This window comes from Triticum urartu, chromosome 1A (assembly GCF_056163025.1).
Source record: "Triticum urartu cultivar PI428250 chromosome 1A, HENAU_Tu73, whole genome shotgun sequence".
Lineage (NCBI taxonomy): Eukaryota > Viridiplantae > Streptophyta > Magnoliopsida > Poales > Poaceae > Triticum > Triticum urartu.
The window spans coordinates 411,526,217-411,583,116 of NC_141873.1; the positions used below are offsets into that span (position 1 = coordinate 411,526,217).

The 56,900-nt window shown below is 46.3% G+C and overlaps 5 protein-coding genes across 7 annotated transcripts; 3 read left to right on the plus strand and 2 right to left on the minus strand.

Annotated features, from left to right (window-relative positions):
- The first annotated feature begins 4,775 nt into the window (after positions 1-4,775).
- Positions 4,776-12,819, plus strand: LOC125515606 (N-acetyltransferase). Its single transcript, XM_048681120.2, has 14 exons — positions 4,776-5,001; positions 5,091-5,192; positions 5,297-5,329; positions 5,452-5,519; positions 5,914-6,011; positions 6,190-6,241; positions 8,362-8,454; positions 9,023-9,133; positions 9,919-10,120; positions 10,654-11,078; positions 11,294-11,403; positions 11,576-11,634; positions 11,769-11,956; positions 12,435-12,819. The coding sequence occupies exons 1-14, from the start codon at positions 4,932-4,934 to the stop codon at positions 12,621-12,623; spliced, it is 1,800 nt and encodes a 599-aa protein (XP_048537077.1). The 5' UTR covers positions 4,776-4,931; the 3' UTR covers positions 12,624-12,819.
- A 22,075-nt stretch (positions 12,820-34,894) lies between these two features.
- Positions 34,895-41,891, plus strand: LOC125515635 (heterogeneous nuclear ribonucleoprotein 1). Of its 3 annotated transcripts, none has more exons than XM_087523232.1 (14): positions 34,895-35,048; positions 35,557-35,775; positions 35,867-35,956; positions 36,346-36,411; positions 37,285-37,350; positions 37,466-37,554; positions 37,642-37,687; positions 38,691-38,745; positions 39,288-39,364; positions 40,611-40,764; positions 40,849-40,982; positions 41,054-41,158; positions 41,251-41,382; positions 41,549-41,891. In XM_087523232.1, exons 2-14 carry the CDS (start codon positions 35,758-35,760, stop codon positions 41,612-41,614), a joined length of 1,098 nt encoding a protein of 365 aa, XP_087379358.1. In that variant the 5' UTR covers positions 34,895-35,048; positions 35,557-35,757; the 3' UTR covers positions 41,615-41,891. The 3 variants fall into 3 exon arrangements, with proteins under 3 accessions (XP_087379358.1, XP_087379361.1, XP_087379365.1); XM_087523235.1 differs by having other exon boundaries at positions 40,614-40,764; XM_087523239.1 differs by lacking the exon at positions 35,557-35,775 and having other exon boundaries at positions 34,898-35,048; positions 35,819-35,956.
- A 638-nt stretch (positions 41,892-42,529) lies between these two features.
- On the plus strand, positions 42,530-44,124 carry LOC147991470 (protein synthesis inhibitor II-like). Its single transcript, XM_087523247.1, has 2 exons — positions 42,530-43,787; positions 43,987-44,124. The coding sequence occupies exon 1, from the start codon at positions 42,811-42,813 to the stop codon at positions 43,771-43,773; it is 963 nt and encodes a 320-aa protein (XP_087379373.1). The 5' UTR covers positions 42,530-42,810; the 3' UTR covers positions 43,774-43,787; positions 43,987-44,124.
- On the minus strand, positions 43,812-47,044 carry PRFB3 (peptide chain release factor). Its single transcript, XM_048681128.2, has 6 exons — positions 46,627-47,044; positions 46,171-46,388; positions 45,669-45,869; positions 45,133-45,345; positions 44,294-44,474; positions 43,812-44,207 (listed from the first exon to the last, which is right to left on the minus strand). The coding sequence occupies exons 1-6, from the start codon at positions 46,763-46,765 to the stop codon at positions 43,930-43,932; spliced, it is 1,230 nt and encodes a 409-aa protein (XP_048537085.2). The 5' UTR covers positions 46,766-47,044; the 3' UTR covers positions 43,812-43,929.
- Positions 47,045-55,089: 8,045 nt separating this feature from the next.
- On the minus strand, positions 55,090-56,383 carry LOC125515626 (uncharacterized). The gene is made up of 2 exons (XM_087538645.1): positions 55,933-56,383; positions 55,090-55,738 (listed from the first exon to the last, which is right to left on the minus strand). The coding sequence occupies exons 1-2, from the start codon at positions 56,381-56,383 to the stop codon at positions 55,653-55,655; spliced, it is 537 nt and encodes a 178-aa protein (XP_087394771.1). The 3' UTR covers positions 55,090-55,652.
- Between the last annotated feature and the right edge of the window lie 517 nt (positions 56,384-56,900).

The following is a 56,900-nucleotide window of genomic DNA, read 5'->3' on the forward strand; positions in this document are numbered from 1 at the left end:
TCGGCGGAGTCCGGGAAGTGGACACGGTGTTGGAGTAATGTTTGTGCAGGTTGCTCTCTAGTTTCTTGCTCGCGCATTGCCTTCCTCTTCTCGCTCTCTTTTGCGAACAGGATAGCCACCATTTTTGCTAGTCGCTTGCTGCAGCTCCACATATTTACCCTGCCTTGCCTATAAGCCTAAATAGTCTTGATCGCGAGGGTGCGAGATTGCTGAGTCCCTGTTGCTCACAGATTACTTACACCAGATGCAGGGCCTGATGATTCCGCTCCAGGAGACGCGCTTGAGCTCAAGTGGGAGTTCGACGAGGACTCTCAACGTTACTATGTTTCCTTTCCTGATGATCAGTAGTGGTGCCCAGTTGGGGGTGATCGGGACCGTGTCGCATGTTGGGTTATCTTTTATTTTGGCGCCGTAGTCGGGCCATGAGTGATTGGATGATGTAATGTTATTTATGTACTTGATTGACGTGGCGAGTGTAAGCCAACTATGTTATCTCCCCTTTTATTATATATACATTACATGGGATGTTGTGAAGATTGCCTAACTTGCGACATATGCCTTCAATGTGATTATGCCTCTAAGTCGTGCCTCGACACGTGGGAGATATAGTCGCATCGAGGGTATTACAAAGGGGGTGATCGTAAGAGGGTTGTTTGTTCAAGTAAGAACAACACCCTAGCATTGATCCACCCACATATCAAATTATCAAAGTAGCAAATGTGAATCAACTAAACATGATGAACATGACTAGACGAGAATTCCATGTGCCCTCGAGAATGCTTTGCTCACTATAAGAGAGCTTTCCTGCTTGTCCTGCTATAAAAAGGATTGGGCCACCTTGCATCACCTTTGTTACTATTGTTACTTGCTACTTGTTACGAATTATCTTGCTACCAAACAACTTGTTACCATTACTTTCGGTACTTGCAGAGAATACCTTGCTAAAAACCGCTTGTCATTTCCTTCCGCTCCTCGTTGGGTTCGATACTCTTACTTATCAAAAGGAATACGATTGATCCCCTATACTTGTGGGTCATCACTGGACATGATGAAGGCCTATGATAGAGTTGAATGGCAATATTTGGAGGCGAGCTTAACAAGACTAGGTTTCAGCATGGTCTTTGTCCGGTTGATCATGAAATGTGTATCTTTAATTCGCTTCTCTGTTCGAGTGAATGGAGAATTGCTTCCCTATTTCACACCCTCTCGTGAATTGAGGCAAGGTGATCCGATTTTGCCATGTTTACTCTTGATATGTGCAGAAGGTTTCTCTTATCTACTCAAGTTTTATAATGACAGGCATATTGATAAAGGTATATATACAGGTTAGTTACAGGCCACCCGGGGTCGTAGATTTACTTTTTGCAGATGATAGTTTGATATTCATCATTGCAACGAACTAGAGTGCTGCAACACTGAATGCCATTTTGAGAATTTATGGAGAAGCTTCAGGGCAATGGGTCAACCGTGATAAGAGCTCAGTTTTCTTCAGTTTGAATACACCTACTCAGTTGAAGCATCAATTGAAATATGTCCTTAATATTGCTGATGAGGCGCCCAACGAGCATTATCTTGGGATGCCCATGGCTGTTGGTCGCATTACAAGCGGTACTTTTGACCACATTCGGTGAGAAGGCCCGCGATAAGATCCAGGGATGGTCTAAAAAACTTTTGGCATGTGTAAGACACAAAACTTTTTTGAAATCAGTGGTTCAGGCAATTCCCAGGTACTCGATGATTACTTTTCTTCTCACTAAGAATGTCTGTAAGAGTCTAACTTCGCCAACGGCTAAATACTTTTGGAGCAGCTCTCTTGAAAAGAATGCGTTGCACTAGGTATTGTGGAAGAATCTAGCGACACCCAAGTGTAAGGGTGCCTGGCATGGGTCTTCGAGAACCCCATCAATTCCATCTTGCGTTACTTGTGAAGCACAGATGGAGGTTTTAAACTAATTTGAATTCACTATGTGCAAGGGTTTTAAAGGGTCGCTACTTTGTCCCTACATGGATTTTATGCATGCAACTGCCCTAAGTCCGCTTCTGCAACTTGGAGGGTGATTATTGCTGGCAGAGAAGCATAGAAGACGGGTTTGATAAAAAGGGAGAGGGATAGGACTTCCATCGATGCTTGGGCACACAAATGGATTTTCGGGACGATTGCCATGTCCCCTATGTTGAAGCCACTGAACACCACTATTCAAACAATCTTGGATCTTATTGATCCAGACAATTGGTCATGGCGGTAAGAGCTAGTCCGATCAATGTTCATTACCCGGATGTAGAGGCAATCCTTAATATACCTATCAGACAAGGGGTGGGGATGATTTCTATGCTTGGGCCTTTGAGAGATCAGGAAACTACATTATTAAATCGGCGTACCATGCTCTAGTGACTCGGAACGGGCGTCATGCTCTAGAAGAAGGGTCGTTTATCGGCACCTCAAGAGATGAACAACATATGTGGAATGCATTATGGAAACACAAAGTTATCCCAAAAGTCCGTGCATTTTGGTGGAGAGTACTACAATGGATCCTTCTTGATGAGTGCACTCTAAAACACCGTCATATCGCAAACATTGACAGATTCAAAGATTTCTTGGCAAGGGAGGAAGATCTAATGCACGCCCTCATCCATTGCTCTCATGCACGACGCTTCTAGGAAGAAGCTTGTGCATGGTTCGGCATTAGGCTCCCTCGTCTACACCCGAAGTCTTGGGCTTGGGATACCTTATGTGACTCACGCTTTGTGGAAGATGATTGAGCAAAGATAATTACCATTGTGTGGATGATCTGGCATTCTCGCAACCGCACTAAGCATGGAGAAGAAAGGAGAGACCCGACAACGTCTATCAGAGCTACTAAGGAGGCGCTCACCCTCCTTGAACTTCCTCGGAGTCTTCCCATTGTTTTGCCTGGGCATGATGACGACCACCGGAATCGGGGCGGATCAAGATCACGAGGGACGGGGCACTCAACTTCGCCGATGGAAGGGGGTGCGGGTGGCGTAGCACGTTCCTCGTCGACACTTTTGGGAGCCTACAGCAAACCATACGTGGGTAATTCACACCCAATGACTGTTGAAGCTTTGTCGATGCGAGAGGTAGTTCGTTTGGTGCAACTACGAGGTTAGTTGCATGTAATAATGGAGGTGGACTGCCTGAAGTTGGTGACACAAATCAATGATGACCCCTCTTAATAGCGTGAGTTTTTCTACTACTCAAATTGAACCAAAACAAAAACCTTCGAGTTGCCTGTAAACCACGCATTTGATCTTTTTGAATTGGGAGGTCACACGACTTCATAATAAACTTCATGGAACCAATATCCTGAGATAAACTTTAGCAAGCGATATTAGTTCATCTAGCCATACTATCATGATATCATCACACCAAAATATAATTAAATGCCACATGCACATCTGTGCAAAGCGTGCTTGCACTTTCAATGTGACCTAAAGCTGGCTTGACGGAACTCCCTGTTTCTTAGGCCCTATTTGTTTGAGCTTTTGCTTTGCTTTTACAGTTTTTTCACTTTGGCCAAAAATCCATAAAAGATCATAAATAGGCGCTTTTGAAGCTTCTATGGCTTTTGGAGCTTAAATAGGTTATCAAAAGCCAAAAAATCTCCGAAAGCACCTACTTAGAAACTTTTACGGCTTTTTGATCTGGAAAAACTGTAAAAACAGAAGCAAAAACCCAAACAAACAGGGCCTTAGTGACCAGCCTTCTATCTCACTGTCCGTGGAACACTTTTTTGAATAAAGCTCTCCTATGGCGGTTAGCAAGGCAATCCCTTCCCACCGAGGATGTCCGCGCTCACCGCAACATGTCGACCTCTAGCTCCTGTGCCTTTTGCGGCGCGAGGGATTCCTGGAGACACTCTCTCCTTGAGTGCTCAGTTGCAAGATGCGTATGGGCTCTGGAAGATGGTGAAACGGTGGACTGCATGATCGCAACGTCTGAACCAACTGCAAGACAGTGGCTTTTCACCCTCATGGCGTCCTTGGATCATAGCATTTTCGTCCGTGTGCCAGTCACTCTATGGGCCATCTGGACAGCACAGCGAAAATATATACATGAGGGGATTACTCAGAGTCCGCAGGGCACTTCTCTATTTGTCAGCAGATTTTTGAAAGAGCTAGAGCTGATTAATACTACTCCCTAGCGCACTTTGCAGGTTGCCCCTCGGGCAAATGTGACAGCACGTGCAAGACCCAAAGCGCCACCGGTAGGATACGTCAAGATCCATGTAGATGGTGCTGTTCTACGCAACCGGCGAGGTGCCGGGGCGGCTGTCTGCCGTGATCAGGCGGGTAACTATATGGGAAGTTCGGCACTTGTCGTTCCAGGGATAACGGATCCGCCCACGTTGAAAGCAATAGCGTGTCGTGAAGGCCTTGCTCTGGCGGAGGATCTTCTCGTCATGAATTTAATCATCGCTTCGGATTGCAAGCGGGTTGTTGACGACATCAATCTTGGCAACCAGGGCACTTATGGTTTTGTGATCACAGAAATTAAACTTCATTTTTCGGATTTCACTTGTAATTTTGTTTTTGAAAGTCGCTCTTCGAACGGCGAAGCTCATAGTTTAGCTAAGCATGCACTTTCTCTCGGTGCGGGGCGCCACACTTGGTTGGTTAACCCCTACAATCCGATTCGTATCCCACTCCATGTGGATTATCATCAATAAAGCTTAGTTTTGCCTAAAAAAAAGCTCTCTGAATTAAAAAAAAAAACCTCAGCCGCATATTTCGGCCTTTGACTATCTTTCCTCTTTTCGTTCCCGCGCGGAAATCCCCGCCCAAGCTCCAAATCACACCCCCACCCCGCCCAAACTCCTCTTTTCGCATCCCAATCAGCCATAGCTGCATCAGAGTCGAGGCTCGAGTCTCTGCTGAATATCCGCGAACCATCCGAGCAAGTGGATCACCAGATGGGAAGACCACGGAAGACGAAGGCGAAGGCCGGCGGCGCCGAGGCCCCCTCCCCCGTCCTCTGCATCGGTACGCGGAACCCTACCCCCGACGCGGCGATTCCCCAACCAGGCGGTAGATTGTGCCTCACCCACAAGGCGAAACCACCCGTTTTGCAGGCAACTGCAAGGTGGAGATCCATGGGAGCGGCCTAAGGTGCGTGTCCACGGAGCAGAATCTCACCATTTCGGGGACCAGGGGCGCAAAGATCGTAATCGCTGGTATGGCGCGAGGAATACCGTGCTCCCCGTATTTTCTTTCTTCTGCTTTTGTCCTAGATGCTGTTCTTGATGCCACAGTTTCTTTCTCAATGATCCTTGTGCAGTCGATGGAGCCAGGAGTTCTTCGGATGGGACTGGTTAGTCTAACACTGTTGGAGGGGTGTGCGGGCCATTTTTCTTACGAGAGAAGAACAGCAGGGAAGTCCAATCAGTGGTGGCTCTGTTAATTGTTCTGATGTAGTATTTGTATTGTCTGTAGGTGAGGGTGCTGATTTCATCCTTCTGAACCCGAATGAGGCTGATAGCCTAAAAAAATCTTTGCTCCAGGTAACCTAACATTTATAACTTTTTGTACTTAGCTTTCTGTTGCATCAGGGACAAACAAGTACTATCTTGTCTGAGTTTTACTTTCTGATACTGTAGAGTACTTGATTGTAGATTACACATTTTACAGCGATTTTCTCAGAATGCATAAATTGAAGGATTGCATGGATGCATATTGGCTATACACACTGGTACAGTTAGACATGAAGTTAACTTAAATATAGCTGTAGTAAAAATACTAGTTGAATTGTGATTACTGTGGCATTAGGTTTCTCAAAGCTAGAGTTCAGTTTTTAATTGGCTGATATAATACTGCAGGGATAATATTTAATGCCAAAGCATTAATGATTGTACCAAAAATATTGTGGTAACGTGTATTTTGCTCTCAATTGTTTAGGAAGTTCTGAGGCTTTATAAGAAGGAACTTCCAACTATGGACTATGCTGCTGACACTGGGAGAAAATCAGGATTTCTCGAAAAATGCATAATGAATGGGTAAAATTCTTCTTCTATTTAATTGATAGCACCGGCGAAATTCTTGCCGGAGTTTTTGCTTTGACATTTCTATTTTGTTTGTTTGTAAGAACACAGAGAGTAAATATTATTACTATGCTATTGTTCGGAAGGGTAGAAAAGAGTTAACATTATGGTTTCATGTTCGTTTCTTCCCCAGGAAGTACAAGACTCTAATTCTGAGGTCTAGTTCACTTGATGGGCCTGAAGAGGTAAGCATTAAGCATCATTAGTACCTTACCCACGCATCGCCCTATTTGACCACATAATGCATAAATACTACTCTAGATTCATTTATCTGCCCACTCGCTTTCGTTTCCAAGTAAATTACACAAATATTTTGCTGATACAAAGTATGCCGAAATAAAAAGGATAGAGATGATTTGAAGACTTCTCTACATCACATAAGCATCCCCAAAAGGGAGCAGATGAGATTGCAGATATGTGTTCGATTTCACTGATGTACTATAGTGCTTAAATGATTTGAAGACTTGTACATCTACATAAGCACCCCCAGAAGGAAACTTATGGAATTTATATGTATAATGGAGTTGTCTTATTATTGCCCACCTGATAGTATTTGTAGTATTTTTATAGTTTGTTAATAGATTAATAAATCTGATTCATTTGCACCTATAAACCCACCATGACCAATGGTAAAGATAATTTTGTCAATGTGAATGAAAGTTGTGTATGTCATTTATCATCTCACTTATTTGCTTTTTCACCCAAACATAAAATCTCACTCCATCCTTTCTTTGCTTTGGTTCTCTCACCGCTTCTCAACCATCTGCCTCTGATTAGACTGCTTGAACGGTATATCTTGTCGATGGTTGCCACTTCGATGTTATTGTTAAGCTTCATGCACTAGCCAAGCGACTAAAAGTCCGAGCTAACAGAAAGGGCTAGGCAATCCACATATACACTTCAACAGTTTATGATACATGCAGCTTATGCGATCTTTACTGCGATGCTATGATACATGTAGCTTATGCAATCTTTGCGATGCTATGATACATGTAGCTTATGCGATTGCCACTGCGATGTTATAATTTAGCTATGCTTCTGGGGTAAGTTTTGTGAACTGGTGGCAGCAGGCCATTCACTCCCCCCCTAGCGGTCGCAAAGAAGGGCACTTTGGTGATTATGCTTGCGGCTTGGTGGATTTGGAAGCAGCACAATCCTGCCGCCTTCTATGGCATGCAGCCCAACATTGGTACCTGCTTGACACAATAAAGGCCTAGCCTGGTTTGGGCAAAAGCAGAGGTGGTGGGCTTTGTGGCGCTACTTCTGGTGGTGCCTAGCTCTTAGGGGTGCAGTGTTGTAAATAATTCTGGGTGTGGCCCTTTCTGGGCTTGTAAATAAGTCTTTATATCAACGCAATGAGGCACAACACTTCTATTTTCTCAAAAAAAATCTATAACTTATTTTCATATGGACACATTTTGTACACTTATGTATAGTTATAGATAAGATTATCACTTAGATTATACATTTCTTTTACGGACTTCTAAATCTCAACAATTATAGCTAGGATCCACCATAACCAACCGCTAGATAGTGGCTCGTGATATTCACATATTATCAACTCACAGTTTTCTACATTCTCAACAGTTATACTACGTGGCCACCACACATGTTAGGCATATTTTACTAAACACATCAATTTGTGGGAGATTTGTAAAAAACTCTGTGATAATTGTAATTTTTGTGAGAGCACAGTTTATCAAATGTCAAATTTGAAATCACTATTACATCTAGCTTGCTGGATTAACTGAAACAGAAAACATATTTTTCTTAGTTGAAACAGAGATGCAACTTACCACGTTCAGGACCCAGATAGAACTGTAGAGCGAGAAAGCAAGAATAGGCTCATTGGCTTGCTAATTTCATCCATGATATCATCCCCCTGGTGCTAACGTAGATAGTCGATTTATTATTAAATCTCAAATTTATAACTAGGCCTCGTTAATATTGAATGGAGCATATATTTTTGTCTATGTGGATGAAGTTGATTGTTTTTCTATTATTTTAGTAATACATAGATTAGATTATCTCAGAAAATGTGTGTGACTAGTGAGCTCTGCTAGTGGCTAGTGAAAACAGATAAATAACCTCGAACAACTGTAAGTACAGTGAAGTTGACCTACTGTGAACTTCTCTATTTATTTATGTTAAAGTAGAACAACAATGTAAGAGCAGGTAATCTAGTATTCATGGATAATCGAAGGGTAATGTAGTATTTATGGATAACCGAAGTGTTACTCCTTGCTTTTTTACAACTGAACTACCATGCCAGGTTTGGTTTAAGTTAAAATCTTCTGTCACACAGATCATAGCTGCTGTATCATATCAGATAGTGCCAGCTGACACACAATATGCTGAAATACCCCTGGCAGCCGTGGCATCGCCTTTTCAACGTGTGGTATGCCATTCATAAACCCTCTTAAACTTCAGAACTACCATCCCTTTTGCAAGATTCATTCCGATTTCATGTTATTAAAATTGAATACTTCTGCATGCCTTGTTGGTAATTTCTCCCTTACTGGTTATTTATACTACATACCATATATGGACTCTCATCATAAGTTCTTTATATCCTACAAAAAATCATATGGTATTTACAATTCATCTAATGTAACACACCTTACCCCTTTTTTGGCGGGAACACACCTTACCCTAGCTATCCTTGGATTATGAGGGAAGTAGTATATTACTAAAAGGTAGACAAGTCGCCTAAAAAAACTACTTCGTGGACTACAATTAGACCTCTTATGGCATGCAAAGCATTCAGTTATATCTGCTTGACATTCTCAGTCTAAATTAAAAAGTCAGTGCAAACTAATAATGAACACATTTCACTCATTTTATGTTTTCTTAGTAAATACCATTTCTGCACTCTAAAGTACACATGGTGAATGAAATGTACACAATAGTCTACTTTTTCTCTAAAAGGTTCATAATTAAGGTAGTTTTTTTTAATATTATCCCAGGGTTTTGGTCATCTGTTGTATAAGGAACTTAGCCAGCGTCTTCACAATGTTGGTGTTACCAATATATTCTGTTGGGCAGATAAGGTCTCTGAAGGATTTTGGCTTAAACAGGCAAGTGGAAATGGGAATTTGATATCTCTGTCTGTTTCAGTTTTCTTTTTGTATAATAAATATATCCTAATACAGAGCTTGGCAAATGCTAAATAGTTTGGTAATCTCGTGCTTGCATTGCTGGCAAGAGAAACATTCAGCAAATAGAAATGAAGAAAACATGCTTGACTTGTTATACGTTTGTATTTTGACAGTCTGTAGTATCTGCACTCTTATGCTTCTAATAGGAGTTCTTATATAATTGTTCAATGCCATTAGCAACACTTATTAGCTACTCCCTCTGTAAACTAATATAAGAGCGTTTAGATCACTAAAGTAGTAATCTAAACACTCTTATATTAGTTTACGGAGGGAGTACTTATAAGTATACCTGATCATGGGTATCCGTGTCCCAGCTTGGTTTTTGGCCCGAAAGCCCAAGAGGAGTAGTTGATGGGAAAAGAATCACTATTTTATTCCGAAAGTGATTTAAATGATGTATTTTAGATCCACAAAGGTTAGCATTTACGCGTGCTGGCAATTTTGGGTTGGGCTTTTTGAATCCCAGACCAAAAGCCTGCCAGGCTCAGGTTTTGAACAGGCCTACTTGTAAAGCAACCAGATGAATTTCAGTTCAGAGTAAATGAACTTCCTTTGGTCATTTAAGTCATTTTTCTGTTAGTGAGTTTTTTTTTTACAAAATATCCTCCTATTTTGTATCCTACTTTAATAACATGGTTATCCAGTCAAGAATTGCAAGGTTATGCTAATGATATGACTGGTCTGTTCTACTGAGTGCATCACAGGGTTTTGTGTCTGTTGGAGAGGTGGATACTAAAGGTAAGATTCGCAGAATTCCAGTAAGGGCTGATATCAAGAGAGCATTATGCTTTCCAGGCAGTTCAACACTTATGGTTACACATATTAAGAAGGATTTGCCAACTGCGTCCAAAAAACCATGCTTTGCAGAATTGCAAACTTCTCAGTTCCATGCCGTGGTACCAGATAGTAAGTCTTCATGAAGTCATAATTATGTAAATTTTCTGGTTCAGATACCTTAGAGCCGCTAATTCCAGTAGAATTGGTCGTTACTTTATATCCAAGTTGGGCAATTAAGAACTCCATTTTTTATATAAATTAGGAGGAACCATGATACATAGTCTGGCCATACAGGAGCCATGATACACAGAGTCTGGCCATAGAGAAGCGGCATGCCAATATATATCCAATGCAATAGTTCATTTATTTGCTCAAAGGAAATCTTTTATTGTGCAGATTGCAGTATGTTAATTTTGTGAATTAACAATGGAAGTTGTGCAAAGATTGAAAAGCTGAAATTTTGAGCATATATTATGCTACAACTATTATTCATACATTGCAATAGTACTTGACAAGTCTGTAACTTATTGGTTTATCAAGTTTGATTTCATTCAAACCTTAGGAACAAGGACAATACACCTGGCTAAATCCTATAAGCATCGGTGCATATGCAGAAAATTCTGTGAAATGCCTAATACTGATCTTCTGCGATATTTTTTCAGGCATCTCTCCTGATGATATGAATACTGTCGTTCCCTCCTGTGAAAAGTTGTCTCCCCACACCACTGGATGCTACAAAGTCAGCAAGACTGCAAAAGTGGTAAGAAATGAAACTTCTGCTGGTAGTGAAGGATGCTCATTATCTGATCAACAACCAAAGAAACGGACATATGAATCCTCATCATCTTCACTGAAGTCAAAAAGAGTAAGATGCAGCGGTCACGCTGACCATACACAAGACATGAGGCAGAATGATATCTGTGACAAATCTCTGACCATAAATAGCACACCTTTGACTCCTAGTATGGTAGTCCACGTTGACAACAAAATATCAGGAGATGCTAAGGTCACTACCTGTTCCAATGGAAGGCCTTCAGTTATGCTCATGAATATTGCAGATGAAACAAAGAAGACGCGGCTTACAGAGGTAATTTCTACATAAACCTTACTTTTGAGGAAATGTGAGCGGCATTTCCAAAATAAAGCAATGTATGAGTATGTGCTTACTAAAGAAACTGTCACTGACGCACTGATGAAAACTGCAATCTATTTTTCTTTTAGAAAAAGTTCATACTCTGTTTTTGCACTAATTTAGTTATTTGTCTTGCTTCTAACTGTGTTGGATTTTAAATTATGGCGCAGGTAGTTGAAACGCTTGGGGGAGTTGTTACGTGCGAAGGAAGTTCATGCACACATGTCGTTACTGGAAAAGCTAGAAGGACTATGAACTTTTGTATTGCTTTGAGCTCTGGGTTAGTTTTCATCTACATTTTCCTTACACAACCCAGTTCATCACGTTTCAGACTATAATACAATTTCCATTCCATGTTTTAAACTGAATTACATTTCACATATAGTTGTTGAAGCATAGTGCTCACCGTGGAGAAATAGTTTTCAGTTGACTGGGCCATATACTGATTGCAGGGCTTGGATAGTTTCTCCAAACTGGCTGAAACAGAGCTTCAAACAAGGGAAATTTGTAGGTGAGTCGAAACTTGAGATGGCTAGCTAACCAATTATTGCCATGTGTTTCTGTGCAGTGGAAGAAATTAAATGTGTGAGCAAAAGAAGCAACTTATGCTGTTTTCTTACCTTGCACTTTTCTGTTGTTTTGTAGGTGAAGCAGAACATGTTCTGGATGATGAAGAATATAAGATGAAGTACAAGTCTGAAATGAGAGATGCAGTTATGAGGGCTAAAGAGAGGCCTTGCTTGTTATTTTCTGGCTACACTTTCTGTTTGACCAAGCACATCGAACCGTCTCCTGGTGTCCTCTCTCCAGTTATCAAATCCTCTGGTGGCAAGGTAACTAAAGCTCATCCTGCCATGTGAAACTCATGTATGGTCAAACTTCTTGAACATGTAACAGATTTAGCAGAACTTATCCAATTACCATCTGACGAAACATTCTAGAACCTGGAGGCCCTATTTTTGTGAAATATTTAAGGGCATTCCAATTTCTACGCTCTATTATGTGAGGCATGAAGTTCTGCTGCAGCATCTTTAAATAACACATGTCACCATTGAAGTTCAAGTGCAAACTTATACCACTAGACATGTGGTTCTATTTATGGAAAATGTTTTAAAATGATTTTCTTACATACAGTTACAATTAAACTGCAAGTATTGACTAGATGACATTATTAGTAAGCTCTCGAGAATAAATTTGGTTCAAATTTCCAAATTTTGCATGAGTCTATTTGGAATGTTTTTGTTGTTAGTTCCTAAGAGAACATAATTACACAAGCTATTCTAAGCCTATTCACATCTATTTACTTCACAGATCATCAGTAAGCTTGATGACATAGATGAGCCCTCAAAGACAATCTTCTTGGCATGTGAAGAAGGCATGGAGCTTGCAATGGATGCAGCAAAAAGAGGCATAAAGACATTCAGCAGTGAGTGGCTCATGACCTGTGTCATGAGGCAAGAGGTTGATCTTGAGGCGCCCCCGTTTGCAGAATCTCTCTGACGTGCCTCAACTTTATAGTTTAGTGGCCGAACTTATACTCACTTTTGCTAAGTTATCTCCTTCGTTGGCTATTGTAAATCTGGTGTCTCAAAGCTTTAGGGCATTTGTGTACATATGCCCGTCATGTGGCCGCACGTAGAAACTATCAAACTGGTCAACTTTCTGCATTGTGGCCTTGCTTAGATTTATTTTGTTATCTGCTATGCAAAATTAGTCAGTGAATAAAGTACAACTTTATGTGAAAAAATAGATTATAATCTAACTACAAAACACACCAGATTTTGAGTGGCTAAATCGGTTGCTATGTTTAGCAAATAACTAATTGAAAAATGATGTTTTTTAGATTGCAAGTAGGATATGGATCCATAGTCTGATCCTCCCATAGGATCGAACTAACATGTCAATATAAATTTGTACCACCACAACACTATTAAACTTCCATCACATGAAAGATCAATTGTGTGCTGCCCCAAGATTACTCTTAAGTAGTTTCAGTGTAACATTCCAAAAAAGAAAGATTCTATTCACTTTATTCTCCTATCGTGTAACAGGTTATGGGATTTTAAACATACACTACACATATTGACTCATATAACGATTACTTGAAGTAGCTATGAAAGTCTAAAAACCCAAACTATGTGCGTTGCCATGAGGGCATACATATTCTAGTGGTTCAACACCCGTGATGTCCAACATAAATCTTATACCCATAACATTCTAGATTTTGATAAGATTTGATTGATTTGCATATGGGTAGGAAAGACAAGAGATCAGCACGCGTTCCAGGGGGCCAAAAGATCTAGTGCCGCCAGCCTCCCTCGGCCATCCTCCTGCCGCCGGCGAGGTCCGCGGTGGCGGCGGGCTCGATGCCAAGGCGCTAGGGCGGGCGGATCTGCACCGGGATGCCCTTGAGGCGGCAGGGGCATCTCTTGTGGTGCGCCCGTGGGCAGCAGGCAGGACGACGCTCCTAGCCTGTGCGGCGGTGGGCAGCGGTCCAGGACGGCGATGGGCTTCCCTTCATGCATGGATGGTGGCAGCACTCCATGGATGAACCGGTGGATGGCTCTGCCTGAAGATGGGTCGCGGCGGCCGCGGATCTGGTGTCTCGTCCAGATCCACCGCGGCGTGGTCTTGGTCGGCCGGCGATGCGTGGAGGGACCGGTGAGGCTATGGAGGATCTCTACCGTAGTACCAGTAGCGGCATACGTCTTCATGGCGAGACTCCGCACGGTTCTAGCCAGGCACAAGATCAGGACGACACGGCTTCCGGTGAAAATCGCGCCTGACTGCGGTCTTGGCGGACGATGGCGGCGTCTCTGACATCGTTTCCTTCTCGAGGCATCGTTGTTGCAGGTCACGTCAACCTGATCGGGAGGTTTCGGGGGAAACCCTAGATCTGGCTACCGGATCGGACGATGACAACGTTTCGATGTCGTTTTCCCTGTTTTGGACCAAGTGCTGGCTGGAGGGGACAAGAGGAGGAGCGGTGTTTCATCTTGCCCATTGATGACGGCGGATCTCGGCGGCGTGGCGCAGTGGAGACTCGGCGCCTGATGAGCGGAGATGGACTCACGCAGGAGGGTGACGTTGCCTGGCGCCGGCGGCAGCTAGACTGTGCAAGGTTGATGCAGCAGTACAGCTCTGGTTTAGTGGTAGGTGGCTGCGGCGGCCTCATACCCGGCAGACGTCCTGGTTGAGGAGCACGCCGGACTGGTGGGTGCACATACCCAGCAGACGTCCTGGTTGGGACCTCAAGTCTTAGATGTTAGGTTTGGCTGCGAGGTATGTTTGGTATTAGGCCCAGACTTTCAGCGCCCCTTCATCAACTGGATAGAAATAGCGACATATGTTGCTTAGTCGGTGGCTTTAGTCTTACTGTTGTATGACTTTGTAAGGTCTTGTGTGAATAATTAATAAAATGGTTGTATGCATTGTCCAGATGCAGAGGCTGGGGGTCATCCTCCTTTTCTAAAAAAATGGAAAGACAAGAAAAGTTTTGATTTATGTTAGGTTTTGGTCACAACGTATCAAGTTTGACTTTAGTGGGCAATAACTGCGATGAGCAATGTCATTGGGCTGGCATACCTCGACTACCTAGCGACTGCTGTAGTTATAATTCGCGGTGACTGGTATGGTCGGGGTGGGGGTAGCCGATCTTAGTTCACGAAGATGGGGAAAAACCTACGAATTTTAAATCGCCCGCGAAATCGCCACGATCACGTCACTATTGCCACCAGGGAGCCTCGACGCCATGATAGGATAACCAACGCAAAATCGTCTAAAAGTCCTGCTAAACGTGCCAAATTCAATAACAACCTCGAAATCCTCTATCTCAACTAAAGAATTGCCGCTCGTGCAAATTTGAGAAAACTAAAGAATTGCCGCCGTCACCGATATTGCAAGCTATGACTGTTGAGAGCCGCCCATGAAATCGTCCTGCGTTTTTGGCCTCGTATTCTAAGCCTATTCACATCTATTTACTTCACAAATCATCAGTAAGCTTGATGACATAGATGAACCCTCAAAGACAATCTTCTTGGCATGTGAAGAAGGCATGGAGCTTCCAATGGATGCAGCAAAAAGAGGCATAAAGACATTCAGCAGTGAGTGGCTCATGACCTGTGTCATGAGGCAAGAGGTTGATCTTGAGGCGCCCCCGTTTGCAGAATCTCTCTGACGTGCCTCATCTTTATAGTTTAGTGGCCGAACTTATACTCACTTTTGCTAAGTTATCTCCTTCGTTGGCTATTGTAAATCTGGTGTCTCAAAGCTTTAGGGCATTTGTGTACATATGCCCGTCATGTGGCCGCACGTAGAAACTATCAAACTGGTCAACTTTCTGCATTGTGGCCTTGCTTAGATTTATTTTGTTATCTGCTATGCAAAATTAGTCAGTGAATAAAGTACAACTTTATGTGAAAAAATAGATTATAATCTAACTACAAAACACACCAGATTTTGAGTGGCTAAATCGGTTGCTATGTTTAGCAAATAACTAATTGAAAAATGATGTTTTTTTAGATTGCAAGTAGGATATGGATCCATAGTCTGATCCTCCCATAGGATCGAACTAACATGTCAATATAAATTTGTACCACCACAACACTATTAAACTTCCATCACATGAAAGATCAATTGTGTGCTGCCCCAAGATTACTCTTAAGTAGTTTCAGTGTAACATTCCAAAAAAGAAAAATTCTATTCACTTTATTCTCCTATCGTGTAACAGGTTATGGGATTTTAAACATACACTACACATATTGACTCATATAACGATTACTTGAAGTAGCTATGAAAGTCTAAAAACCCAAACTATGTGCGTTGCCATGAGGGCATACATATTCTAATGGTTCAACACCCGTGATGTCCAACATAAATCTTATACCCATAACATTCTAGATTTTGATAAGATTTGATTGATTTGCATATGGGTAGGAAAGACAAGAGATCAGCACGCGTTCCAGGGGGCCAAAAAATCTAGCGCCGCCAGCCTCCCTCGGCCATCCTCCTGCCGCCGGTGTGGTCCGCGGTGGTGGTGGGCCCGATGCCAAGGCGCTAGGGCGGGCAGATCTGCAGCGGGATGCCCTTGAGGCGGCAGGGGCATCTCTTGTGGTGCGCCCGTGGGCAGCAGGCAGGACGGCGCTCCTAGCCTGTGCGGCGGTGGGCAGCGGTCCAGGACGGCGATGGGCTTCCCTTCGTGCATGGATGGTGGCAGCACTCCATGGATGAACCGGTGGATGGCTCTGCCTGAAGATGGGTCGCGGCGGCCACGGATCTGGCGTCCCGTCCAGATCCACCGCGGCGTGGTCTTGGTCGGCCGGCGATGCGTGGAGGGACCGGTGAGGCTATGGAGGATCTCTACCGGAGTACCAGTAGCGGCATACGTCTTCATGGCGAGACTCCGCACGGTTCTAACCAGGCACGAGATCAAGATGACACGGCTTCCAGTGAAAATCGCGCCTGACTGCGGTCTTGGCGGACGATGGCGGCGTCTCTGACATCGTTTCCTTCTCGAGGCATCATTGTTGCAGGTCACGTCAACCTGATCGGAAGGTTTCGGGGGAAACCCTAGATCTGGCTACCGGATCGGACGATGACGACGTTTCGATGTCGTTTCCTCTGTTTTGGACCAAGTGCTGGCTGGAGGGGACAAGAGGAGGAGCGGTGTTTCATCTTGCCCATTGATGACGGCGGATCTCGGTGGCGTGGCGCAGTGGAGACTGTCGGCGTTCTGGGAACGGGGGTCCCGAGACTTGCCTGCCTGCGGCCTGCGGCATGGCTCAAGGGGGGGCCCAGCACGGCCCATCTTCATCAACACAGACCCAAGACCCTCGCGAGGGGCCAAGCCTCGCGGGGCGGACAACACGGAGCTTCCTCAGGCACGGCCTCATCAGGCTGGCTCGCGAGGAGGCGGAGAGATCAAGGCGGGGTACCTCACGAGGTGCCCGTGACGCAAGCCATGACGACCAAGGGCGCCAGGCGGGTGCCAGCCCGCGCAGTGTCCTCCTTTCCTCGTTGGTGCAAAGGGGGCAAGCGCAGCCGCGGAGTACCGAGGCATCAGGCAAAGGTTGCCATTTCGGTGCAACGAGACCAGGACCAGGAAGACTGCAAGACGGAGGTCATCGTGGAGCCCAGGACGGCGTCACCACCAGAGCTGTGTGCAGGCGAAGACTACTTTTGTCAAGGTAGCTAGTACTAGCTGCCCCCCTTCAAATTAGCCCGCCATTGTTGGCTCCCTTCCCGCTCGATATTTGGGAAGAGGACCAGGGCCTCTATAAATAGGACCAGCCACCCATAGAAGAGAGGGGTTCGGAGGGGTTAAGAGGAAAGGTTCGATAGGAGGTTGAATTGGAGAAAGACAATGAGAGAGAGAGAAGGGTGGCTGAACTCCTCCCAGCAGTTCATCGCCCCAGCCAAGAACAGACCCTCGTGAGGCTGTTCTTCCTTGTATCATTCATCATCATCAGCCCAAGAGGCAATCCACCACGCTACATACTGGAGTAGGGTATTACACCACAATGGTGGCCCGAACCAGTATAAACCCTGTGTCTCTTTGTGTTGTTTTTTCCATAGCTTAGATCTTAGCGAGGCAGAGGGGTGCAGGTAGGTAGGAAGCGAGATCTCCGCGCGCACCCCAGTATTAGAACCTCAAGGGTCTGCCGGAACCCGAAATCTGACATTTGGCGCGCCAGGTAGGGGTGCGCCGGAATTCACCTTCTACCGCTTCGTGCCCCGTCCCGTCGTCATCATCATGTCCGGCGACCAGGCGGGCAACCCAGATCCATGGGCGGCGTGGCCCGCCCGCACAGAACCGCTCGCCTCGGGCGACCCCGTGCCCCAGGCAGCTCGCGGTCCGCAGGGCGCTGCGGGCCGCGGGCGACGCGGACAGGCTTCGACAGCTCCCACACCACGGCAGGCGCGGTCGGCAGCAAGGGCCTCCAATCACGCCGCGACCACGACACCGTACACCCGCCGGGAGCAGGCGAACTCGAGGGCCGCGCTCATGGTGGCCCGAGAGCTGCTGCAGTGCAGACTGCTGGAGGGCGGCCGCGATGTGCTGTTGGAGCGGGTGGCGGAGCTTCTGGGCTTCGCCGCCTCGGGGGCTCACCCCTTCTGCACCCAGCTCCCATCTCAAGCCCAGGGCGGCCCGCGGGCTCCAAGGCTACCCTAGCGCCAGCGAAGCTGTCAGCACCGGACCGGTGGCGGCGCTGCCCCCGCTCCCGGTCCGCGAAAAAGAAGGACTCGACACGACCCGTGGCCCCAGTGGACAGCCGCGCTGCCACCTCACGGTGGGCACGTCAGGCAGGACCGCGTGGCATGCGGGGCAATATGGCGTGGCCTTCGGGATGGCGGCGTCAGAGGAATACGTGCCCCTCATGATGGACCAAGGACACCCTCACGAGAGCGAACAAGGCTCGCTCCTCAGCCCAAGCTGGGGGGACGAGGCGCCAGAAGCTGAGCCTTTCCGGGAGCCCCGGGATGGACCCACTGGCCACGCTGGAGGCAACGATTATCGGGTACCGCTAATTCTTCAGGAGCAGGCATACGCTAACCATGGATCGCAGGAGGTGCAGGTCGCCACAGCGAGCGGCTGCCCCGCTCCCACAGTCTCCTACCCCTCGGGAGGAGGGCGCAGTGGGCTGCAGGAGAGGGGCCGGGATCCGACATCACCATCGTGGCGTTCGGAGCAAGGTGTTCTCAGGAGGTAGGCCCTCCGCTGGGGAGGTGCCTCAGGGCCTGCCCCCGGCGGAGGACCCGTGGTCGTCGGGGGAACTGCTGGCGACCGCTCTACCCCATCGGCGGCGTCCTGGTTTCCGGTCGTCATTGATGGCACTAGAGTGTGGCGCAAGGCGGGGCCCTCATCTGGCGATATGAAGCAAGGCCAGTACCTGTGAAGAAGGCCCAGTGCCTGTGAAGCTCGCCGCCCTGTGACACTCTCACGTAATAATGAGTGGGGCTGTACACGTCCCGGAGTCTCAAGGGTGCCGGCCTCAGGCCCTGGGGCTCCCTCCCATGCCCAGTGGCAGCACTTAGCTTCGTGCTGGTGAGAAGACGTCCAAGACTAGACTAGGTGTCGGACACGGCCTTTTGTTTGCTTTCGTTGCTTTTCCCTTTGGTTGTCGCTTTCCCCCGCTGGATTCAACTTGGATTCGAATTTGAGATTTGCGTGTGTTCGGGGAAGGGGTGCTTAGTCTCGTCCGAGCAATTTCTCGCGTTTTGGTTACCACTTCGCCTCAGCTGCCTCCCCTCGCGAGCCGGGTCAGGCCTAGCTTGCGCGCAGTCCAGACTGCCACCGACGTGTCCTCTCAGGAGGGTGTTTTACCGCAGATCCTATGAACCCAATCAGGAAACACTCGAGACACCACAACCTCCCACAGGCTGCCTCAGGGCCAGCACGGGACAAAGGTAAACTAGCCCACCAGCGCGTCGCTTAGGCCAACCACTTGGTGCGGGCGCATGGGCAATGTAGCGTCTACTAATACGATGAACACAAGTTTTACATAAGAGGCTCCCCCTCCAAAATGCTCTCACAGCCATCAGGCCAAAACCTGAGTTCTATTCATGCAGGGTAAGGAAGTAGAAACGATGCACAATCAGTCGGATAAATCCTCCAATGCGTCCTCAGGAGCACCACCCGAGCCGTTGCTGGCGTCGCTGAACTCGCCATCGCTGTCCGCGTCGCCGCCAGCGGCGTCAGGGCCGTTCACCACGCCGCCCTCGTCGGCCGCCACGATCACGTCGTCGTTGTCTGAAGCGAAGGCCCTGATAAGAGCATCCACATTGTCTTCCACCCAGTGTGCCAGATCGCCTCGGACGGCCTGGGAGACTGGGGCGATGGCGGCGTCAAAATCAAAGTGGGGATCCATGTTCCGGAGGTGGCTGAAGACGCGAGAAAAGGCGCGCCCGAGCAGGGCGCGGCTCCTCTCCTCCACCAACCTGTCAGCCCTGACCGACCGCGCCTCCAGCTGCGTCACCACGTCAGTGAAGAACTGAAGATTGCCAGCATAGTTGACTGTGTGCGGCTCGCCAACAGCCGCTTCGCAGATGTTGCCCAAGGCTGTGTTGGCTCTCTCTCGGAGCGTGGTGAGCATGGGGCCGTGCTCATGCTCCAGGATCCGCCGCTGACGTATCTCGTCCGCGTTCTGGCCCGCGACGACCTCGGCCTCCTCCACCCGCTGGCAGAGAAGGAGCACCTCGGCCTAGGAGGCGGTTAACTCACCTTGCGCCACCTCAAAAGCGGCCCGAAAAGCGTCGGCCCGCCGCGTCGCCTCCTCCAGCTTGGCCCTCAAGGCAGCAGTCCTGCCTTCAGCTTCGGCCCGGATCAACCCCAGCTTCTCTTCGAACTCGTGCTCGAGGTTCAAATGCGCCATCGCCACGCGACGTCCGACCTCCTCCAGGACGCGGGCTTCCTGTGCAGCGACATCATCCTCCGCCTGCGTCACCAAGCGCTCCCTCATCTCCAGACGCTCGTACTCACGGGTACGTTTGGCGGCTTCCAGCGTCAGCGCCTCCTCACGCTTCTGGAGCTCTGCTGAGTCGTCGGAGGCCACCTTCATCGACGCGAGGGCTGCCTCGCGCAGCTCCACCTGCTCCTCCAGTGAGTGGCACCAGGCCAGGAGCTCTCGAGCCTGCTCCTTCGCCGCCGTTCGCCGCCGGTCAGCTTCCCGAGCCTCCTCAGCGGCCCAAGATCGGGCCTCCTGAGAGGCCACCAGCGACGCCTTGGCCTCTGCGTCGTCAAGATCGCGCTGACGGCGCGCAAGGGCGATGGCGCCCTCCAGCTCGCGCCTCTCTGCAGCCAGGCGCAGGCCCTCGGCCTCAAGACGCGCGTCTTCATCGGCAAGCTCCTCTCCAAGCAGGCTTACCGCGTCAGCCGCCCTTCGAAGGAATCCTTGGCGGAGAGCGCGACGCTCCCGAGCGCGCTCGAGCACGTCTTCCACACCATCATCTGCCCAAGCAAGCGCCGGGGGCCACGAGTCAGCACTCCCCCTCCGGGCTGGGGGCTAGGGGCTGGCACCCTCGTGACGGCCGGGCACGCCGCGTCAGAAGCCCGGCCTGGGGCCAGCCCGTCCCCAGGTGAAGAGCGCAGGAAGCGCCTCAGCCAATCACAGTCCACGACCAGGCGAGAAGCCCACGGCAGGCTGGCTATGCCACGAGAAGGCCCGTGAAGGATCGCGAGGTGCGCAGGGCCACGATACGCCTCGGGACGGTTCGCCTCGTCGATCGCCCTCACCATAAGGGCTCCAATGCTTAGAGCGCTTGAGGACGATGGAGGGGGCGAAGCCAAGGGGGACGGCTCCTCAGCCGTCTCCGCAAGCTCGGCTGGAAGGGGCCTGCGGAGCAAGGGTCAGTAAGAGCAACAGAAGGATCGGGAGCTGGGAAAGGAGAAGGCTTACTCATCAGTGGCGAAGTACTTCCTACGCTTCAGCAGGCGACAAGGGTAATCGTCGCCCAGGGCCTCCCTTCTCTTCCGGAGGGCCTCAAAGTCCACGCGGAAGCGGACTAAGAGTTGGGCGCAGGGATCAACCTGCGACGAAGATGGAGCGTCAAGGCGATCTGTGTCAGGGGCGCCTGCCTGATGTGCGCTGCCAATCGCCTCGCCAAGAGAAGCCGCCGGAGCCTCAGGGGCCTCGGTCATAGGGGCAGAGGGCAGCTGCTTGTCACCCTCAGCCTCAGCGGCACGGGCCCCAATAACTGCCTCCTCGTGAACATCGTCCGGCGCTGTCACTCCGCCGGGAGCCCCCTCGGCCTCTGGCGCCTCATGCCTCCCTGCTCCACCACTTGAGGAAGAGTCGCCTTGGCCGACTGAAAGGGCAGTCACCACCACTGGGTTCTCGTGAGGCCCTTGAAGGCCGGCGGGGCGCGGCCCCCACTCATCGAAGATAGGCATCTGCCTCACAAAATCGCCCCTGCTTTGGCAGAGGTACATCAAGGCCCCTCCCTGCCGGATGCTGCCAGGGTTGGGGTCCCCCGTCAGGGTCAAGAGCGCCATCCTCAGCACTTCAGGCGTCAGGTCCTCTTTCTGGAGTCTCATACGATCATCGCGCCCGCTAAAGGCCCACATCCGGCGGGAGTGGCGTTGGAGAGGAGCAACGCGGCGTAGCAGGAACTCCTTCACCATCTTGGGCGCTGTCACGCCTAGCGACCTCAAGAACGCGAAGCGGTGCCAGACGAAGACGAACCGGGGGCTCTCAAGCGTCTCCTGGCCCCAGCCCGAATTGGGGACAGCAGGCGAAGTTGGCTCCGACAGCAGGGGGCTGGGCACCCCAGCATCCACATACAGCCACCGCTCGCGGAACCCAGCCGCAGGCGGAGGGAGTTTGAAGTTAATCCCAGAGGCCGCCGTCTCAGACGCGGCAACGAAGCTCGCACACGCCCATCATTGGTTAGGGTCAACAAGGCGCATCGAGAAGAAGTGGCGCAGCAAGGCAACCGAAGGAAGGATGCCCATCATAGCCTCGTAAACAAAGGCGAAGACCGAAAGGAGAGTGATGGATTCAGGACCCAGATGCATCATGTGGATCTGATAGTGGGAAAGCACGAAATTGAAGAAATCAGAAAAGGGAGGAACCAGACCCGCCCATAGGGCGTCGGCAAAATACGGGACCTCGGTGACTATCATGTCGATGGAGAAGTGGGACGTGGGCCAGGCCGTCGTCCTCCCGCATTCATTGAAGATGGTGGCCAGAGCCGAGCTGACCTTGCCCAAGCCCTTGGCAGGGGCCGCCAACGGCGGCGGGCAAGGCGGAGACACGGGTTTCTTCCCTCTTCCCTTCTTCGTCGGAGCCATGGCGATGGGAAGGGGGGAAGGTTCAAGATTGGGTTGAAAACAGAAACCAGAGTTCGAGCGAAGGAAGGACAGAGGGCGCTCGAGCAACAGAAAGGGGAACGGCTGTGTACGACTACGGGTCTGCCTAGCATGGCGCAAAATAAGGAGGGCCTGGGGGAACAGTGCCGCCCACGTCCAATCAACCGCCACGCAGCACCCAAGGCCGCAGGCTGTTAGGGCCCGCGGCGCTTCGCTCTTGCCCTTCCGCCTCCCTACACGGCCAAGTCCGGGCGCGCCTTGGGCCCGAGGGCTACTGTCGGCGTTCTGGGAACGGGGGTCCCCAGACTTGCCTGCCTGCGGCGTGGCTCAAGGGGGGGCCCAGCACGGCCCATCTTCATCAACACATACCCAAGACCCTCGCGAGGGGCCAAGCCTCGCGGGGCGGACGACACGGAGCTTCCTCAGGCACGGCCTCATCAGGCTGACTCATGAGGAGGCGGAGAGATCAAGGCGGGGTACCTCACGATGGTGGCGAAGAGATCAGGCCATCCTCCTGCCGCCGGCGAGGTCCGCGGTGGCGGCGGGCCCGATGCCAAGGCGCTAGGGCGGGCGGATCTGCAGCGGGATCCCCTTGAGGCGGCAGGGGCATCTCTTGTGGTGCGCCCGTGGGCAGCAGGCAGAACGGCCCTCCTAGCCTGTGCGGCGGTGGGCAGCGGTCCAGGACGGCGATGGGCTTCCCTTCGTGCATGGATGGTGGCAGCACTCCATGGATGAACCGGTGGATGGCTCTGCCTGAAGATGGGTCGCGGCGGCCACGGATCTGGCGTCCCATCCAGATCCACCGCGGCGTGGTCTTGGTCGACCGGCGATGCGTGGAGGGACCGGTGAGGCTATGGAGGATCTCTACCGGAGTACCAGTAGCGGCATACGTCTTCATGGTGAGACTCCGCATGGTTCTAGCCAGGCACGAGATCAGGATGACACGGCTTCCGGTGAAAATCGCGCCGACTGCGGTCTTGGCGGACGATGGCGGCGTCTCTGACATCGTTTCCTTCTGGGAACGGGGGAAACCCTAGATCTGGCTACCGGATCGGACGATGACGATGTTTCGATGTCGTTTCCCCTATTTTGGACCAAGTGTTGGCTGGAGGGGACAAGAGGAGGAGCGGTGTTTCATCTTGCCCATTGATGACGGTGGATCTCGGTGGCGTGGCGCAGTGGAGACTCTGTCGGCGTTCTGGGAACGGGGGTCCCCAGACTTGCCTGCCTGCGGCCTGCGGCGTGGCTCAAGGGGGGCCCAGCACGGCCCATCTTCATCAACACAGACCCAAAACCCTCGCGAGGGGCCAAGCCTTGCGGGGCGGACGACACGGAGCTTCCTCAGGCACGGCCTCATCAGGCTGGCTCGCGAGGAGGCGGGGAGATTAAGGCGGGGTACCTCACGAGGTGCCCGTGACGCAAGCCATGACGACCAAGGGCGCCAGGCGGGTGCCAGCCCGCGCAGTGTCCTCCTTCCCTCTTTGGTGCAAAGGGGGCAAGCGCAGCCGCGGAGTACCGAGGCATCAGGAAAAGGTTGCCATTTCGGTGCAACGAGACCAGGACCAGGAAGACTGCAAGACGGAGGTCATCGTGGAGCCCAGGACGGCGTCACCACCAGAGCTTTGTGCAGGCGAAGACTACTTTTGTCAGGGTAGCTAGTACTAGCTGTCCCCCTTCAAATTAGCCCGCCATTGTTGGCTCCCTTCCCGCTCGATATTTGGGAAGAGGATCAGGGCCTCTATAAATAGGACCAGCCACCCACAGAAGAGAGGGGTTCAGAGGGGTTAAGAGGAGAGGTTCGATAGGAGGTTGAATCGGAGAAAGACAATGAGAGAGAGAGAAGGGTGCCTGAACTCCTCCCAGCAGTTCATCGCCCCAGCCAAGAACAGACCCTCGCGAGGCTGTTCTTCCTTGTATCATTCATCATCATCAGCCCAAGAGGCAATCCACCACGCCACAAACTGGAGTAGGGTATTACACCACAACGGTGGCCCGAACCAGTATAAACCCTTGTTGGGGAACGTTGCAGAAAACAAAAATTTTCCTACTCGTTTCACCAAGATCATCTAGGAGTTCATCTAGCAACGAGTCATCTAATGCATCTACATACCTTTGTAGATTGCGCACGGAAGCGTTCAAAAGAACGGTGATGATGTAGTCGTACTCGACGTGATCCAAATCACCGATGACCAGCGCCGAACGGACGGCACCTCCGCGTTCAACACACGTACGGGACGGGAGACGTCTCCTCCTTCTTGATCCAGCAAGGGGGGAGGAGAGGTTGATGAAGATCCAGCAGCACGACGGCGTGGTGGTGGATGCAGGGCGTTACAGAAGCAGGGCTTCGCCAAGACTACGAGGGAGAGACGTAACGGGGGGAAGATGGAGGCGCCAGGGGCTGGTCTGAAATCCCTCCTCTTCCCCCCACTATATATAGGGGTGCCATGGGGGGGGCACCGGCCCTAGTAGATGAGATCTACTAGGGGGGCGGCGGCCAAGGGGAGGTTTCCCTCCCCCCCAAGGCACCTAGGGGTGCCTTCCACCACATGGACTCTTCCATGGTGGAAACCCTAGGCGCATGGGCCTATAGGGGCTGGCGCCCCAGCCCACTATGGGCTGGGTTCCCTCCTATTTCAGCCCATGGGGCCCTCCGGGATAGGTGGCCCCACCCGGTGGACCCCCGGGACCCTTCCGGTGGTCCCGGTACAATACCGATAACCCCGAAACTTGTCCCGATGCCCGAAACAGCACTTCCTATATATAATTCTTTACCTCCGGACCATTCCGGAACTCCTCGTGACGTCCGGGATCTCATCCGGGACTCCGAACAACATTCGGGTTACTGCATATACATATCTTCACAACCCTAGCGTCACCGAACCTTAAGTGTGTAGACCCTACGGGTTCGGGAGACAAGCAGACATGACCGAGACGACTCTCCAGTCAATAACCAACAGCGGGATCTGGATACCCATGTTGGCTCCCACATGCTCCACGATGATCTCATCGGATGAACCACGATGTCGAGGATTCAATCAACCCCGTACGCAATTCCCTTTGTCAATCGATATGTTACTTGCCCGAGATTCGATCGTCGGTATCCCAATACCTCATTCAATCTCATTACCGACAAGTCACTTTACTCGTACCGTAATGCATGATCCCGTGACCAGACACTTGGTCACTTTGAGCTCATTATGATGATGCATTACCGAGTGGGCCCAGCGATACCTCTCCGTCATACGGAGTGACAAATCCCAGTCTTGATCCATGTCAACCCAACAGACACTTTCGGAGATACCCGTAGTCTACCTTTATAGTCACCCAGTTACGTTGTGACGTTTGGTATACCCAAAGCACTCCTACGGTATCCGGGAGTTACACGATCTCATGGTCTAAGGAAAAGATACTTTGACATTAGAAAACTCTAGCAAACGAACTATACGATCTTGTGCTATGTTTAGGATTGGGTCTTGTCCATCACATCATTCTCCTAATGATGTGATCTCGTTATCAATGACATCCAATGTCCATAGTCAGGAAACCATGACTATCTGTTGATCAACGAGCTAGTCAACTAGAGGCTTACTAGGGACATGTTGGTGTCTGTTATTCACACATGTATTACGATTTCCGGATAACACAATTATAGCATGAATAAAGACAATTATCATGAACAAGGAAATATAATAATAATGCTTTTATTATTGCCTCTAGGGCATATTTCCAACAGTCTCCCACTTGCACTAGAGTCAATAATCTAGTTACATTGTGATGAATCGAACACCCATGGAATTCTGGTGTTGATCATGTTTTGCTCTAGGGAGAGGTTTAGTCAACGGATCTGCTACATTCAGGTCCGTGTGTACTTTACAAATTTCTATGTGTCCATCTTGAACATTTTCACGAATGGAGTTGAAGCGACGCTTGATGTGCCTTGTCTTCTTGTGAAACCTGGGCTCCTTGGCAAGAGCAATAGCTCCAGTGTTGTCACAGAAGAGCTTGATCGGCCCCGACGCATTGGGTATGACTCCTAGGTCGGTGATGAACTCCTTCACCCATATTGCTTCATGTGCTGCCTCCGAGGCTGCCATGTACTCCGCTTCACATGTAGATCCCGCCACGACGCTTTGCTTGCAACTGCACCAGCTTACTGCCCCACCATTCAAAATATACACGTATCCGGTCTGTGACTTAGAGTCATCCAGATCTGTGTCGAAGCTAGCGTCGACGTAACCCTTTACGACGAGCTCTTCGTCACCTCCATAAACGAGAAACATTTCCTTAGTCCTTTTCAGGTACTTCAGGATATTCTTGACCGCTGTCCAGTGTTCCTTGCCGGGATTACTTTGGTACCTTCCTACCAAACTTACGGCAAGGTTTACATCAGGTCTGGTACACAGCATGGCATACATAATAGAACCTATGGCTGAGGCATAGGGGATGACACTCATCTCTTCTATTTCTTCTGCCGTGGTCGGACATTGAGCTGAGCTCAATTTCATACCTTGTAACACAGGCAAGAACCCCTTCTTAGATTGATCCATATTGAACTTCTTCAATATCTTATCAAGGTATGTGCTTTGTGAAAGACATATGAGGCATCTCGATCTATCTCTATAGATTTTGATGCCTAATATATAAGCAGCTTCTCCAAGGTCCTTCATTGAAAAACTTTTATTCAAGTAGGCCTTGATGCTGTCCAAGAGTTCTATATCATTTCCCATCAAAAGTATGTCATCCACATATAATATGAGAAATGCTACAGAGCTCCCACTCACTTTCTTGTAAACGCAGGCTTCTCCATAAGTCTGCGTGAACCCAAACGCTTTGATCATCTCATCAAAGCGAATGTTCCAACTCCGAGATGCTTGCACCAGCCCATAAATCGAGCGTTGGAGCTTGCACACCTTGTCAGCATTCTTAGGATCGACAAAACCTTCCGGCTGCATCATATACAATTCTTCCTTAAGGAAACCATTAAGGAATGCCGTTTTGACGTCCATTTGCCATATTTCATAATCATAGAATGCGGCAATCGCTAACATGATTCGGACGGACTTCAGCTTCGCTACCGGTGAGAAAGTCTCATCGTAGTCAACCCCTTGAACTTGTCGATAACCCTTAGCGACAAGTCGAGCTTTATAGATGGTCACATTACCATCCGCGTCTGTCTTTTTCTTAAAGATCCATTTATTCTCTATGGCTCGCCGTTCAATGGGCAAGTCAGTCAAAGTCCATACTTCGTTTTCATACATGGATCCTATCTCGGATTTCATGGCTTCTAGCCATTTGTCGGAATCCGGGCCCGCCATCGCTTCTTCATAGTTCGAAGGTTCACCGTTGTCTAACAACATGATTTCCAAGACAGGGTTGCCGTACCACTCTGGTGCGGAACGTGTCCTTGTGGACCTTCGAATTTCAGTAGGAGCTTGATCAGAAGTATCTTGATCATTATCATTAACTTCCTCTCTAGTCGGTGCAGGCACCTCAGGAACATTTTCTTGAGTTGCGCCATTTACCGGTTCAAGAGGTAATACTTCATCAAGCTCTACTTTCCTCCCACTTACTTCTTTCGAGAGAAACTCTTTCTCTAGAAAGGACCCATTCTTGGCAACAAAGATCTTGCCTTCGGATCTGAGGTAGAAGGTATACCCAATAGTTTCTTTTGGGTATCCTATGAAGACGCATTTTTCCGACTTGGGTTCGAGCTTCTCAGGTTGAAGTTTCTTGACATAAGCATCGCATCCCCAAACTTTTAGAAACGACAGCTTAGGTTTCTTCCCAAACCATAATTCATACGGTGTCGTCTCAACGGATTTCGACGGAGCCCTATTTAAAGTGAATGCGGCAGTCTCTAAAGCATAGCCCCAAAAAGATAGCGGTAAATCGGTAAGAGACATCATAGATCGCACCATATCCAATAGAGTGCGATTACGACGTTCGGACACACCGTTACGCTGAGGTGTTCCAGGCGGCGTGAGTTGCGAAACTATTCCACATTTTCTTAAGTGTGTGCCAAACTCGTGACTCAAGTATTCTCCTCCATGATCTGATCGTAGAAACTTGATTTTCCTGTCACGTTGATTTTCAACCTCACTCTGAAATTCCTTGAACTTTTCAAAGGTTTCAGACTTGTGTTTCATTAAGTAGATATACCCATACCTACTTAAATCATCAGTGAGGGTGAGAACATAACGATAGCCACCGCGAGCCTCAACACTCATTGGACCGCACACATCAGTATGTATGATTTCCAATAAGTCGGTTGCTCGCTCCATTGTTCCTGAGAACGGAGTCTTGGTCATTTTACCCATAAGGCATGGTTCGCACGTGTCAAATGATTCATAATCAAGAGACTCTAAAAGTCCATCAACATGGAGCTTCTTCATGCGTTTGACACCTATGTGACCAAGGCGGCAGTGCCACAAGTATGTGGGACTATCATTATCAATCTTACTTCTTTTGGTACTCACATTATGAACATGTGTAGCATCACGTTCGAGATTCATAAAGAATAAACCATTCACCATAGGAGCATGACCATAAAACATATCTCTCATAAAAATGGAACAACCATTATTCTCAGATTTAAAAGAGTAGCCATCTCGAATTAAACGAGATCCCGATACAATGTTCATGCTCAAAGCTGGCACTAAATAACAATTATTAAGGTTTAAAACTAATCCCGAAGGTAGATGCAGAGGCAGCGTGTCGACGGCGATCACATTGATCTTGGAACCATTCCCGACGCGCATCGTCACCTCGTCCTTTGCCAGTTTCCGCTTATTTCGCAGCCCCTGCTTTGAGTTACAAATGTGAGCAACTGCACCGGTATCAAATACCCAGGAGCTACTACGGGCACTAGTAAGGTACACATCAATTACATGTATATCACATATACCTTTTGTTTTGCCGGCCTTCTTATCCGCTAAGTACTTAGGGCAGTTCCGTTTCCAGTGACCGCTTCCCTTGCAATAAAAGCACTCAGTCTCGGGCTTGGGTCCATTCTTTGGCTTCTTCCCGGCAGCTTGCTTGCCGGGCGCGGCAACCTCCTTGCCGTCCTTCTTGAAATTCTTTTTACCCTTGCCTTTCTTAAACTTAGTGGTTTTATTGACCATCAACACTTGATGTTCCTTCTTGACTTCTACCTCCGCTGATTTCAGCATTGAGAACAACTCAGGAATGGTCTTTTGCATCCCCTGCATGTTGAAGTTCATCACGAAGCTCTTGTAGCTTGGTGGAAGCGACTGGAGGATTCTGTCAATGACCGCATCATCCGGGAGATTAACTCCCAGCTGAGACAAGCGGTTATGCAACCCAGACATAGTGAGTATGTGCTCACTGACAGAACTATTTTCCTCCATCTTACAGCTGAAGAACTTATCGGAGACTTCATATCTCTCGATCCGGGCATGAGCTTGAAAAACCATTTTCAGCTCTTCGAACATCTCGTATGCTCCATGTCTCTCAAAACGTTTTTGGAGCCCCGGCTCTAAGCTGTAGAGCATGCCGCACTGAACGAGGGAGTAGTCGTCAACACGTGTCTGCCAAGCGTTCATAACGTCTTGGTTCTGTGGGACGGGTGGATCACCTAGCGGTGCTTGTAGGACATAATCTTTCTTGGCAGCTATGAGGATGATCCTCAGGTTCCGGACCCAGTCCGTATAGTTGCTGCCATCGTCTTTCAGCTTGGTTTTCTCTAGGAACGCGTTGAAGTTGAGGACTACGTTGGCCATTTGATCTACAAGACATATTGCAAAGATTTTAGACTAAGTTCATGATAATTAAGTTCATCTAATCAAATTATTAATGAACTCCCACTTAGATTAGACATCCCTCTAGTCATCTAAGTATTACATGATCCGAGTTAACTAGACCGTGTCCGATCATCACGTGAGACGGACTAGTCAACGTCGGTGAACATCTTCATGTTGATCGTATCTTCTATACGACTCATGCTCGACCTTTCGGTCTCCTGTGTTCCGAGGCCATGTCTGTACATGCTAGGCTCGTCAAGTCAACCTAAGTGTTTGCATGTGTAAATCTGTCTTACACCCGTTGTATGTGAACGTCTGAATAAAACACCCGATCATCACGTGATGTTTTGAAACAGCGAACTGTCGCAACGGTGCACAGTTAGGGGGAACACTTCTTGAAATTATTATGAGGGATCATCTTATTTACTATCGTCGTTCTAAGTAAACAAGATGCAAAACATGATAAACATCTCATGCAATCAAATAATAAACGTGACATGATATGGCCAATATCACATAGCTCCTTTGATCTCCATCTTGGGGCTCCATGATCATCTTGTCACCGGCTTGACACCATGATCTCCATCATCATGATCTCCATCATCGTGTCTCCATGAAGTTGCTCGCCAACTATTACTTCTACTACTATGGCTAATGCGTTTAGCAATAAAGTAAAGTAATTTACATGGCGATTCTCGATGACACGCAGGTCATATAAAAGAATAAAGACAACTCCTATGGCTCCTGCCGGTTGTCATACTCATCGATATGCAAGTCGTGATTCCTATTACAATAGCATGAACATCTCATACATCACATATAGATCATTCATCATTCATCACAACTTTGGCCATATCATATCACAACCCACTTGCTGCAAAAACAAGTTAGACGTCCTCTAATTGTTGTTGCAAGTTTTACGTGGCTGAATTAGGGTTCTAGCAAGAACGTCTTCTTACCTACGTTAAAGCCACAACGTGATTTGTCAACTTCTATTTACCCTTCATAAGGACCCTGTTCATCGAATCCGCTCCAACTAAAGTGGGAGAGACAGACACCCGCCAGCCACCTTATGCAACTAGTGCATGTTAGTCGGTGGAACCGGTCTCACGTAAGCGTACGTGTAAGGTTGGTCCGGGCCGCTTCATCCCATAATACCGCTGAAGCAAGACAAGACTAGTAACGGCAAGAAAGTTGACAAATCCACGCCCACAACTAATTGTGTTCTACTCGCGCAAGAAGAACTACGCATAGACCTAGCTCATGATGCCACTGTTGGGGAACGTTGCAGAAAACAAAATTTTCCTACTCGTTTCACCAAGATCATCTAGGAGTTCATCTAGCAACGAGTCATCTAATGCATCTACATACCTTTGTAGATTGCGCACGGAAGCGTTCAAAAGAACGGTGATGATGTAGTCGTACTCGACGTGATCCAAATCACCGATGACCAGCGCCGAACGGACGGCACCTCCGCGTTCAACACACGTACGGGACGGGAGACGTCTCCTCCTTCTTGATCCAGCAAGGGGGGAGGAGAGGTTGATGAAGATCCAGCAGCACGACGGCGTGGTGGTGGATGCAGGGCGTTACAGAAGCAGGGCTTCGCCAAGACTACGAGGGAGAGACGTAACGGGGGGGAGATGGAGGCGCCAGGGGCTGGTCTGAAATCCCTCCTCTTCCCCCCACTATATATAGGGGTGCCATGGGGGGGGGCGCCGGCCCTAGTAGATGAGATCTACTAGGGGGGGCGGCGGCCAAGGGGAGGTTTCCCTCCCCCCCAAGGCACCTAGGGGTGCCTTCCACCACATGGACTCTTCCATGGTGGAAACCCTAGGCGCATGGGCCTATAGGGGCTGGCGCCCCAGCCCACTATGGGCTAGGTTCCCTCCTATTTCAGCCCATGGGGCCCTCCGGGATAGGTGGCCCCACGCGGTGGACCCCCGGGACCCTTCCGGTGGTCCCGGTACAATACCGATAACCCCGAAACTTGTCCCGATGCCCGAAACAACACTTCCTATATATAATTCTTTACCTCCGGACCATTCCGGAACTCCTCGTGACATCCGGGATCTCATCCGGGACTCCGAACAACATTCGGGTTACTGCATATACATATCTTCACAACCCTAGCGTCACCGAACCTTAAGTGTGTAGACCCTACGGGTTCGGGAGACAAGCAGACATGACCGAGACGACTCTCCAGTCAATAACCAACAGCGGGATCTGGATACCCATGTTGGCTCCCACATGCTCCACGATGATCTCATCGGATGAACCACGATGTCGAGGATTCAATCAACCCCGTACGCAATTCCCTTTGTCAATCGATATGTTACTTGCCCGAGATTCGATCGTCGGTATCCCAATACCTCGTTCAATCTCGTTACCGACAAGTCACTTTACTCGTACCGTAATGCATGATCCCGTGACCAAACACTTGGTCACTTTGAGCTCATTATGATGATGCATTACCGAGTGGGCCCAGCGATACCTCTCCGTCATACGGAGTGACAAATCCCAGTCTTGATCCATGTCAACCCAACAGACACTTTCGGAGATACCCGTAGTCTACCTTTATAGTCACCCAGTTACGTTGTGACGTTTGGTATACCCAAGCACTCCTACGGTATCCGGGAGTTACACGATCTCATGGTCTAAGGAAAAGATACTTTGACATTGGAAAACTCTAGCAAACGAACTATACGATCTTGTGCTATGTTTAGGATTGGGTCTTGTCCATCACATCATTCTCCTAATGATGTGATCTCGTTATCAATGACATCCAATGTCCATAGTCAGGAAACCATGACTATATGTTGATCAACGAGCTAGTCAACTAGAGGCTTACTAGGGACATGTTGGTGTCTGTTATTCACACATGTATTACGATTTCCGGATAACACAATTATAGCATGAATAAAGACAATTATCATGAACAAGGAAATATAATAATAATGCTTTTATTATTGCCTCTAGGGCATATTTCCAACAACCCTGTGTCCCTTGTGTTGTTTTTTCCATAGCTTAGATCTTAGCGAGGCGGAGGGGTGCAGGTAGGTAGAAGCGAGATCTCCGCGCGCACCCCAGTGTTCGAACCTCAAGGGTCTGCCGGAACCCGAAATCCGACAGACTCGGCGCCTGATGAGCGGAGATGGATTCACGTAGGAGGATGACGCTGCCTGGCGTCGGCGGCAGCTAGACTGTGCAAGGTTGATGCAGCAGTACAACTCTGGTTTAGTGGCAGGTGGCTGCGGCGGCCTTATACCCGACAGACGTCCTGGTTGAGGAGCACGCCGGACTGGTGGGTGCCCATACCCGCAGACGTCCTGGTTGGGACCTCAAGTCTTAGATGTTAGGTTTGGCTACGAGGTATGTTTGGTATTAGGCCCGGACTTTCAGCGTCCCTTCATCAACTGGATAGAAATAGCGACATATGTTGCTTAGTCGGTGGCTTTAGTCTTACTGTTGTATGACTTTGTATGGTCTTGTGTAAATAATTAATAAAATGACCGTATGCATTGTCCAGATGCAGAGGCTGGGGGTCATCCTACTTTTCTAAAAAGAAGGAAAAACAAGAAAAGTTTTGATTTATGTTAGGTTTTGATCACAACGTATCAAGTTTGACTTTAGTGAGCAATAACTGCGATGAGCAATGTCATTGGGCTGGCATGCCTCGACTACCTAGCGACTGCTGTAGTTATAATTCACGGCGACTGGTATGGTCGGGGTGGGGGTAGCCGATCTTAGTTCAAGAAGATGGGGAAAAACCTACGAATTTTAAATCGCCCGCGAAATCGCCACGATCACGTCACTATTGCCACCAGGGAGCCTCGACGCCATGATAGGATAACCAACGCAAAATTGTCTAAAAGTCCTGCTAAACGTGCCAAATTCAATAACAACCTCAAAATCCTCTATCCCAACTAAAGAATTGCCGCTCGTGCAAATTTGAGAAAACTAAAGAATTGCCGCCGTCACCGATATTGCAAGCTAGTATGACTGTTGAGAGCCGCCCACGAAATCCTCCCGCGTTTTTGGCCTCGTCGTGGTCTTGTGGATGATGATGCTTTGCAGCAAGATAAAAGTTTCTTTTTGGAAATAAATAAAAGTTGGTACAGTAGACCCGCAAAAAAGAAAGAAAAAAGAAACGATTGTAATTGGGGTAGACTATAAATTTGAACTATACGAAGGACCTGGGCGCACACCGCCACATTAATCCGTAACCTGATTTCTTCTTCTTCTGCTGACAAAGACCCAAATCTGCTCCCCGACCCCGTCCTCTCTCCTCAGTCTCGGAGCCAGGGGCGATCCGTCGACCTCGCCTCTCCGCCGCCGTAATCTCCTTCTTCTTCTCCGGTGCGCCTCTCTTCCCACCTCTCCTCCACTTCGTTCCGCGAGACGTAGGTCCGTTCCTGCCCCGTGGGTTTCCGCGCCAGGGAATTCAGCCTCTTCCTTGGAGCAATTCGAGATTTAGGCCCTCCAAGAAGATGGCTTGACGCGCCGTCAGATTTGGAATTGCTCGATGATTTGAAAATCGCGACGCGATTTTATCCTGATTAGTTCTTTTATATCATGTCCATCCAGAGCCGAACCCTACTGTCCCGTGTACCTTTGCTTCCTCTTCCGCCTGAATCCTGTGACCTACCTTAGCGTTATCGCCGACGCCTCGATCCGGTCGCCGTTTCCGTTTTTCCTCGCCGGGGACACCGCGTTCCTGCCGTCTCCATTGCCATGTGTTTTACTTTTCTCTCTCTTTGTTTTACTGTAGATAGACGAGTAATAATTATAACAACATGCTGCTACTGTTCTTCATGCCTTAGATGTTGAAGTACTAATCGAGTAACTTTTACCATTGTTTTACTAGTTACTACCGTGAGCTGAGTGAGATCGATAAAGAGTGGAGGTCGCCAGTTCAGCCTCAAGAGTGAGGGGAGAGTCTCAGGCTTGGGAACCTTTTCCTTTGGACACATAGCTTGATAAAAGCAACACCCGGGTGTCGCTGAAGAAGCATAGATCGGGGAGTTTTCTTGGCCTGAGAAGTACAGGAGAGGAGAGTAGTGATAGCATGGCTTCAAAGCTTGTGGTTAGTTACTAATCCTTTTTTTATTTCACGAGATCTATTTTAGGGATGCCTTCCTCCAGGAGTAACAAGGGTGAGCACTTCATGTGCTTAGGTTCTTGGAATCCCTTGGGATGTGGATACAGAAGGATTAAAAGAGTACATGAGCAAGTTTGGCCCCCTGGATGATTGCATTGTTATGAAGGTTTGTGACAATTCAACATCCGCAATCAATTTGATGAAGCATAGTCTTTCTTGTGTTGTTCCTAAGTTTTTCAGCGCTGATGTTTTAAATAATTTTATACTTAATATTCATCGTTCTTTAAGCAATGTTGAAAACTGAACTGTCTCTTGTCTAATTGATGGTCTGCCCTCGATCTCGCAAAGGCACACATGGATATTGTTCTTGCAATCAAAACAAGTTTGACTTTGTGTTTTTTATCTTTCTCTATTATGTCATTTGTTTCGTCAAGGGACGACCGAATTTTGTTTTCCTAGCTTTGGGCTACATCATTTTTTACTCAAATCATGTTTTATTGCTCATTTCCAATCCAATAATTTACCAACATGTTTTGTACCTTTACAAAATGTCAGGATCGCTCATCTGGTCGATCTCGTGGTTTTGGATACGTGACGTTTTCGTCAGTAGAGGATGCAAAGGTAATAAACGGGAATCCCTTCAGTTTATTAGGACTTTAATTGTATCTTATCTGAGGCCAGTGGCAAATGGTAATGCTTACTCTCTATTGTTTACGTTTCATTCCTTGACAATGTACATAACTAACCTCTACATTGCCTTTTGCGACAAAGATCTTTTTGTTTTTACCTCTCTTGTGGTTGTATACTGTACATCTAGTTGATCCCCACTGAGTGTGAGGTTCTCCTCAGTTTTAACGTCCTGTAATGGCATCTTGCTTGTTTATCAACCATTTAAAGAAAATGGGCAACTAGTAGTCACTTAATACATGCTATTGCTTCGCTCAAACCAATCATATTGAACACTATCTAAAGTATAACAGTAAATGTTAAACTAACAAAAATTTGTTAGGTCTAGATGGGTACTTTATCAGTGTTCTAGCCATCAACAATACTCCTTTCGTTCCAAAATATAAGGTGCATTAATTTTCTGATAGTCAAATTTCTTTATGTTTGACCAAGTTTATAGAGAAAAATATCAATAACCACATTACCAGATCATTATCATTGGATCCATCATAAAATTTATTTTCATATTTCATTTATTTGGTATTGTAGATGTGGATATAAACATTGGTCAGATATAGAAAAGTTTGACTTTTAGAAAAAGCTATATACCTTGTATTTTGGAATGGAGGGAGTGTGCTGGAAGTACAGACATTTCTAAGCAAACCAATACATTTTCCTTTGTCTTGGTAATGCTTTAGTCAACTGAATGAAGAAAGTTTTGAGAAGTGATTAGGATATGATTTGATGGCATCTTTTGACTAGTTTAGTTATATATGATTCTCTCCTGTCGCCTCTATTAACTCTGCTTCTCTGTGTACTATTTTTTAGAATGTCGTTAACTCTGAGCATATTCTTGGAGACCGAACTCTGGAAGTGAAGATAGCGACTCCCAAGGTAAATATTAGCAAAAGTGGAAAATCTCATCTACCATATGCAGCATACGACAGATCTTCAGTGCCAGACCTTTGCTTGCCTTTTTTGGTAACGATGTGATGAGTTCTAAACACAGGAAGAAATGCGAGCTCCAGGAAACAAGAAAGCTACTAGGATATTTGTTGCTCGGATTCCACAGTCTGTGGATGAGTCAATGTTTCGCAGGTGAGCTCCAGCACAATGTTTTGCCATTGTTGATCTATGCAATCTTCAATATATGAACTTGTCTAAGCATTGAGATTGTTTGAACAGGCATTTTCAAACTTTTGGAGAAATAACAGATCTTTATATGCCCAAGGTGAGGAAATTAAGCTGATATGAGATATATAATATTCTAGATCGAAGTGCTGTCATCTAGTTTTGTTCATGTTAGTGTATTTACTAAAACTCTGGTAATATACAAACAACAAAAACAGTTGCTGATTGGCATCAATTTTCTGTATGTTAGTATCTGCAACCTTCTCTTTTTTGATAGTACATTGAAGATATATTTCCAGCCAACGTTTGCACTGTTTTAGTGGAAGTTACTTTTCACGTTAAAGATTACCAAATTACTGATTTAAAGACTTTACACCTTTCCTGGCCATTCACAATCACTCAAGGAGGCAAATACCAGAGAATGTTCTAGTTTTCTTTTGACTGACAATTAAAATTGATGCTGTTGAAGCATCTTTAGGACATATTTCAATATAATTGAACGCATAAACCTGTTATATAGCCTACCTTAACTTGTTTGGGACTAAAGGCTTTATTGTTGTTGTTGTTGCATAAACCTGTTATACTATGGTCAAGCTACTTCCCTGACACGTGTTCGATTGGTTTTGAAAACCTGGCAAGACACAATGCCTTGATTTGTCAAGTGTGTACTGTTGAAGAGAGATTCGTCCAGTATAACCTAAGAATCTTTGAGACAACTTTCCTTAGAAGTTAGAATGATTTTTCATCTAGTCTTTGGAGCTTCCATATCTAATAAACCCAGATTATTGTGATGGACATAGATGAGGGTTCAAGCTTACAGACTTGTTTACCGCTAGACACCTGTGGAAGCATACAACCTGTTGAGGAGTCTGGTCAGCTCGCTTGCATCACTTTAGTTAGAATAGACAAGACAGGTGGAATTGGATTTTCACATGCCCAATTTCCTTTATTTTCTAGTCCCTGTAATATCTTTTTTATTTGCTGGCCACCTGTTTGATGCAACCATTCCATGATTATGTCCAAAATATTCTACAGAGAAATTGCAGTTTGAGTCAAGATGCTTCTGCTAACATGGGTTTTGTTCTCCCACTGATCTCGTGCAGGAACTGGGTTCAAAAGAACATCGTGGAATTGGGTTTGTCACTTTCCGAAGTGCAGGTACGTGTATAGAATCTTCTAAGAGACGTTTAAATAATTAATACATTGGTAGGTCAGTTGAACTAAATAGAGGCCGTGTCAATTAATTTGGATCAGGGGAGTATAACTTCGGTCTTCCATGTGATGCAAAAACATTGCCTTTGTACTATAGCAATATAATGGTGGGACTGGTGCTTGTAGTGCCGCCGTAGTACAGCAAGACCCCCTATGAATTTCACCATCACCCATAACCTTAAATTCACGCAGTAGGGTTGTAGCAGCAATGCCCGCACTAGCTTACATTTTTAACTGATTATTGTCTGTTTTGTAACTAGAGTTTTGACTCAGATCTACGATCTTACATTCTTCTGCCTAAGTGCTTATTTGTTCTCATCTACTTCACTTGTGCATGAGGCATGAGCTAGGATTTGACTTTAATTTGGAAGCTGCATTCCTAAATTATTCTTGGAACTTCCATTTGCTTCACCATTTACCACGAGTAATATAGTGCTCCTCAACAACCTGTTTAGCTTTAGTTTGTAACTTTCAACTGTAATTTGTAGAATGCGTGGACAATGTCATGCAAGAAAATCATGAGATTGATGGTTCAACAGTTGTTGTTGATCGTGCAACTCCGAAGGTACATTTCGCAATTCACTTAGCTCAGTGTTTGAACTTGGAATACATGTATTATTCTGTGTGCCCCATCTCTAATACTTAAACTAGAACTAACACCCAGGGTTGACGACTTGACGCTATCGTTTAGTCTAGGAAGTAGGAAGGATTGTTTTGGGGTTGAACTGGTCCGGGTTGTAATATCTAATCATACCATGATCCTACCAATTTACTCCTTCTAGTGCTTGCAAAGTAGTGGATTGTTTTGCGGTTGAACTGGTCCGGGTTGTGATATCCAATCGTACCATGATCCTACCAATTTACTCCTTCTAGTGCTTGAAAAGGGGTTATATTGGACATGGGCACGATCCCCAAAATGCAACTTTGATTACTTATTCCTATTGCAATGTATGTATAAAGTTGAACAAAACTTTATTGTGATTTTTGTCAAGATAAACCTATATGTATGATTATCATGTGTCCAATCTGAACATTTTTGAAGATACATATGCAGTCAGAGTTTTTGAAGTTTGACTTTGCTATGTCCACAACGACCAATTTTATGAATTTTGAGGGAGTAATAATACATACAATACAATTCATTATAACTATGTACCCTTTTTATCTTTATTTATGTATTAATGTGTTACTTAAGAAGTTGGAAGGTCATAGCAAATGTATATGCTTTTCTTGTTTGATGAACCTGTACAAACAAATGTTTCTATACAGGTTGAAAATTGTTGTAATGGTAGAATTAATGAAGAACTGTAGCATCTAACAGTAATAAATGATACATTTTCAATGTACTGGAAAATGGAGGCAGTATGAAAGCATATAAAGAACATAAACACAGACTAAATGCTAAATTCTGCTTACAAATGTAGGTCCGCAGGATCATGATCCTAAAGATGCTACAATTAGCATTCGGATGCGACCATGATCCTATAAAGGGCTTCTTTGGAACGAAGAAATCGAAACACTCAGGGGTGTGAAAAGCAACATGATTATACTCAGGGATGTGAAAAGCAATATGATTATACTCAGGGATGTGAAAAGCACATGATTATAGTGTTATGGCTTGGTGATCCCATATGAGACAACCACAATAATTGCTCAACAGAGCTGTTTGAATACTGCACAGACATGCACACATTTTGAGATTAGGTTTTACTTGATTAAAGAGAGATAAAGAGATCAAGGACAACGGCTTTGGTAGCCTCACACTCGTGCTCTAGTTATCCACTTACGATATTGCTTTCCCTCCTACATAGCAGGATGAAGAAGTCAGGCACCCTCCAAGGAGGGGGGGAGGAGCACAGGGCGAGGGTGGTTATGGCTCGTACAATGCATACATTACAGCTGCTACCAGATATGCAGCTCTGGGCGTACCAACACTGTATGATCATCCTGGACCAGCTTATGGAAGTAAGTCTTGAGCTCTACACTTTGCCTGATATTCTGACTTGGAAACAATTGATTGTTACTGAATGTTGCATCAAAATTGTATAGGAGGTTACTTGAATGAGCCCCCTGTATCAAGCAAAAAGATATTTATTGGTAGACTCCCACAAGAAGCAAATACTGATGATTTATGGGATTATTTTGGCCGATTTGGCAGAATTGTGGATGCATACATTCCAAAGGTTTGGCTCTGCCCATCATTATTGGTAGTGTTTAGTCTTTTGACAACTTACAAACCCTAGTGCTATCGTAGGATCCTAAAAAGAGCGGCCACCGTGGTTTTGGTTTTGTTACTTTTGCTGAGGATGGTGTAGCAGATCGTGTAGCGCGAAGAAGTCATGAAATTTTGGGACAGGAGGTGAGAAAACAAGAGCCACTGCCTCAGCTCAGCCTGCCAAAAATGTCAGTGTGGAGATTAATTCATTGATCTGCCTTGTGTTTTCTCCCCAGGTTGCTGTAGACTCAGCTGCACCTGTTGAGGGTGGCCCCAGTCGAGGCGGTTACATGGAACCACCTGGGCCATATGGAGCTTACAGCCCGATGATGTCTTATGGCCAGTTCTCTGGCAGTCTTGGTTATGATGTAAGTAGAGAGCAGTAACTAAAGCTACTACTGTTTTCATCTTCTTCATATATATTTTTGTGAAGCGGCATAGGCTTTAAATTAGTTTCCCACTCGCTCTTCGACTTTCTCGATCATCACTTGTGAGTTGCGAGACGTTGGCTAACAAATCTTTCTCACGTTTCAGTATGGTTATGGTCCCAGTGGAAGTAGCAGCAGATCAAGAGTACAGCCACGGTACAGACCGTACTGAGGCATTTTCTTGGAGCATCTATGCGACGTGATAGCGAAGGAGATGCTAGTATGACCATGATAGTGAAAAAAAGGATGTTCCGTTGTCAGGATTCTATGGTACCGTGTATACTTATGTTTGTTTTTGTCCAGGATATGCGTAACCCTTTTTGTTCATGACGATTTTTCTGTATTCATGTGCCACCGGAAATTTGATCATATGGTGCGGCAGACTCTGAACATCACCGATTATGCTAGCTGGCACTGGCAGATGGGTTAGCTGTGCAGTTATTTTTTTACCGTGTGGTGGTTAGCTGTGCAGTTTTATTACGTTTTTCAGCGTTGGGCCTATTTGGTTTGCTCGTTCCTTGGGTAAATTCGGCTAGCCAAGGTTCCGGTTGCCCAAGTTTTATCCGAGGATTACCCTGAAAAATGCACATGTGTTGCCAGCATCTGGCAATCACTGAATCAAAGGCTAAATTCTTCAGACATCTACTGCAACGCGCACCCTTCCCTTGGTTTTGGTAAAGTGAACCTACCGGGCCTTGTTAGCTGTTACCATCTTTTCTTAGTTTGCTGTTGCAGCATTGTTGCCTCATAAGGACGTCGATAACTGCCCGATGTGTGGCATGTAGTAACACCGCCCACACGTTTTTTACACTAAAGTTGTCATCCGAAAAAAACAAATCTCAAAAAAACTGAAATTTGCCATCCAAACAGTGCTTCACAACTAAAATTGTCATCCAGTTGTAACTAAAGCTGTCATCAAAAAACGTGTAGGCAAAATTGCTTCATGTCACATGTGTGGACGTTATCATTTGGGGAAAAAAGGGTTGCAGCACTGTCGCTGATTTTAGTACAATGCTGTACGAAACTAAGCAGACGAGTCAGACAAGCACGATTTCACAACCCACTACCATGTCAAACTAGCCCAGGTCAACAAGTACTTCCTCTGTAAACTAATATAAAAGCATTTAGATTACTATTTTAGTATTTGGGGAAAAAAGGGTTGCAGCACTGTCGCTGATTTTAGTACAATGTTGTACGAAACTAAGCAGACGAGTCAGACAAGCACGATTTCACAACCCACTACCATGTCAAACTAGCCCAGGTCAACAAGTACTTCCTCTGTAAACTAATATAAAAGCATTTAGATTACTATTTTAGTATTCTAAATACTCTTATATTAGTTTACGGAGGGAGTAGTAAACTACTGCGATGATGTGCATGACCCAGTGCCTCGTGCTACCAAGTGACCAGTTCTTGCTGGCTACCCATCTTCTTTCGCCGTTGTCAAATAACCTGCCATGGAGAACCCGCTTCACGGCGGAGCTCGACGTCACACGGGGTTCATCCTACGGCAGGTTCGTCTCCGGCGTGCGCGACCAGCTCGTGCTCCATGCCGGCGCGACGCGCCACCTGGAGCTCGTCTTGCTTCCAGCCCAGTCCGAGGACCCCGGCAAGGCTCCATGGTTCGGCGTCACGCTCCGTTGCGGCTCCGGGCGCTCGGCGCTGCTCCGGATACGCGCAGACAACCTCTACCTCTCCGGTTACCGGAGCTCAGACGGTCTGTGGTCCGAGTTCCTCGGTGGCTCTCTCATCGCCGGCGCGACGCCGATTTCGTTCGGCGATAGCTACGGCGACATGGCGAGAGTGGCCGAGACGGCACTCGAGGCACTCACCCTCGGCAAGGAGGAGCTCCAAGCCGCGGCGGAGCGCCTCACGGCCAGCGCCGGCACTCAGCAGGAGATCGCAAGATCGCTGATGACCATGTCGGTGATGGTTTGTGAGGCCATCAGGTTCAGGAGCGTCGGCGGCGCGCTCAGCCACATGATGTGCAACGCTGCCCGGCGAGGGGTGCTGCCGGCGCACATGGTCGAGCAGGTGAAGAACTGGAGGAGCCTGTCCGAGTACTGGCTCGGGGCCGTCCTCTACGCACAGCCGTTCCTGCCGTACATAGAGGCCGACGGCAGCCAGCACTATGGCCACATCCCCCAGCACCTGCTCGCGCCGGCGAAGATCGACTGCCAGGACCACGCCATGATGGCGCTCGGCGTCGCGCTGAACCGGCAGAGGGGGCTGCAGGACAAGCACCCGGCGGCCTTCGACGAGCATTGGCGCGCCGTGCGCGTCCACGCTCGCAAGCTTGACAGGGAAAGAGCATCTGCATCCGGCACATGAGTCGGAGGCTTGGAGTAAGCTCTTTCCTATACCTGGTATATTTACCTTTTTGGCTTGAAATGTGACCCATGTTACAGAAGTTATTCTCCGGCAATGAGCTATATCTGTATCAGCAAAAATGGATTTACAGAACTGCACACGAATTCTTGCGTATCGTCATCCATGTCTTGAAACAATACGACCCCTGATGAACGGTTCGATGTCGCCTTCCAGGACCGAGTTGAGGTCGGACAACTGGATGCCCGTGTTAAGATCATGGACGAATTCCTGGGGCCCGAACGTGTATCGTCTCGTCTCGCGGTTGCATCTTTCCTCCACAGCTTGTTTCTCGATCATCTTCGGGTTTGGTACTCTTAGTTCTCTTGTTATGATGAGGAGCTTTGCTTTCAGCCTGCTCACGGCTTTTAGCTTGTTTGCGAAATAGCTTCTTTCACCTGTGGAGAGACCAACCCAGTACATTTAGCCTGCAGCTATATGCGGGTTCCCACTTGCGTGAACATTCTACATTTATGTCCATTACCTGAGCTTTCGGCAGTAACTCCGCTTGGTATGTGCTGAACTCTCACAGTGGCACCATTTCTTCGGTCTCGATTTTTAAATTCACCGGGTAACGGAGAAATCTCCAGATCATTGTCATCCAAGTGAAAATTAACCGGTCTATCCAAGAAGAGAGGAATTATATCGACTCTAGCTGAAATCGCCTGGAAGCTTTGGTAGGTTTAGAGTTAGCCATTCTGATGTGAAGCATTGTTATGAAAAGATCATGATAAAAATAAATCCATTCTAGTATCAAGCATCACAGGGAAAAGATCACAGTAAAACACCCTTCTGATGCAAAACGGCATAAGGAGAAAGTTATGCCAAAAATTGCACACAATCTGGGCCTCCAGAACATTGTACCACAGTTTCTCCAGAAAACTAAATGAAAAGGGTTTGAACTGGGGAGACTTAACATTCTAGAACCCAGAGGCCAAAGGTCACAAGTGGGACTTCACAGAATGCGTGGGTTGTGATTTACACCAACATAATTGGGTGTAAAGAAAATGCTGAATTCTGAAGCAATATCTTGAAAATGTAAATTCAATTTGAACATTTTAAATTTTGTATTGAAGTCCATGTCTTAATTTGTTCCAGTTCTTGAGGGAGCGTGACATACTTCTATCCTTTACTCAGCATCTAGGTGGTACTTCTATATTTTGCAAGTTGCTCACTGACATAGATATATTCAGTACATGCACACGAGTCAGCTCTATTGAAATGGTTCTGAAAGTACGACTAAGGTTTTATTGATATAGCATTTGTGTTTAATTGTTTGGACTGAAAAATATCATAACAAATAGGAATAGAAAATGGAATCACCTTGCCAGTGCCAGAATTTTCAACGGAAGAGTAGATCATTCTGTGCATTCCTTTTTCTCCAGAAAGGGTACCAAACATGTACTCTGATTCAATCTCCATTGCTGCAAACTGGGTATGACCACTTGTTGATGCGATCTTCTCTACCAGTCCTTCTTTGCAACCTTGCCTTTGTGCCCAACTTGTATACATGTCAAATAGCTTCTCTGCCCATAGCTGCAATCAGAAAAAGATTTCAAAAGGGTGGGGATAATCAAAGGACTAGGCTCAGATAAACATGGACAGATGTACTTCTATACTATATCATTGAAGTGCTGATAACTGCTGACTAAGATTTGGAACAAATATTAGCAATAGCCATCCTTCACATTTGTTGTCTTAATAGCATATTACATAAATCCAATTTAAGACAAATTAATGATAACAGAATCGTGAAGTAGAGTGGTATTATGGTCAGTGCTACATTGGTGTTGCCTAATTGTAACAGCATCAAGCTTTGATCATATTTAACTTAACCAATGTCGCGACAATCAACCGACCTCTGAAGCGACACCCTCTGATCCAGCAGTGACCATGATACAAGCTCCTTCCTTGTCATATGGACCCTTAAGAAGCTCGTACATCTGGTAACGATCTAGAAACTCACTAGCATCCAAAGAGATATCATATGCTTGCTTAAATAGCTCTCCGTTTATGACATCCATGCCTGCTAGTTGACTTATCAGCTTAGCCTCTTCAGCCTGCACATTAGATCTAATGAACAACAATAACAGAATATGCTAAACTCTAATCCATCATTTCCGCAGTTCACAATGAAAGCAAAAAGGAAAGGACACTGATTCATAATTTCTGAAGTGGCAAAGGGAAGTAACTGCGCACATCGTTTAGTCCATCTTCTGCTTCTCAAGCATGATCCTTGTGCCTTTATATAGCATAACTGTTTTATATAGCATGCTATATAAAGCATATTTTGAGGGGTTCAAATTTTGGACAAAGTAAAACAGTTCACTGAACTCACATTATGCATCTATAAGCAAGCACCTTATATAGAAGGTCTTTGAGATGATCAACCGCTCTGATGGCATCAGACAGGGCAGAGAGCGTCTCGTGTGACTTGGCCGGATTGTCCCACAAGTTATGGCTTTGCAGTACTTCTTCATGCTCGATTCTCCGTGCTTCCTCCCTCTCCAGTGCATTGGATGCAGACAACTCCACCCGGATAACCGCATCTTCGATCCTCCTTTTCCAGGAGTACAAGCCTTAATAAAATTACCAACAGATGTCATTAGAATCAGTTCTTTTAGTTCTTGTTTTATGCTAGCAGTTTAGCAAGACGTTCAAATCTGACTCGCACATTGGGTGCATTCAGGTGGCACATTTTACTCAAATTCAACTGTACGGTCAGTACGATCTTAATCATGGAAAAAGTTTAGGACCATATAATTTCCAATCATTCTAATTGATTGATTCACTAAACAACTGCGAAGGCGGACCTACCGAGCTCCTTGTAGGTGGTGGCAGTGTCACCACGGCCGTCCGCCGGGAGGGCCGCGGGGAGGGAGAGGCGGCCAGCGCGGGAGCGGATCGCCGACGCCCGAGCGGAGGCTGCCGCCGGCGGCGAGGCTGCCGTGGCCATGGCTGTTGTAAGAATGCGAGCGGTGGCCGGCGCGGATGATGTGCGCTCGTGATTTTCAGAGGGGTTCGGGGGCGCGGTGTGCGGCGGAGGAAGGTATAGCCTGGCGTGGTGTGGCTCACACGCGCCTGATCCTCCGCCCAATCGCCACAGCCCACAAGGCACAGGCCAACTTTTCCGTGCTTCATCAGCTCGTTTATGCAACCAGATTTTTTATTTTGTTTTAGAAAAACCTTCTGATCTACTTCATCAAACATTACAAAGAACACGAGAAGTAATAAAAATAACATTCATGTTCAACTATCTAGGGACAACTACAAGCACTTAGCAAGCCAAAGGCACGTCGTCGTCATTGCCCCGTTCTCACTAGAGCCAGACAAACTTTGTTGTAGTAGACAGTCAGAAAGTCGTCGTGCTAAGTCCTGCACACCAGAACATTAACCACTGCCGATGAAGAGAAGCGTATACTGAAAGAATACAACCTGTACATGCATGAGCGCAGACGAATAAAGACCAAATCCACACAGACCCACCGAAGACAATCACCAACCGAATCTAGCGAGATCCACCAAAGACACACCTCCACACCTTCTTTGACGATTCGAGACGCACCACTGGACGGGGGCTAGGCGGGGAGAATTTATGCCCTGTTCAAGAAGAAGACGCCGCGTCGCCTTTCTAAACAGAACACAAACTTTAAACAAACTAAAAAACACCTAAAAACGAAGCATGAGTTATCCCGCCAACAAGGGTCAGAATCCATTGTGCCTCCATGGCCCTAAGGCCACGGGAGACAAGGTAGATCGAGGCAGCACCGGCGGGAGGCGAAGAACCCTAAGACCACGTGAATTCAATTGTACAACAGATTACAACCTAGGCTAGCATCAGGCCCTAGACCGTCTTCGAGCACGGTAATTACTTACACTAGTATAATGCCCGTGCGTTGCCACGGGCTTCTGAAATATTTTGCTGATTGGAGGTGCCCGTGCATTGCTACGAGCAAATGCTTGTAAATAAATCAAACCAACTATTATTTTGAAAAAATGAAATAGATGATTAAATAAGCAATACTTGATTCAGACATATATTTTACATTGCAAAACCACCATCTCTTCCATTGTTTCTTCCCTAAATCAATCACATCTAACGTTTGTAGGTAACATGAATATGCATGAAAAAACAAGGTGATTTTATAAATTTATGAGTTACTCATGGGTTGTCCTCTTAATTTGTCATGAGACTACTTCACCAGAAATTGAGCTTAGAAATCACCACAATGATTGTCCTCAATGAGTTTGCCATCTTCCTTCACAATGATTGTGTGGAGCCTTCGAGAATGAACACGAGCATTGATAAAAGGTAACATTTATAGCACGATCACACTCTAACCTTGGGGCACAACTTCGCTTTCTTTCCATGCCAGCTCCCTTCGGTATTTCCCTCTTTTCTCTCAGCTCCGACACCTCCATCCGTCCTTCCTAATCCTCTATTCTTTGTCCTTCCCTCATTGCATGTCCACCACTCCCACAGCTCCGCTACCTCACTCAGTTCCCCAACTGGCTAGAAAATATGGTGGATTGACATAAAAACTTGGTTGCCACGGGCTTCTGAAATATTTTGCTGAAGTTATATAAAGATAATGCATGCTAAATTTCACAGCTAGGATAATATAACACGGTCACAATTGCATAATAATTGAAGTCCACTTCACTTGTAATATAAACTAATAACAAAATGGCAAACTAACAATGAATATATATGAAGTGATGATCCAACTCAAAATCTATTACAAACTATTGAGATCTACTCGATGCGCTTAAGAAATTCTCGCACAATATTATGAAAGTTGTCTTTAGCTTCATTTGCATGATGTTTGAGAAAGTATAATAAAAAGTTGCTTCCTCAACTCATACCCATCATGCAAAAGTATATGTTTCACGTGGAAGGTCTAAGCACATGTGTAACGGAAAATACTCACTGTGCAAACCGGCTTCGCCAAGTCTTTACCATTCGACAAAAGCATAAAATGGAAAAATTATTATTATATTAAATATGATGACAAGAAAAATAAATGGTTTTATTATGAATTAATTACCCGCCTACGCTCATTGGAATACCATTAGGAAATAAACGTTGCCATTTTGATATATCAGAATGCTATCCTGATAGCTTTATTTTGAGTGCTTCTTTGAATTCTCTCACAAAACCTTTTGATTTCACTAAGTGCCTCGGATTTTCCATCTCCAACGGTTGTGTTGTATGAATAGGGTCCAAAATAGATAATCGATGTGCCTTTGTGGATAACGTACAAGATGTATCGACCGATGGATTCACATGGAAGATAAATCTACAAATGGTAGCTATTAGAAACAACAATAAACCATGACAAACAATGGACAAAAGACCTTACTTACCATGTTGCATGATGAGATGTTACTGTCTATCCCAGGCAGCTATCAAGCAAAGTTGTCATTCCAACCCAATAGAAAAACTCCACTCCACCCCATGACGCACCCTTCACTTTTCCTATTGGACTCTCCCCTTCGCTCTCGATTTCCCGCTGTAAGACCCCACCTCGTCATGCGCTGCAACAGAGACAATTGTTTTTTCATATTTACAATATAATAGAGTGAAACTATATACCATATTTTATTTTTCCTGGGAGCATAATGGACTAACTTGTCAATGTAACCTCGGTTGTATACTACATCTACATCCCTGTCGATAAACATGTGCACTATTGAGCTACCTACGCATCTACATCTCTATGAAGATACATATACAACTGCATCTTGGATGAACACTATTGTCAGTTTACTCGCATGAGCCATTCAAGGAAAGTAGTCTCTCTGTTCTAGTGTACCTAGATGTACGATGAAACAAACTTGTGAACCAAAGCAATTTGAGTTGACGGATGGACAGAGGAAGCGGGGCAAAGATGATTTATTTATGGGCGATGGTGAATTGCTACAAATACATATACCCCATCACTCCTACCTTCCATGCATGTCAGCATCCGGTGCTACCGCTTGATTCCCTGAAGATTCCCTAACAAATCATTTCATATAAACTACTGTACCTAGCAATGTAAAAATACAAAAAGGATAGAATCACTAACCTATATAGAAAAAATGGCACACTTCCGACCGTCCTGCTGTTTTGGCTTCAATTTGCCTCACCTTGCATGTCACTGCATCCTTAGGAAAAACAAACACATTGATAATTATAATTAAGAACTTCACCTACAACAAAACAGAACCGGGAGAAACTCATCGCTGTCATTGTCTTCCAAGGCCCTCATTGTCCTCTGGTAATATAGTTTGAGAGAAGTCCATATTACCCCCTCAAACTTGTCTTAGGCTTCACTTTACAAACCTCAACATTGTGTTCATTCAAGTTTCATCCTTCAACTTCATAAACCATTCATAATTATATGGGGTCTGCTTCAGTATAGCCACCTTAAGCGGGTCAATGGTGGAGATGAAAACTTACCCCTAAGGCACATAGGACATGACGGTCAAGTTAAGTACTAACCGCTTTATTATTCGGTGTATGTATGGCTCACATCGACATTGTTTTTTAACTTAAACATAACATAGACTTAGGTACTTATTGTTTAAAAATCCAATTTATGACCTGTAGGAATTTAGTATTACATATGAATTTAGTACTCCCACTGTTCCACTTTATAATGCGCCTTTGTGTGTAGCGTTTATACCAATGCGTGAGCTAACATTCTCATTTGGATAGGAATTGCCCTCCAGCTGCTCGCTCTGTCACAGCACGTGGGTGTCTGCTGCTGCGTTCCTGTGAACAGTCCAGGGCTACTTTAGTCCAAAGCAGCTTATGCGCACTACATTTCGGAATCTAGGCAAAAAACTATGTGCATTAGAATATGGAATGGAGGGAGTATTACCATGTAGTAGTTCGGCAAGAAAATTTGCAGGAATCAGTTTAGGCAGAAGAATTGCTAGTTTCTATTAATTCAATCCTCAAGGACATTTACAAACCAAAGTGATTTCGTTAAAGCTTTTCTTACAGGACATCCTTAGGCATGTATGTGCTTGGAATAGGCAAGTGCAGTCTATTGACCAGGTCACCAGGAATACTTCATCAAAAGCAAGCTAGGCAGAAGAAGAAGCAGTTGGTTGTGCCAGAATAAATAATTTACAACTCCAATTTTGTATCAGAAGTTTAAGAGGAAGAATAAAATTTACGAGATTCTAGAGAGTCTAAACATCAACAGTGATTTGTTCTTGTTTGAATACCAAGAAAAGAAAAGACAGTTACATGTACTACTAATCCTTCCTTTAAACTAAGGGAAAACAGCTTAGAGCATACCTTCTCTATCCATGCATTTATTTCTTTAGTGAACAGAAGTAGATCCGTTCGAATTCAAAATCATAATCAACACGGCTCGGTGAAACAAAATATACACCATGAATGTTGAAAGGCTTGTTTGCTTGTCCTATCCTAATGCTCTTTCCATAGGACAATATAAATAAGAATCAAATCATAACCAGGGATCAGAAATTAAGGAATGCCACCAGTCTGACAAGTGGAATCCGCAAATTAAACACCTTCCCATCTCAATACACAGTTCAACTATGCACAAAAACTATTTAACAACTATTAAACGTGCGGGTACTGCTATACTGCCTAATCAGCTGTGTACAGATAAGATAACCATTTAATCTGCAACAACAAAATCAAGTAGATACATTAGGTTTAGTGCCTACTCTGCATCATGATATTTGACCTCTGAGCTGCATCCGAGTTGTTATAATTTTTCTTTAACTGTGCACTTAACTGAAACTCTGAAGTTGAGCCAGTTCCTCATCTTGCACTATTTCACTACAAAGATTGAGCAAATAAGTACAAAGAATAACAAAACTTAACCTAGCAAAGAATGCATGTCTATTTGGCCATCCTAAGAAAATTTCAGTAATGTATCCCATAGTTATTTGCAAGATGGCCTGACTAATCTGGATAGCGATCACATGTTCATTCATTTTGTCATATAGCAGTAAAAAAAGAAAATCCTTATACTCATTTATCATTTAATTAGAACATCGGTTTAATCCACCAACTTAGCGTGTAAGTTTCTAAAAGGGATAACGAAAATAAAACACAGCTATAGGTCTAGATGTCTATCAAGATCCAGTTGCACAATAGAATCTCAAACTACTGAGCCAGAACTGTGTTATTCAAAGGTTGAACCCTGAATTGAATAGTCAATATAATCTTCTGAATGAACATGCAAACTTAGATATATGGTTGTACAGGGGTGCATAACATTCAGTGGAAGCACCATCAAGAGGAAAAATATCCTGCGATAATAATCCACATTCCTGGGTGATCAAACATTCCAACCTATCACCATATTACCATATAAAAACTTGAATTGCTTGTTAGTGTTAAATAAACCCTCGTGCATGAAAAATATATGATTATTATATATTAATTAACAGTATTGATTACAATGAGAGAGCAATCCAAGCAGTACAATAAGAACTATTGCATCTTGAGGTATAGATTAGAACAAGAGAAACAAAAGAAAAATGTTCACCATTGAGAAAATCCTCGGAGATTAGCACCCCGAACTTTAGCTTTCCTTCAGAAATAAGGGTGGGGAATCTTAAGCTCCACAATTTTGTGCCGCCAATAGTTGATGCCTTCATAAGCTGCAAGGACCAATCTATAGCAGCACATGCAGCTCCACTATTGCAGCTTGAATGTCCACATCAGTATTCTGGTAAAATCAGAACATGTTCAGTATTTTGGTTAAAAAAATGCAGACCACAATTGTCTGTCATATGGTGCCTTGCCACTGGGTGTACCGCTACCATCTCCCGCAGCAACTCCAGTGGCGTCCCTTCCGATCAGGGGCCTCCAGATCAGCGCCCAGCACAAGCAGTGCGCATACGGCTGCTACACGGCCATCCCCGCCACGACATGCAACAACATCAACCTGTCAGTAATTTTAAAAAGGGGTGTGGTGTTCTATTTTAGACGTGGCCCTTCTTTAGGCTTGGACATAATTTCAAATCTCTTTTTCTGTGAGTTCATCGGGACACAAAGTTTTTTACGTATTCTAAAAAGAACTATCATGCACACTGTGTTCAAATATTTGTCTAACAGCTAGTATAAATCACAATTCATTCCCGATAAGGGAAATAAGAAATTTTTAATAGCATTCAACTTGCATAAATATAACAACATTAATAATTAATCATTTTTTCTTCAAACTCTCATGGTCTCAAGGAAAATTTTCGGAAGGCAAATGCTATCTACCAATTGCACAAGTCCCGCTGCAAAATCACAAAAGAAAAGAAACTTTTTCGATCTGAGGCTATAGTTCCCCTTTTTTATCGGACATCAGGGATAGAGCCGATTTTATGGTCTTTGTGATGAGCTCAACAGGTCAGATCATACAGAAGTTAATTTCGATATGGAAGGTTACTTGCAAACAGTAATGCTTATGTCAGATCATACAGAAATAACTTATATGATTTGGCTACCGTGGCCAGAAAGAGGACTTGGGATAGATAGCACGCCATGACCACAACTTGTTTCTAGTGGAAACTAATTAATATAGACTAAATTACTTATATGGTGCTCACCATGAATAGTTGCAATGCCCTCCCTAGAAAAAACGAATTTGAATCAGAGATCGATATAAGTTATAGCTCTTTCAACATCGTTGATGAGAAATATAACTGTTGCACCATGCTAGGCACTCAGATAAACTCCAAACATATTGTCTATTTATTTGCAAGAAATTTCAACAATCTACAATTAGTAAGAAAATCTAGGGATCAAAATGGTAAACTGTTTTAGGACCTTGCAACAAAAAAAACACTAAATCAGTAAAACTTGCAAAGACACAATTGCAGATCATGTGCTACTATTCTCAAAATTTCTGAGATCTCGTAAACTGAAGGCACTTCTATTTAGCCTAAATAGAGTGTCACGATATTTGATTTTGACGAATTTCTTTTGGAACTCAGTGAAGGCAGACGATGTAGTTATACTTGTACGTGCATAGCCGCCACGCCGGACTTTGTCCCAATATCAATTATGATTCCCTCCACCATAAGAATTACACCACGAGCTTAGCACCTTAGCTTGTTCAGAATTTCAGCGAGGGCATATTGAACAAAGATATAGATCTGAAAACAATTAGGATCATGTCTTGTGATAATTTTGACTAAATAACTAAAGAATAAGATGAAATTGCCTCCAAAAGCCAAATCATGCAACCTAAAAATCTTGAGAAAATGTTGTCATGAGTGAAACCAAAAGTAAGTTGCCGCGGCGGAAAGCACTACCATTAGTTCTCGGTCATGTTCAATTATGCGTCTTAGTTCTAAATTGCTGCATTTTACTACTCCCTCCGTTCCTAAATATAAGTCTTTGTAGAGATTTCACTATGGACTACATACGGAGCAAAATGAGTGAATCTACATTCTAAAATGCATGTGGTTCATAGTGGAATATCTACAAAGACTTATATTTAGGAACGGAGGGAGTATTTTCTAACGTACTGTGATCAACCATAACTGAGAAATGTCCACTTTCATGAGTTCTGATTTGGCTCTGTGCCATTGTACTGATTATATCATTACATGCTCACTTTCTCCAGCTCCACTAAATCTCCACCATGGACTGAAATTGAAAACGTATCTGGTAACAGTGTCCTAACCAATCCCAGGTGCGTATTACTCCCTTTGTCCCATAATGTAAGACGTTTTTTGACACTTGTCAAAAAACGTCTTACATTATGGGACAGAGGGAGTAGCTTTTAAGCACCGGCTCAGAAGGAAATACAAAGTACTATACTAACTCCTAGATCAGTGCACCGTAAAAAAACTCCTAGGTAAGTGTTTCTTATATAGCATTGTCTATAATTTGAAAGATTATGCAGTCTGCTACTTGGAAACATGTTACACGAGCAATTCTTTTGAGGTTGTCCAACTATTACTGGAAGTGGCGTTTTCCATCTAAAAATACATTCATTCACTGTATTTAAGTTTTTTAACATTTGCAGCAACGGAACCTAAGAAATATATGTATTCCCTATAAATGGTGGATAAAACTATACACAAACAGCATACCATTGTGTCAACTGCACAAAAGAACTGTTGATAAAATCATACGGAAGGCAACTGAACTTCTTTGCAAAGACTGAATGAAAGGATGATAGATAGTCTATACTAATTTATAATACACTTAGAAACAAAAACATATATGATATACTAATATATTGTATAGACAAAACACTGCCATTAGTTCTATACTTCTAGTGCATGCTGTAGACATAGAGAAGACAATCGTTTACATTGCAGTATTTTATGGGCTGCTAAAAGAACAAACACCTTAAACTACAGAGGGCATGGGCAACAAAGAACACCTAGTCACAATGGTGACACTCACCGGCAAGCAAGCAGCGCATGCACAACGCAACCGTCTTAACCCCTTCACTCAATTCTTCATCATGTAGTTGAACTGCTTCCACCCCAGTTGCTGCACCTCGTCGTCCCTGAGGCGTTCAATGCCCAGCTAGAAGAAGGTGTTCTTTGAGGTGGCACCGGATGCAGCAGAACACTGGATATAGTAGGCATCGGCTAGCTCGGAGGCGTGCCCTGCATGCACCACCCAATCATGAGGTTACCACCCAATCATTAGTTAGTTTTGCCATGCACTGAAAAAGACCATATATCCATATTGGGAACAAAATCTCACTGCGACAATATCTCTAATAGTTCAGAAATACTACAAAACAACACAATAACACACATAGTAGCAGTAGCAAGCAACATACCCTGCACTCTTCCATCGAGTAAACATCCTCTCCCTGCTACCTCCACCCCCACCCAAATCTCAGTTCTCACTGCTCTCTGACGTAGCAAACACAACATGAAGCAAGCCTCTCTAGCCTCCCCCAATCTGAACAAATAGCAGCAGCATCTCCAACTAAATCAGAGGAAATAGGTAAGTGACTAATCATGCTAAAATATAAAAGATGACAGAAATTGCAACACATGATTGGACACTGAAAATTCTAGTGTTTATAAGTAGCTGACAGTTCTGAACAAGCACAAATTGCAAGCATACTGCATAAATGATTAGATAAGCAAACCATCAGGATTCAGGAAGCAAGAACTCACCGGTGGTCGGAGTCACCCAGGCGCACCGGCTCCTCCCTCGGACGGCCTCCGGCGTCACTGGAGCGGCAACCTCCGCGACATCGGTGTGCTTCTCCACCACCTTAGACGCAGCCTTCCCACGCTTGGGCGCGGTCGGCCGGGACCAGCCCCTCTCGGTCCTTCCGCCTGGGGCCTGGCCGCGGAGCGACTCCACGGAGGCCTTCGAGGAGCAGGACGCGTTGAGGTTCACCGCCGGCGCATCTTGCAGCTTCCTCGGCGGAGGCAATGGGGACGAGTTCCCCTTCCTAGCGCCGTCGTCGCCAACAGCAGTGGCGGCCCCCGCGTCCTTCTTCGCGCCCTGCAACTCATCCTCTTTGGCCGTGTCAGCGGCCGGAGGCTTCTCTGGCGCCTTCCACATCGGCTTGGGAGAAGGTTTCCACGCAGCCATCGGGGCCTTGTTGCCCCCCGGCATCAGCACCGGCCTTGCGTCCGCCTCCGACGCCGCGACGTTGAGGGACCTGACCCACCGACAGGAGGAAGGAAGAACGGGGCGGCGGCGCGTCCTCCTAGAGGAGGGAGGAGCAGGGGCGGTGGCACGCCGGGAGGAGGTCGGGAGTGTGTGGGAGGGGCGCGGATAGGCGACATGGGCGAGCGGGTGCGAGGGAGGAGGTGGGGGCGGGGCGGCCGGGATCCAGGGAGGTTGGGGGTCGGGCGGCGCCGGGAGTGAGGGTGAAGGTGGGGGCAGGGCGACCACCGAATCGGGGGAGGAGATGTGGGGGGCGGGTGGCGCCAGGAGCTGGGGAGGAGGTCGGGGGCTGGTGGCACCGGGCGGAGGCGAAGGGATCTGGAGGGCGGCAGCGAAGGGACGAAGGGGCGAACGAGGGCAGAGAGTCGGGCGACTGTTTCTCGCTCGAGGGTGCGGGAGTTTTGGTCAGCGATTTTTTTTCGTTGCTTAATCTTCGCCGGTTTGTTTTCATTCGTGACAAATG

Bases quoted from the DNA above. Each gene is read 5' to 3' on its own strand.
- PRFB3 (XM_048681128.2), bottom strand. From the start codon at position 46,765: ATGGCCACGGCAGCCTCGCCGCCGGCGGCAGCCTCCGCTCGGGCGTCG. The intron at 45,870-46,170 runs GTGCTTGCTTAT...TCTAATGTGCAG, and splicing joins TCAAAGACCTTCTATATAAG to GCTGAAGAGGCTAAGCTGAT. The intron at 45,346-45,668 runs GTCGGTTGATTG...TTCTGATTGCAG, and splicing joins CAGAGGGTGTCGCTTCAGAG to CTATGGGCAGAGAAGCTATT.
- LOC125515626 (XM_087538645.1), bottom strand. From the start codon at position 56,383: ATGCCGGGGGGCAACAAGGCCCCGATGGCTGCGTGGAAACCTTCTCCC. The intron at 55,739-55,932 runs GTGAGTTCTTGC...CCTCTGATTTAG, and splicing joins CTGGGTGACTCCGACCACCG to TTGGAGATGCTGCTGCTATT.
- LOC125515606 (XM_048681120.2), top strand. From the start codon at position 4,932: ATGGGAAGACCACGGAAGACGAAGGCGAAGGCCGGCGGCGCCGAGGCC. The intron at 6,242-8,361 runs GTAAGCATTAAG...TCTGTCACACAG, and splicing joins CACTTGATGGGCCTGAAGAG to ATCATAGCTGCTGTATCATA. The intron at 11,957-12,434 runs GTAACTAAAGCT...TTTACTTCACAG, and splicing joins TCAAATCCTCTGGTGGCAAG to ATCATCAGTAAGCTTGATGA.
- LOC125515635 (XM_087523232.1), top strand. The intron at 37,351-37,465 runs GTAAATATTAGC...TTCTAAACACAG, and splicing joins TGAAGATAGCGACTCCCAAG to GAAGAAATGCGAGCTCCAGG. The intron at 37,688-38,690 runs GTGAGGAAATTA...GATCTCGTGCAG, and splicing joins CAGATCTTTATATGCCCAAG to GAACTGGGTTCAAAAGAACA.
- LOC147991470 (XM_087523247.1), top strand. From the start codon at position 42,811: ATGATGTGCATGACCCAGTGCCTCGTGCTACCAAGTGACCAGTTCTTG.